Raw genomic sequence first — 71,794 nt, 5'->3', positions numbered from 1 at the left:
CCCTAGGCAGGGCAGGCCTCTCTATGGGCCTCATTTTTCACAACTAGTAAAGAAAGAGATTGCGTTCCATGATCACTAAGGTTTTCCTTTGAATATTTTTCTGACCCTGGGGCTGTATTTAGAATTCTTGAAGCAAGAAATTAGCCACTTTTAAAGATTTGCTACTTTGACCTAGAAATGTTCCCTGTTTTGTCCTTTGTTTTCCCATTAGAGCAGACATTTAAATAAAAATGAAAGAAACTACTGTTGTTTTTCCAGGCACAGTTTGTGTGTAATGAGGGAAGTGATTATCTCTGCAAAAGCACAGCTCCCTCATAAAGGTTCAAAATTAGCACTTTTCCGCCCTCTAGTGGAAATGTAATGTATTTTCTCTGAATTGAATTGGTTTAAGTATTTATCAAATTAAAAAAGAGAGAGAGAAAAACAGAGTCGGCATATCTAAAACACAATCAGGAATTGAAACAAATGCAATTTGTTACAGGTTTTCCACACAAATGTCTTAAGTATTTTACTTGTTTAAAGAAATTCAAAATTAACAATGAAAAACTGCAAAGTAAATTTAGATCAATTGAAGGTCTCCAAATGAAATAGACAAGTCCAGGCCAGGTGCAGTAGCTCACGACTGTAATCCCAGCACTTTGGGAGGCCAAGGAGGGAGGATCACAAAGTCAAGAGTTCGACAACATCCTGGCCAACATGGTGAAATCCCGTCTCTACTAAAAATACAAAAATTAGCCTGGCATGGTGCTGCGTGCCTATAGTCCCAGCTACTCAAAAGACTGAGGCAGGAGAATCTCTTGAATCCGGGAGGCGGAGGTTGCAGCAAGATTTGGTCTAAAAAAAAAAAAAACAAAGAAATACACAAGTCCACATTAGATGCTTAGTATTTAATTTATGCCCACATGCATCTGAAAATCAGTCCACGTATAAAAATTACTAGGTCAAAGCATGCCACTGAATAGGACAAGAAACACAGTACTAACAACACTAATAAGAAAGAAATGTTTACTCCATTGTAATTCATTCTAACATGTATTATATCTGTTTTACGTCAGGGTTTTCTGATTCCCTCTCTCTGAAACCTTGTTGACTCCCTCAGGCAAAGTAAATCAGAATCAGACCCTGTTTGTCTGATCCACCTGTGCCAGGGTAGGCGGGACCACAGTGATGATCACCAGGTGTGTATGTCTGCCTGTGTATTGAGGGAGGCTCTTATTCTTATTTTTCTCTCCTTACAGTTGCAGAGCAACAGAGAGATAAGGAGAATTGGAGAAATTGTGACTCCAAAGGTATTCACATTCCATTGTCTAATAATCTGAACAGTTGTTTGCTGTAAGTAAAATCAGATAGCACCATGCTGGCTGAATTCAGTCTGAGAGCCACACCAAGGACAGCCTTGCTTAGCCCTGAAAGAGAGAGATTTTCCATGGAAGAGTTGTAACAAGATGTGTGCTTTAAAGGATGAAAAGAGTGAAAAAGCAAAACCACACCTAAAAGGTTCTTAAAAATATCAAACATTCGGCCGGGTGCGGTGGCTCACGCCTATAATCCCAGCACTTTGGGAGGCCGAGGCAGATGGATCACAAGGTCGGGAGTTTGAGACGAGCCTGACCAACATGGTAACACCCCCATCTCTACTAAAAATACACAAAAAATTAGCCGGGCATGGTGGTGCATGCCTGTAATCCCAGCTACTCAGGAGGCCGAGAACGGGAGTCGTTTGAACCTGGGAGGCAGAGGTTGCAGTGAACCGAGATCATGCTACTGCACTCCAGCCTGGGTGACAGACAAAAAAAAAAAAAAAAGAGAGTGAATAGGTTACATGCACAGATCAAGAGGTTGGAGGTGTCTGCTGCAATAATCCAGAAGAAGGCTTCACTGGATGAGACAGAATGCTGTGCACAAAGTATTTCGTCTTCCCATGCATTGTGAGCAGCTGCCAAGGCACCAGAAAACCATGTCAACTGGAAGATGCAAATAAAATAAATAAACAAAACCCCACCTTAGAGAAGATTGAAACTTTGCAGGAATCACTGTAAATGAAGCAATAATTAATAGTGGCAGAAAAATAAGTACAGATATTGCATCCAAGAAAAATATATTTTAAAAGAAACTTAAATAATGAGAAAAGAAAGAAGAAAAAAGGAAGCAGGAAAAGAAGAAAGTCAGGGAAAGAATGCAGAGGAGGAGTAAATGGAGAAGGGAAGAAAAGAAAAGGAAGGGAGAGAGGAAGAAAGAAAAGGAAGACAGAAAGGAAGGAAGAAAAGCAGGGAAAGGAGGTGCTTTAGAATTTAGAAACTTTACAGCAGAAATGAAAATCTTAGCGGAAGATTTAAACACAAAGCTAAAGAAATCTTACAAAATAAAGATATGAAAAGTGACATATGAGGGAAAGATAGGGTGGTTTTGCTTGTTTAAAATACCACACTAGGGACTTCTGTGTCTTGCCAAGATGGAGTAGTAAGAACAAGCTTTATCCCCCCACATGAAGAAACCAAATAATCAGACGAGATTATGAAACAACAGTAACAACTGAAAATGTCCCTGTGACCAGACAGAAATGAGGTAAGCCTTACAAGTGCCTGAGCACACTGACTTCTGGGAGTTTGAAGACTGAAAGAAAAAACCGGAAGAATCCAACAGACTCCCCGAGTTGAGGGACAGAGCCGGAAGTCCCAGAAGACCAAGGCAGTTGGAGCTAGAAATGCACAGAGAGAATGTTTGAGTTCTATAGACAGTCTTCCTTAAGCACTGAACCATGAGAGTGAGAAATGCTAGCCAAGGCCAGGTGAAGAAACATCCAAAAAGGTTAGAGGCACTAGAACCCAGGGCCAGGGTCAGACACTGCCTAGTATCTGTTCTAACTAGCCAGACTATACAACTTTATAGTCCATTAGGTTGATCCATTGCAATTGAGCACTACAAAGTTTAGTGAACTTGAACACACAGCAATAGAAACTATCCAGAAAGAAACACAGGGCAAGAAAGAACGTAAAAAAATAAGTAAAAGATCATCGGTGAGTTGTGGGGCAGATTCAGTCAATCTAATACATATGTAATTAGAATCCCCAAGGAGAAAAGAGAGAAATGACAGAAAAACTATTTGAGCTTTTTATTTTTCAAAATTTAATGTAAACTATAAATCCACAGATCTAACACAACAAACTTCAGGCACATGAATAACTGTACACCAAAGCACATCATAATCAAACGATTCAAACCAGAGGTAAAGAAAAAAAGCAGCCCAGAAATGATGCAGGTTACATACAGAGGAACAACCAGAAGGGGACAGCAGACTTCCCATCAGAGATAATGCAAGTGGGAAGACATTGGAGCAACATTGTTACAGTACTAAAAGAAAGAAATAAACAAATCCTGCAACCTAGAATGCTACACGAAGGGAAAATCTCTCTCAAAAACTAAGGTAAAATGTAGACTTTTTTACATATACAGGAGCTGAAAGAATTCATCACCCACCAACAGACTCACCATAAGAAATGTTAAAGAAAGTCATTCAGAAGAAGAAAAAATATTAGATGGAAATAGAGACTTACACAAAGACATGAAAAACAACAGAAAGTGTTGCACACGGTGCCCAAAGCAGCTTTATTTGCAACAGTTAAAATCTGGGACCAATCCAGATTAACCACAACATGTCCAGAAGATGAAATACTACTCAACAAAATTAAAAAAGAAATAGAGAGGACAGAATAAATTATTGATCCACAAACCAACATGAATGAATCTCAAAATAATCATGCTGCTAATTGAAGAAAGTCTATAAAAAGGGCACAAACTGTATGATTCCATGTATCTAAAATTCTAGAAAATAAAAACTAATTTTCTAGTCAGACCTGTGTTTGCCTGGGAATAAAAAGGTCAGGGAGGGTAGAAGGGTGGGACTGCAAAAAGACCCAAGGACATTTCTAGAGGTGATATTACAGTTTACTGTCTTTACTGTGGTGATGGTTTCATGAGTTTATACATATGTCAAAATTAATTAACTTGTACATTTTAAATGTGTGTACTTTTCTGCAAGCCATTTATACCTCAATAAAGCTGCTAAAGATGGCATTTCTAATTTTCCATGCTGTTGTAGAAAATAGGGAAAATTTTTAAGATGTTAAAAAAATCAGATTATCACTGACAAAAATGTATTTTTGATCATTTACATCTTCTTAGGTGCTCAGCATTCTGCTTAGCATTATATTAAAAGGGTTTATCTCAATGTACTTAAACAGTGCATATAATAAACAAACACATTGCACACATACATAAATATATTCTGATTATTTAAATATATTAGTTATAATAAAACCTTTTCATGTGTACCACTGATTATTTTCTTGGTGTACATTCCAAAATGATCCAAGCGTCCAAAGGCTTTTAAGATACTATATAATTGCTCCTAGAAAAGAGATTTTACAGAGAGTAGGATCAGCACAAAAGGAGATTAGTCTAGTTTAAGAAAAAAATAAACAAAACCAAGCATGTACCACTGAGGAAGGAAGACAATGGAGAAGTGCTGTGTCTGCTTCACAGCTGTTCCCTGAGTGGGTAGACTGTTTGAGATAGAACACCAGGCACTTTCATTCCCAGGCCTATTCTATTAATACTTTTGCATGCATGAAGCCTCCCACTTACTAATAGAAATGCTTGCTGTGCTTAGGGAAATTTTATTTTAACTTAAAGAACATTGCAGTAATCTGCTCAGGCTGCCATAAGAAAATACCACAGGCTAGTGGCTTAAACAGAAATTTCTCACAAGCTGGGCATACTGGCTCATAACTGCAATCCCAGCAACTCAGGATCCTGAGGCGGGAGGATTGCTTAAACCCAGGAGTTTGAGGCTGCAGTGAGTTATTCCAGCCTGGGAAATAGAGAACCATCCCAATAAGAAGAAAGGAAACAAAAAGAGATAGAGAAAAAGAAAAAGAGAGAGGGAGGGAGAAAGAAACAGAAAGAAAGTGAAAGGAAGAAAGAGAAAAGAAGGAAATGAAAGGGGAAAGGAAAACAGAAAGGGAAGAGAAAGGGAAAGAGAAAGAGAAAGGGAAACAGAAAGAGAAAGGGAAGGAATTCATTTCTCACAGTTCTGGATGCTGGGAAGTCCAAGATCAAGGTGCCAGCCAGGTAGGATTCATTTTAAGCCCTCTTTTATTGGCTCGTAGGAGGCCACCATCTCACTATGTGCCCATATAACCTCTTCTTTATGCAGGTGCAAGGAGGCAAGGGCAGGGAGGGGAAGAGAGAGAGTGCATGTGTGCAAGGGAGAGAACACTCTCGTGTCTGTTCTTATAAAGACACAAATCCTATTGGATCAGGACCCGACTCTTGTGACCTCACTAACCTTAATTACTTCCTTAGAAGTCCGTCTCCAAATGCAGCCACCCTGGGGGCTAGGGATTCAACATAAGAATTTGGGGGGAGTGGGGGACACAAACATTCAGTCCATAACAAGCATTCAACTGTTTGAGTAATTCAGAGTGGGGCTCAAAATCTAACATATTTTGATGAATCACATTAATTGTCATATTGATAACGTGCCACATCATACATTTTAATGTAGCATTATTTGTGATTAATTCTCTTAGCTTTGTTTCTTTTCTAAAAATATCATTACTTCACCTTATTTTTGCACAGTATTTTTACTGTACATAGAATTCTATGTTGGCATATTTTTCTTTCAGTACTTTAAAGATATTGTTGCACTGTCTTGCCCATAGTTTCTAATATAAAGTCAGCAATAACTTGCATCTTTGTTTTCATACAAATATTTATAATGTATTTTTTCTTCAGCTGCTTTCAAGATTTTATCTTTGGTTTAAGTGTTTAGGTGAGTGCATTAATTTTCTAGTTATGCTGTGACAGAATACTCAAAACTGGGCTGCTTTAAACAACAGAGATTTATTTTTTCACAGTTCTGAAAACTAGCAGTCCAAAATCAAGGTGTCCTCCCTCTGAGACTCTGAATAGAATCCTTCCTTGCCTCTTCCATCTTCTGGTAGTGATGATCATTTTTTGGTGTTCTTGGCTTTCAGCTGCATCAGTCCAATCTCTACCTCCATCATCACATGACATTGTTTCTCCTGTCTCTGTCTCATCTTCTCTTCTTATTATGAAGACACTAGCATATTGGATTAAGGTTCACTCTAATCCAGTATGATGTCATCTTAATTTGATTCATCTGCAACAACCATATTTCCAAATAACGTCACATTCTGAGGTTCCAGAAAGGACATCAGTTTTAGAAGGGCACTGTCCAACACAACTATGGTATGCCTAGGCATGGTTTTCTCTGGATTTGCAATGGTAGGGGTTCACTGAGGTGTTTTGAATCTGTAAATTTATGTTTCACTATATTGGAGAAACATTTTGTGAAAACATTTACCCATAAAAGAGGAAATATTGTTCCTTCACATTTAAAAAATATTTCATTCTCATTCTCTTTTCATTCTAGATTTCCAAATACATGTTAGATCTTTTCATATTGTATCACAAATCTCCAATGCTTTGTTCATATTTTGGAGTGGATGATTTCCATTAATCTATCCTCAGGTATATGGACTCTTCCCTTTGTCAATTCTATTCCACCACTAAAGCCGTCCAGTGATGGCTTTTAAATTTCAGATGTTGTAATTTTCAATTCTATAATTTCCACTTGATACTTTTTTAGAGTTTCTACTTCCCTGCAAGCTTTCCTATCTTTTCATTTATGACACGCATATCCTTTACATCCTTGAACATAATGATAATAGCTGCTTTAAATTTCTTGCCTACTAACTCCAACAACAGGGTCACCTTGGGGTTATTATCAATTGATCAATTTCTTTCTCTTGATAATGTTTTACATGTTTGGTTCCTTGTATGTTGCATAATATTGGATTGTATCTCAGATATTGTGTATATTACATTGTGGAGACTCTGGATTCTGTTATAGTCCTCTAAAAATAATTGAGTTCTAGAGGGCAATTAGCTTCATTTGACAAGAACTGCACACCTTCTTTTGGATGTCAGCTCAAATCTTATACAAATATTTTAACTTTTGCTGAAGTCTACCTTGAACATCTATGATTTGTGAATTAGCCAGAGATTTGGGCAGAGTACATACACAAAATTTAGGGCTTCCCCCTTTTGGCTATCTTTTTTGCAAGACTGTCCTTCATTTCCCAATGGTCTCATTTCGTAACAGAAAGACACTTATGTCTTTTCTATCAGGGTTTAGTCACCGAGGTGGAGCTGACATGGGCCTATCATTAGACTGAAAATCTAAGACATTCCTTTCTTCCAAGTTTCAAGTCCACTCTAAAATTTTCCTCTTTTCTTTACATTGCCTGCAGCACATTTTTTTTCCTCCAGAGTTGACAGTTGTTTTCCACAGGAAGTACAGCTATGGTAAGAGCTTACTTAGTCATACCAGGTGCAGTAACTACATGGCATTGAGCAGAAGACACTTTAGCTGAGGAATTACATCTGTTTCTAAATTATACAATGACATATTTGAACCCAGATAGAAGAAGGGAAAAATATGACGCAGAGAACAAATTGCCATGAAGTCAACTTTTCAATCCGAGTTTGTTCATATCTTTTCTGCTTCTGTACAAGTGATTAATGCATTCTATATTTCAAAATTCGGTGGTGAAAATGAATACTGACTTAGCATTGGCAAGAATTGAGAAACTCCATTTGGGATCCCATCAGAAAAAGAAAGATGTATATTTCAGAGCCTTCTGAAGACCAGGTCTGTTTTCTAAGATAATTTAAACTGTCACTTACAAAGTTGTGTATAACAAAAATAAATTTGAAGGATGTCTGCCCATTTCTCAAAGTCAAGCTCCATTCCATTCCCTATAAATTTTGTTTTCTAATGTGTGCTTTTATCAATATTAACTCATTTCACAACTGCCTATGCCATACCCAATAGTCCTTTGTTATATATTTACTTTTATATTTGAGAATAATAAAGTTAGAAAGAGATCAGTCATATAAGTGCACTATAAATGAGCATATTAAGTATATGTTAAGATATAACATTATTTTCTCTGAGAGAGAGAGAGAGAGAGAGAGAGAGAGAGAGACTCCCAAATCACAATGCCTTGAACAAGATAGAGATGAATGTTCCTTTCCCATAACAGTTCAAGGTAAGCAGCAAGGGCAGGTAAGCTGACTCTACCATCTCAACCTATAACTTCCTTCTCAGAGCCAAAGTGACTTCTTCAATTCTTGTTATCTTCCAGTAAGCAGAAAGGCAGAAAAGGACTATAGGATTTGAGCACAACCCTCTGTAAGAGCAAAAACAGTCCTGAAGAGGTACATATTTATCTGCTCACACCCCACTGGCCAGACCATACTTCAGTGGCACATTTTCTGCAAGACAGTCGAAGAAATGCAGTCATATGTAGAAAGTCATGCATCCAGCTAAAATTCTGTCACCAAGAACAAGTGGTAAGTATACACTGGGGGACAAATAGCATTATGTCACTCTCTAAATACATGAAATTTATGAGGACTAAATCCTGACATATTCTTGACTCCTTAAATTTGCAAATACTTCTGTCCCATATAACATATACCTTAAAATGCACATTGAACAACAGATAATCACAGAGCTGCACTGACATTGTGGTGCTGGGCTCAGCTGGCCCAGCCCTCTCCAGAAAGGAGTGGTTGGCTATTTTCCAAGTCTGCCTCACAGACCGTGATTTAACTTCATGCTTTGGAAAATGGTGAGTTAGTAGCTGGCCATGTGACTTCAACTTGCTTAAGAATATTTGAAACTACGTAAGTGGATCAGTGCCTGATCCCGACTGCTCATCAGATCAAATGGAAAACACACACACACACACACACACACACACACACACACACCATTCCTGAACAGTCTAACTTAATAGAGCTGTAGCAGGGATCATGGTATCAGTGTTTGTAAACCTTGCACAGGTGATTCTAATGTATAACCAGAGTTGGGAACCACTGAGCTAAGACATTCAAACTCCATGTTGGCTGTGGGAGACATCAAAAAGCATTGGGCATGTCTCCTGGCTTCAAAAATATTTTAAATTGATTCATTGTTCTTATCACATAATTCGTACTTTATTATATATTCTAATCCTCTAGTGTAACTTCTGCCTAGACTGTAACTTTGAGAATTAAACAAGAAACATGAATTGCCTGTCATCTTTGTACCTGGCACTTTCGAGGTATGATGACTTTTACATAGGAAAGTGTCATGGTTCCTTCTGTCAAGGCACCCCAGTCTAGCAGATAGAAAGAAAAGTCCAAAGGATCTAGTCTGTTAAGGTCTAAGCAATCAATCAATAATTGCATATAATTGATTTCAGTATTTTTCTTCAATATACATTAGTATTTGATATCTCATGGGTTCTTTTTATTTTTTTATTTTATTTTATTTTATTTTATTTGAGATGGAGTCTTGCTCTGTTGCCCAGGCTGGAGTGCAGTGGCACCATCTCGGCTCACTGCAACCTCCACCTCCCGGGTTCAAGCGATTCTCCTGCCTCAGCCTCCCGAGTAGTTGGGACTACAGGTCTAACTCCTGACCTCAAGTGATCCACCCACCTCGGCCCCCCAAAGTGCTGGGATTATAGACGGGAGCCACCACACCCGGCCTCGTGGGTTCTTTTTAAATAGTTTTAGTCCTGGCTGGGCACAATGGCTCACACCTGTAATTCCAGCACTTTGGGAGGCTGAGGTGGAAGGACTGTTTGAGCCAAGGAGTTCAAGACCAGCCTGGGCAATATGGTGAAACTCCATCTCTACAGAAAATATAAAAATTAGCTGGGCATGGTGGTGTGTGCCTGTAATCCCAGCTAATTGGGAGGCTGAGGCACAAGAATTGCTTGAGCCTGGGAGGTGGAGGTTGCAGTGAGCCGAGATTAGGCTATTGTACTCCAGCCTGGGTGACAGAGTGAGACTCTGTCTCAAACAACATCAACAACAACAACAACAACATTTTAGTCCCATATGTTAGTGAAGGTGTCCTAGGTTCTTGGTGCAAAAAGTAAAAGAATATACATTCAACTCTGTGTGGATCAGAAACCCAAATCAAGAATGGCTTAAACCAGGTAGAAATGTGCTCATCACATGTACAAGGAGGCAGGGCCCAGGGCTGTGGTGGCACTCCACATGGGAGTACCAGTCTCCATTCATCTTTTCCTCCATCTCTCTGGTTATAGCATTGAGTATGCAAGGTCCAAACATTATCACAAGACATGCAGGAAAAAGTGGTCCTAGCAGAGGAGCTAACCAGGTCCAAAACAAAGACTGGAATCCATTAAAAAGGGATTGTAGCCAACTGAGTTTGCGTTTTCCCCTAATTTGTCAATGATTCTAATTGAGTCTTTAAGCACTCGTAAATTTTCCTCTACCTGACTGGAAGTGTTGATCCAGAAACAGCAGGTTTCATTTACAAATGCACACGTGCCCCCTACTTCGGCCATAAGGACATCAAGAATTTGTCTGTTTTTCATGACCACTGAGGCCAGAGAATTTATGGACTACTGTTGGGCTTTTTGGCTCCGACAGTTACCTTTCACCCTTATTACATCACAATAGAAATATTAAGCACTGATCTTTCAAGAAGGAGAATATCACCAAGCCAAAATAGGCCTCTGGCTATTGCATATTTTATTCCTGGTTTTTCTAATATAGGATTGCCATGTGCATATCCTTGCCAGTTCTCTCTCTCTCTCAGTTTAATCTCCGCATGATGTCATAGAGATAAGTGATCTCCTGTTTTGATACATGTGAGGGAATGCACTTTCCATAAAAGAGACCAAATTGCGGATGTCACCCAACGATGCTACCCTATCAGTGAGCTTTAAAAATAACAAATTGGAGACCATTGCCCCTATAGTAAATGTTCCTCTCCAGTGCCTGGGGAGGATTAAGCATAGCCTGGAGCCACAGAGAAAGTAAAGCCCTGTTCCCTGAAGGGATGGTTCTATGTTGTGATTCATGAGGGTTCCAGCTAAGTTTAGTCCAGGTCTTAAAAGGTTGCCTTCCCTACATCTAATTAGAGCATCTTTAGAATAAGCATATCCATACTTAGTATAGTCATCCACAGTACCGTTTGGAGCTTTACATGCTGGGAGGGAAGAATCTTTTTGATAAATATAGTTTCAAAGGATCAGAGACAAAATATGTTCCAGCCATATTAGACAGCCCTCTTTACAGGGGCTGTTGGTCCAGATATCCCCTGTTCATCCACAAATTTGCAGATCACTGTCGTTATCAGATATCATACAAGGGTCCAGGATTCCATGTGTGGGCATGTTTGGGGAGGATCATGTGTTATTTATTACCTGATAATAAGGTTGGCAAGGGGTGGCATTTCTGCCCAAGTAGACATTCCCATTGGGAACTCCACCTGGGAGGTCTGGCTAGATTGTCAAAATTTTTCCATAGTCTCTCACAATGTTTGTGTCACCCTTGTTCCTTCTTAGTCTCCAGATCTCTGTGCTCTCAGCAGTTACAAGCATAGTGTTGCAATATTTAAGGTTTCCCAAGTATGGTCCTCTTCCTTTGCTCTTAAAGCAGAGAGAGGCATTTGTTATCATTCTATCAACTTCACCTAGTCTAAGGGTGAGAGTTTTACCCTCAGGGAGTGTGTCTTTCTGGGTGGGGTTACAAATGCTCCCATACTATGTTCCCTTTATACCTATTAAGTCCTTAATGGTTTAAGGTAAAGTCATCAGAGGGAACCTTAAGATGCTGAGTTCTGAATAATCAAAGAGTCCATTGGTGTTATTAAACTGACTAAATTGTTCAGGGCAAACACAGTCATCAGTCTTGTTGTACAGATCGGTAATATCTGATATTGTAGGGGCCAAAGAATGTGAGGCACTGCTACATTTAACAGTGAATGCTAGTAAACTCGATAGTAACAAAATCTTCATGTTTATCTCTTATCTGTGACTACTATCCCTGCTATATGAATAATAACTAAGCAAAATATTATGGCAATTGAGACTCTTTTCCCAATATTCCACTTAGAAGGTGCCACAGTATATAGTCCTACTGCAAAGAGCAAGGTGAGTACAATTCCCGTATGTGTGAAGTAATAAAGTTCCATTTTAAATCTTACTCACCAAGATATATAATTTTTTGTGGGGGTGGTTTATGAGGTTATGAATATAATCCCATGGGTAATCAAAATCTGCCTGTAAGTATATGACAAAGTTCTAATATCTAACAGCAAATCTCAAGAAGAAAGGTAGAAATGACTTTGGTATCTGGTAAGGGAAGGGTGGGATTGAACTGAACAGAGAGTTCTCACTCATTTACTTATCTTCTATATTTTCAGTTTGAAATCCCTGAATTCTTCATACTGATATCTGTGATGTTCTTCTGGGATGTCAGGGGTCATTCCAGGTCTTGACTCGAGTGTGATGACTCCAAGAGTCCAGTCCCACAAACTTCACCGCCGAGCGGGTGGAGAGGACGGTATAAAGTCCCTCCCAGCTGGGACATAGAGAGGGGAAAAGAGAGGAAAAAGCCTTCACCAGTACCGTGTCTCCTTGGTCGAACAGAGGTGGCCCTAGTTCTCGGGGTTGGAATTCTGATAGCTGTTTTAATTCCTGCTGGAAACGGGCCAGGGAGGTTACATGTTTAACCAATTCAGTTCTCTGATCTAATATAAAATCATTGGTAAGGAAAGGCCATCCACACACCATTTCAAAATGGTGAAGGAACACCCCTTCGACCCTAAATTTGAAGGGGTGTTCCTCACCTGCACTAAGGCTATAGGAAGATAAGCAGTTTAGAGGAGGTGAGTTTCTTGAGACAACTTCTTGAGGTGTCTCCTAATGATATTATTTGCTTTCTCCACCTTCCCTGAAGACTGTGGTCTCCAAGCACAATGAAGATGGTATTGTATGCTCAGTGCTTTTGAGACCCCCTGGGTAACAGCCACCTTAAATGAGGGGCCATTGTCACTTTGGAGGTATTTAGGGAGTCCAAAGCGACGAATTATTTCATTGACTAGTGCTTTTATTAGCTTAGAGGCCTTTCTGTTTGACATAGAAATGTCTCTACCCAGTTAGTGAAGGTATCCACCCATACCAAGAGTCGCTGAATTCCCCTTATCTTTGGAAAATGGTTAAAATCCATTTGCCAGTCCTTCCCTGGGCAATTTCCCATTCTCTGAGTTGCTGGGGATGGGGAGATGCCATTTGTCGAGGGGATTGTTTTTGAGGCAGATCTTACAAGCACTAACAACTTGTTTGACTGTTTTTGGTAGATATTTACCTGAGAACAACCTCTGGGCTAGTTGATGAGTTTTATTCTTTCCCAAGTGAAAAGTTTGGTGAAGGATCTTAAGAACTTTCCACCGACTGGAGACTGACAAATAACATTTGCCATCCTCTGATTGTAAACATCCTGAGTGCTGAAAAGTGCATCCTCAAGAGGTGGCCCATTCTATCTCTGCATGGGAATACCGAGGCTTCATTTCCCTTATGGAGCCCTCCCAAATTACAGACGCTTCACCTGTGCTGGGACCTTGGGGTCTTCTTACTGCTGACTTAGCTGTTGGTCTGCTAGCCTATTTCCTTCAGCTATTTCATCCATCCCCTTCTGGTGTCCTTTGCAATGTCTACTTGCCACTTCCTGCAGAAGGAAAACTGAGGACAACAATCTATTTCCTAATGATATTTAACGAAAGACCCATTAGCATTCAGGAAGTGTCTTTCTTTCCAAATAGCAGCATGAGCATGAACAGCCAGGAAAGCATACTTAGAATCCATATATATGTTAACTGCCTTAGCTTTGCTTAGTTCAAGCACCCTCATGACGGCAATTCAACTAATTGAGCACTTGTACTTGGTGAGAGAGGTGCGCTTTTAATGATGTCATCCAGGGTGACTATTGCATACCCTGCCGTACAGGTTCCTTGTTCTATAATAGAGCTTCACTTGTAAAGAGAGCCCAGTTTCAGTTTTCTAGAGGAGTTTCCTGGATGTTCTCTCTGGCTGCATAGGTTTGCATCACTATTTTTTTCACAATCATGTTCAGGTTCTCCAATTTCATCTGGAAGGAAAGTGTCTGAGTTCAGGCAAGGACAGGCCTTTAACTGAACTGCAGATCCCTCCAGCAGCAAAACTTAGTATTTGAGGAGGCAATTATTTGTTAGCCAGAGACTTCCTTTAGATGATAACAGTCCTGCTACATTATGGGGAGTCTAAACAGTTAGGTCATTCCCCATGGTCAACTTAGTCATTTCTGGCACCGGCAAAGCCACCACTGCAACTGCTGGGCTGGACCTCCGGCCTGAGTTAAGACTCCCAAAGCTATCCCCTTCCTTTCTGAGATATGCAGATTAAATGCCCTCCCTATGGGAAGACTGAGGGTTGATGCTTTAAGTAAAGTTTGCTTTAGCTGATTAAAGGCCTTCTGAGCCTTAGGTTCCCAGATCAGGGATTGAGTTTTAGCTACTTGAGTTTCTTTAATAAGATGATATAAAGGGTCAACTATTTCACTGTACCCAGGTATCCACAGTCTACAAAAATAAATAAATAAATAAATAAAAATCCTCTTAGCTGTTTGAGGGTTTGGGGAAGGGGAAAGGAGGAAATAGGCTGAATCCTCTTCTCATCTAATGTTCTGGTCCCTTCTGACAAGACCAGATGTAGGTACCTTGCTGAAGTTTGACAGAGCCGAACTTTAGATTTGGAAATTTTATATCCCCTACCTGCTAGAAAATTAAGAAGAGCTTAAGTACATTTTTGAGAAAGTCCCTCAGTTGGGACACAGAGGAGAATATCATCTACATATTGTAAAACTTTAATCTGAGAATGAGAGAATTCAGACAGGTCTTCTGATAATGTTTGCCCAAACAAGTGGGGGCTGTCTCTGAACCCCTGAGGCAGTACTGTCCAAGTCAACTTGGTAGGCTGACTGGAGGGATCCTCTAAAGCAGACAAATATTGGGAGTCGGTGTGCAATAGCATTCAGAAAAAGACTTCCTTTAGGTCCCAAACTGTGAACCATTTAGTTCTCTCAGGCATTTGAGTTAGCAAAGTATTAGGATTAGGAACCACTGGATGGATTGGAATTACAGCTTTATTAATGAGATGGAGGTCCTGAACTAGCATCCATTCCCCACTGGGTTTCTCTACCCCTTGTAATAGTGGGGTGTTACAAGGGTTGTTGTAAGGTCCAAGAAGGTCCTGTGCTTTTAAATTATTAATGATGGCTTATAGTCTTTTTGGGGGTACTGTATTAGGGGGTACTGCTTCTAGTTAGGGAAGGAGGTGGGATCCTTAAGGTGAATCTGGACCAGGATAGCAGTTGCAGCCTGGCCAATTTTCCCTTCACTTGCCCACACCCCTGGCCTAATATTGATTTCTACTAAGGGGGGACAAACAGTCTGTGCTGGAACCATAGGATGGTGGCTCCCATATGGGCTAGAATATCTCTAGTAAAAGATTGGAACTCTCAGGCATGATTAAAAAGACATGAGGAAATAGCAGTTCCCCCCTACTACAACTAAGGGAATATGAAAAATATTGGGTTAAAGACTTTCCTGAGATGCTCACCATGGTTGTGCTATGGGAAGAGAGAAGGCCAGGACTGAAGAAGAGAACAGAGAGGGTGGCTCTGGTGTCCAGAAGGAAGTCTACCTTTCTCCTTTCTACATCCAGAATCACCCAGGAATCCTGGATAGTAATGGCAGTTCGAGTTGCTGGAGCCAAGAAATTAAGCCCCAGGACCCATCAGTCCTGCTGGACCATCTGGGAGACTGGCTCTGGACCTAATGACCTATGTCTCCAGGGACAGTTTGACTTCCAGTGGTCTCCACCACAGGGTGAACAGGGTTGAGGTGGCTGCTTCTTGCTGTCTGGGCAACCCCTTTGAAGTGCCCCCATTTGCCACAGTGATAGTGATTAGCAAATGCACCTCAGGGATTCTGGATTTTATAGGCCTCTAATGTGACCACTAGAGCCTCTGTTTTTTCTCATATTTCCTCTTTTTCTCCTGGGCTTCCTCCTGGACTGTATTGTAAAAGACCAAAGTAGCCACTTTCAAGAGGTTCTCTAGAGTACTATCTGGACCTATGGCCAGTTTCTGCAACTTCCTTTTGATATCGGAGGCTGCCTGGGTAATAAACTTGTCTTTTAAGATTGGCTTTCCCTCAACTGAATGAGGAGATAGGGAGATGTGTTTCACTAATGTGTCACAAGAAATTTTTATCTGGTTTTTGATCTATCATGGATAACTTACAATAATTAAGAGATTTGTTACTGGTCCTTCTCAAGCCTTCCAGTATACACATCCGAAAGTGTTTTCTATTCAACTAATCTATAGGATCATTGGCATTCCAATTGGGATTTTCAAGGAATACTGCCTCCCTCCCTATTGGTAATAGAGATTCTGCTACTTGTTCACCTTCCTTTTCTCTTTTGCCCTCCCTTCTTTTAGACTTTTTCCCTTCCGAACTTTTAGACTGGCTATAGGAGATATATTGTTCATCTCTGAATGTTTCTGCTTCCTGTGAGGCTGCCTGCTTTTCTGAAACAGTTAGGGTTTGGCTTAAAAGTAGCATAGCATCTCTCCATGTGAGATAAAACATGTTAAATTTTGGAAAGACTCTATACATCTATCAGGGTCATCAGAGAACCTGTCTAAAGTTGGGAATTTCTTAAGTGGCACAACCAGAGGAACTAATGATTTGGCTACTGGGAGTCCTAGATAAGTGAGGCAGCTAGGGCACGCAGAAGTTGCATTTGAGGATTCCCCAAAGGGTTTGACTCTTTGATTTTGGGGAAGTATCTTTTGTAGGCTTGTCTGACATGGCTGCCCCGAGTGTGGGGTCAACTGTACAATGCTTACAAAGATTTGGGTTGTCTTGCAGGGCAAAGAAAGCTTGTACATAGTAAACCTTGAACCATGTACCCTCCCACCTACAGAAAATAACTAGTTGTTGAATAGTATATAAAAAAAGACTTCCCTCAGAAGGCCAGGTTTGTTCATCCCCAAGATGGTAAAAAGACCATGTCCTTGTACAATAGAATATGAGCCATTTTATCATCAGAGCCTCAGGGTCAAAGGAGTTCCACTGATTCAGAATGCACTAGAAGGGAGTACAGACTGCAGATGGTTTGTTATCCATCTAATAAGAGATGGGAGGCAAGGCATCCCTCAGTCCCCTTCCTCCTTTCTGTGCTACCCAGGGTGGACAGAAAGAGAGAAAAGGCATTCCCCTCCTCCTTCCTTCTCTCCTCTGGGTCCCTGCAGCCATCATAGGTGCTGCCCCATGGATGCAAGCATATCCTTCACCCATGGATCCAGATGAGCCAGTAGGCAGGGCTAGTCATGCTTACCTGTATAAAGCCCTAGCTTTCCACCCTGCTGGATTCCTAGACCCACTCAGCCCAAAAGGCTCTCAAGGTACCCCAAGAGGCCTAGGAGAGATTATGTAGTAGTTGGGTTTGGGCAAGACTCTTTAATGCAGGGAATGTCCTAATACCATCTGTGGCTTCCCTTGCTATGGCCCCAGTGAAAAATCAGAATTCCACAGGATGGGACTGATTAACATCCAAACATAAAATTCTTTTTTTAAAAAATCCCATTGTAGTTGAATGCAGAACGGGTACCTCAAATGAGTGTAAGAATTGAATGGCTGCCATTCCTTTGATGGGGACAGTACTGAAGCTAAGATCTGTCTTATCAGGATGGCCACTCCCAACTGTCAAAAGCAGATTTTTTTTTTTTTTTTTTTGGTCTACAAATAGGACATGGGGTCTGATCACTGAAAGAGGTACATAAAAGGGAAAAGAATTGGCAAACAAGAGGTTTGGGGCAGAGGAATGACAAGGCTCCCCACAGAAAAAAATTCCTTTCTACCAGGTGGCACTGTAGGGTTAGAAATGTTCAGTAAAAACTCTGACTCCAAATTCTTTTCAGGCAAAAGTTAGAGAGATTTGGGGTTTGATAGGTTGCCCCCATAGCAAGCCTCCCACCATAACAAAATTAACTTCTCTCATAAAAGAACTGCTTAAATTCACTGGACAATGCTGAAGTCTTATATTGGAGGAAAACACAACCCAAACAGAGAGGAAGATATTCACTCCGGGTGAAAGATCCTCCCATATGGTGCCATGAATGTCTATTATTGTGGGATAGAAAGGTCCTTACTAGGTGAAAATTTAGAGTGAAGTCTTGAATTCCCAGTTTCCAGGAAATCACAAAAACAACTCTTTGAATTACATTCTTGATTACTAAGACACAAACTAACTCTACTCAGGAAGATTCTATCCCTGGGTTACAAAAATACCCACAACATTGCATACAAAGAAGAGGTATGAGACATGATAGCCACAAGAAGAAAGAAGGAAAATGCAATAGGAAAAGAGTGGAAGTCTTTGTGCTGATTCCCTGATGGGCTGTAGGGGACTGGAATTAGTCCAAGGGCCTCCAGATAACACTGAGGGGTAGCCCCAGTCAGAAACCTTCAGTTGCCCTGCGACCTTCCAATCCCACTTGACAGCTAGGCCCTCTGTGAAAGGAAACTAGATTGCAATAGACGAGAAGCCTCAGAAATGCAAGTAAAGGGTGAGAGTTAAAGGTCAACTATTAATCATCCTTCCTTCTAATGAATTCCCTTCTTCCCAGCCAATGCACCAAAAAGTGTTTTAGTCTTACCAATGCACCAAGATGTAACAGTCTTCTATTGTCTGAGATAATACCCAGAGTTCTTTGTCCTACTTCCAATAAGATTAAGGAGTGCAGACATGAAGGTGAAGTTGGAGTGAAAGTTTAATAAGTGAAAAAATAAAGCTCTCTGCCAGCAGAAAGTGGGGCTCTAATGGGGCGCCCACTATGAGGCCAGTTGTGGCGGGTTTATGGGCGGCAAAGGGGAAGGAATGTGCTTAGTCTACCAGCTGTCTTGGAGAAGGCGTGACTCAGCTTGGCCAGGCACCCTGGCCCAGGACCAATCAGAAAGCCTGGCCTAGGACCTTTGCCTGGGACCAATCAAAGGCTGAAGTTATGATTCATAGAGGCCAGACTCACAGTACAAAAACTGGAAAGGAAAGTGCCCACTGGAATCCACTGGAGCTCACTGTGCCCATGCCCACAAAAGGAGAAAAAACTTTTTCCTGGGAGCCCGCTGACTATACAAAAGACAAAGGCGTTTTTTATGCCAGGACTTGTTCCCTCATCTGAGGGAGCCAGAGGTTTGTGCAAGCTTTTATCTGAATGGGCCAGAGGCTCTCCTATCTGTGCAGCCACAGGCATGTCTCCAGGCACAACACCCTGTGCTAGTTCCCTTATCAGTGCCTGCAGTTTGATTTTTTCCCCAAGCTGCTTTTTAGGTTATGTTGGATGAGGCACTTACCAGTGGGCGGAAGGCTCTCTGAGGACCCTTCCCTTGTTATTTACCTAAGGTAAGCTAATTCCTTTCAGTGTCATCCCTATCTCTTGGTCCTTAAATGGCTCGCTATCACCTCTGAATACAGTTGATATGAAGAGTTAAAGGGGAAAGGGATAATATCCCCTTGACATTTCAGATATTCCTTCTGCTCACATACTATTGGCAAGAAACTAGCCAGTCACCCACCTCTAGCTGTAAGGGAGCCTTGGAAATGCACTAGGAATTCTTGGTACCCATGTACCAAGCTAAATATTACATTACTATGGAAGAAAGGAAGAATAAATTTTGGGGTAACTAATGGTCTATCACAGGAACAGAAACAAAGCTCATCTTGCAATGAGCAGAGCCAACCAAAGGATTACCTGCCATCAGTTTTAGGGTAGGAGGTGCTATTTTACCGAATACTCGTAAGTCATACATACCTATCGGTATATAAAAAGTCCAGGTGTACAAAGAATGAATTACAAAAAGTCTTTAATATTTGTAATGAGGAAATGATATTTAAAAGCAAACAATAGCCCTCCCCTTTCTCTGAAAGCACTTTGACCACAAATTCCACTTAGCCTGCCAGCTCACACCTTTCAACTTCCTTTACCAAAATTTCCCTCCTTTATATCACAATATTAAAAGGGGAACTGAAAAAGCACTTTTCAGACAAATCAATACGTACCCAGGATGACAGCACAGAGTAGTAAACCACAGCAAAGTTTATTCATGTGCAAGGGACATAAAGATACATTAATTGTTTGTTTTTCTGGGCTGCCAGTATAAGCTTTTCAGAATGTTTAAAGTAAATAAAACAAATAATACAGCTAGATACCACATTGCTAAGAACCCTAATGCTATTTATCAGCTTTAAAATACTTTCAACTGAAACCAATTACATTTTAATATATATAGATATATTATATAGAAATTACCTATAGCTCTTTTAAAAATCCTATGACATTAACATGAAACTTTATTAGAATTTAATATTCTATATGCAAACCTGATAAAACCTTAAATTTAATTATTTGGCAGTAATGTCTTCTTAAGAAATGGTAGATAGGATAAAATAATTTACAGTTTTATCTGCTTTTGAACTGGAAGGAATTTTAGGTAATCACCTGGTTCAACCTACTCCCTAAAGCCACATAGCTCTATAATTTCCCCTTCACTCAGCTACTTTTTTCTATCTAAAGATATCTCAATGCGATTTCATATGTAATCATGAGACATTCAAGTGCAAGATAATTTACCAAGAAATCCCACTCCAAGATCCACTGTACTTACTGAACAAGACAAATTAAGTTTGTGTAATGAAAATACACAACAAACATTGCATTTAGCGTTTTGACTCCACTTTTAATTAGTGAATCATAGCTCCTACGCTGAGGAAACATATATTATGTATAGATCAATATAAATAAATTACTGGACTGGCTAAATGAAATGCATCCAGTTCAACGGAAAATGTGCATTCTATTCAGGGCCATACTTTAGATAAAAAAGAAAAGAAATATAAATAAGCAAAATATAATTCAGAGAAGGTTGGTTGCAGTTGGAGCATCTTGGCTTGAATGTCTTTATATATGACTCAGAAGCCTACCAAAAGGGCTCTGAGCCTCAGACACAAGACCAATGCCTTCTTTGTAAGTGTTCCTTACCCAGAACATGGCCCTACAGGAGTGTCCTTGGATAGCCAGGACATACAGACAGCCTCTGCAGGAACACTTGGCTCTAGAATTTGGGACTGAGGGAGATGCAGCGAGCCCATCATGATGAGTGCAACCAGATGTGGAAGAAGCCAATGCTAGGCACGTCACGATCTCATCAGCATGCCAGTGTAGGAGGAGGGGCTCCGGAGCCTCCCTGCTGATCCAGAAGATCTTCTCCACTGCTTCTGTACACCTCGTGCTGTCTGAGTAAGACAGGTCTTCCAGAGATTTGGTAGTGATGAAGTGAAACTTATGTTCCAAGAAGATGTTTACTATGCCAGGAAGAAAGCAATTGCTGGCCTCTCACTGGAACATGATGAGAGGGTCCTTTGTGATGACAGGTCCATCAGTCAGAAGAGGGTATGATGGCTGAAGTAAAATTAAGATGCCTGGTCTCCAATTTTCTGCCACACAACATGCTTGTACAACAGAAATTTGGGAACACTGCGTAACAAATGGTGGATGTAGATGTTTCAAACAACATCTAATCTAGTTAGACATGGCACCTGGCCAGAGTAACTACAGTTCGTTAAAACTATTTTGGATTAGGCTTAATACCGTCTGCAGGACCTTTTCTCTGCAGGGGCTGGCATCAACCACATGGCAGCCAGGATTCTCCATCCGCTGGTAGGACATTTCTACCCTGGGGACAGGCAAAACACAAAGAGTTGGTCTACTTTTTCACACAGCTATTTGCATTAATGTTCGTTTCCTACCATAGCATAAACAGCTTGAAGCAAGCTTCCCATGTCATTTATCTCACTGTAACTAGCTTTGCCCACAGAAGACGTTGATGCATTTTGTTTAATAAATAATAAACGAATAATAATGTTTAATAGCTAGCATTTGTTGAATACCTGTTTTCTGCCAAGCATTAGCATTTTGCATGACTTTTCTCATTTAATTCTCAAAGTAACCTTAGGAGGGAGACTATTGTCATCCCTCTTTTGCAGAGAAGGCAACTGAAGCTCAAAGAATTTAGGTAATTTGTTCAGTGGCAAATTTCCCCCAAGTCTGTGCCCTGAATAATTTTCACACAAGCCAGAGTCCTTAATATATGCATGGGACTCTTCTGATATTTTGCCAGAAATCTACATATCCTTTCCATGCTAGCTAGCCTTCATGTGTATACAGAGTGACTAGTGCCTATATCTTTATGGAATCCTCACAGCACTGCGGTTAAAACAGGGGTGTCGAGGTGGATCGTCTGCACTCACAACTCTGCTTGACTACTTCCTAGCCAAGTGAATTGGTCAAATCTCTTATCCTCCGTGTCTCAGTTTCCTCTGCTGCAAAATGAAGACTGAAACCATACCTCCCTTGCAAATGTTCACTGAAGTTTAATGGAATTAATACAAGTCAACTGCTTAGCACAGTATCTTAACCCACAGCAGCTACCATTATTCATAACATTACTATGTTATGGTAACAGAGCTGTCATTGTTTAGTTAGAGAAAATATTTCTGCTTCAGTTTTTAAAAGCAGTGCTGTAGAACTGATTCTTACTCAGTCATGAGGCAGGAGGGCTGGCCAGACTCTCTTCTGCTGTTGTGTTTATAACTTTCTAATTAAAACAAAAACACTGGCTGCAAAATCAAAGATTTTAATCCCGGTTTTACTACTGAATACTTATGTACATTTAGACAAATCACTTAATCCTTTGAGCCTTAAAGTTGTAAACTGTAAAATGCAGCTAATGTTTTCCTCGCAAGGATGACATAACATCAGTAAAATGCCTGACACACGGGAAGCATCTAATAGGTAAATGTTACTGTGAGCTCATTATCTAGTGCTCTGTGTGATTTTGCTATGACTGGGGAAACTGAGGCACAGTCACTTACTGTCTTACCCAGGTGCAGCTGCTCCTAGCACAGCCAGGATCAGCGGCAGGGTCTGATCCCTAGTCTGATGACCTTTGCTTTAAGATAACAATGCTGCAGACCTGTGGTGACAAGCCCATTGGAAGGGGATGAAGTAACTTAGAGGATGTTGCCTCTTGCATTTGAAAACTGGAAACAGTATCACTTCCTCACAATCCTAAAGCCAGTGCCAGTGGCGCATCTCCCTTCAGAGCCTGCCGCTCACATTGCATTGGGACACCTACTTTTGACGAAATACACTGTTGGCCTCAAGTTCTGCTTCTTCCCTGGTCTTCTCCATGCCCCGGCCCTGGAGCCTCTGCAACCTCTCCTCAGGACTCACGGTGAGCAGCAGGATGAGGTCAGGTTTAAGCAAGTCCTCTGGCCACTGGTATACAGGGTGATGGGCTGGGGGCAGGTGCTGGAGACCCCCACTCACCTCGGTGGCTATGGCATAGGTGGCAGTGCTGTGCCAGTACCTGAGAAGGAATGGGGTAGTGAGTTCTCTGTCTGCAGAAGAAGTCAAAGTAGCATCTGAAAATCAGCAGCCGGGAATGATGAAACCAGGTTTGGCTCTACAGATGGTTTTCTAGTATTGAATAAGTTAAATAAAATTAAATTTTATAAACTAAAAAATGTTATACAATATTGTTTAAAACATAAAATTGACAACAGTAATAATGCAGTGTGTTCTTCACACAGCTCCATTGATGTATCTCAAACTACCATTTAGTGTGGCCTCCGCAATCACATCTTTTTGGTCCTGCTGTCCGAGTTCCTCTATGAAAGAATGGAGGGTGACAGGGGACGATGAACCTGTTTGGCAGTTCATTTATATTTAAGGGCTGTGTCTTGGCAGACTAAAAACCTGGAAAGGCCATGTCAGTTCCTACACCTTCAGTTCTTTGTTTTTTTGTTTTTTGCTCTTGGTGTTTTTGAGATGGAGTCTCACTCTGTTGTTGCTCAGGCTGGAGTGCAGTGGCAGGATCTCAGCTCACTGCAACCTTTGCTTCCCAGGTTCCAGCAATTCTCCTTCCCCATTCTCCCAAGTAGCTGGGATTACAGGCATGCACCACCACGCCCAGCTAATTTTTGTATTTTTAGTAGACATGGGGTTTCATCATGTTGGCCAGGCTGGTCTCAAACTCCTGACCTCAGGTGATCCACGCGCCTTGGCCTCCCAAAGTGCTGGAATTACAGGTGTGAGCCACCATGCCTGGCCAATTCTTTAAAATCCTAAAATTTTGATCATTGTAGAATTGAACTCCTCTCCACAGTGGAAAGTACACAGTGGTGTCCACATAATAAATTGCCTGTGTCACCTGGACTGTGTGTCATTCTGCCTGTGCCCCCCGCCCCACTTGTTTTGTAGATGTAGGTAAAAGCCATCGTAGCTGATACAGCCTCAATCTCCTTATCTGGAAAACAGAGATCATGCAAGGTTTGTTTGCCTTCCATAGTTGTTGCAACCTCTCCTCTGGACCTCTGTGCTTTAAAAAAAACTGTATCACACTGTTACTATAAGATAAATATCTAATTCTTATCAGACACTGGTTATAACTAAAGCCAGATCATTGCAAATTATGATAACAGAATACAGGACAGCACTGAAAAGGACGCAAGAAAAAAATTCACTTGCGAGTTGATCATCCCGACGCCATTCATCCTTCAAAGCCCTTGCTCACCTCCAAAAATGTGCTCTGAGAGCTTTAGGCCACTGCCAGCTTCTGTGAGTTCTGCCTGGGCACCTTCCTAGGTGTTACTTACCCAGCTCCTGTCACTCACAAACTTGTACTTTCAGCTTCTCTGTCAGACGGATTTTGTTCCGCAAGCTCAAAAAAGCCAATCAGGGTCTCCGTTTTCTTTTTCTGGTACGTAAACTATAATTTACACCATGGTCTGCGCATGCTCCAGATTCACTGAATTAAATGCCCATCGATGAATACAGAGTCTGATATCATCTTATTTTTAAAGTCTTCTTTATTGTAGAAAAATCACCAGCAAGAATAGATTTTTAAAGGTAATAGGGGTGATTAAGTCTCCAACCCTAACCACAGTCCCGTTAAAAATTACTGTCTCTCATATTTTTCAGCTAGATGATGGTATTGTCTAAAATGGGTTTTATTAAAATCTTTAAACATGAACAAAACCACAAAGACAACAAATAACTGCTCTTTTCTTTTCATCTGACAAGGTGATACAGCATTTCTTTAAAGAACTAAATTGCAGACAATTCACACACACAAAGACGACAAATCAAGGGAAGAATTAGGGACCCGTTTTCTATAGAGTTCTCCCTAGACAATACAGCTGCTTGTTTTAAATAATCACACCCTTAGCCCATCAATTTCAGACGCTTCCCACTCTTTAGTATTCTCCAATCCTGCCGTCAGGGAAGCCACATTAGTTCAAATCAAAAGCAATTTGCCAACACATACACAGCTCATATTATAATGCTTTATATTTTAATAGCAATTTCCTATTTTCAGGGCACTTCCACACACATCCACTCACTGAATCTTCATCACAACTCCTGACCGTAGGAAGGGAAGGGGCCATGAGTATCCCCACTTAACAGATGAGAAAACTGGGGAACAGAGCGCAGAAATCCCTGCCCGCACACACTGGCCAGCGCTGCTTCAGGATCCGCAGGCGTCCTAGGAAATAATGTACCTCGAAAGTCATACCCTGCTGGGAAAACCTTAGTTTTTTCAGTCCTTTTCAGTGCTGTCCTGTATTCTGTTATTATAATTTGCAATGATCTGGCTTTAGTTATAACCAGTGTCTGATAAGAATTAGATATTTATCTTATAGTAACAGCGTGATATATTTTTTTTAATAGTTTTGATACAGGACTGTATCAAAAAAGATATCAATTTGGTTTGGTTCTTTGTCCCCACCAAAATCTCCTGCCAAAGTGTATTAGGTTGGTGCAAAAGTCATTGCAGTTTTCGCCATTAAGCATAATATCAAAACCCACAATGACTTTTGCACCAACCTAATAATTCTCATTGTTGGAGACGAGGCCTGGTGGGAGTTGACTGGATCATGGGGGCAGACATCCCCCTTGCTGTTCTCGTGATGGTGAGTGAGTTGTCACAAGATCTGGGGGTTTAAAATGTGTAGCACTTCCCCTGGCTCGCTCGCTTTGGCTCTCTCTCTCTCGTGTTCTCTCTCTTTCTCTCTCTCTCTCCTGTTGCCATTGTTTCCTCTTCAACTTCTGCCATGATTGTACGTTTCCTGAGGCCTCCCCAGCCATGCTTCCCATATAGCCATGTGGAACTGTCAGTCAACTAAACCTCTTTTCTTTATAGATTACCCAGTCTCAGGTATGTCTTTATAGCAGTGTGAGAATGAACTAATACAGATATCACATATGATAACATCAGGCACATTAACAATAGGGCATAAACATTTTCCAGGCAAAGCATTCCCATAAACGATCGAGATTTCATATCCTTCTCAGTTCATCCTAAGATTCCACATAACTTGCCAACTTTGAAATTCTTATTGTGTTATCCCCATTGCCATCCCCATTGTCATCCCAGGGTTAAAACGACTCATGGGCCATCACAGTCTAGACTGTAGCAACAGCCTTCTAGCTGATTCTTTTTCCTTTCCTGCCCCTCCCCCACCACACACTTTATTCTCCACATACACTCAGGGCGGTCTCTTTATGGAATATTTCAGACATACAGAAAAGTGTACAGAGAAAGATATAGTTTCAAGAAAGGAGTAGTAGTTCTGTGTCCCAATATCACAAATCAGCTTTTCAGTGACCAGCTTACCCACCAGGAACAAGTGGAAAAGCTAGAGGAGTCAAAATTAAAACCTGCTAATACTAAATGTCAACAGGGTTGTTAGTCACAGGGACTTGACAAACACTGCTGTTGGGAGGGGAGGAGACTCAACATTCTTTCAACCCCTTTAGAATACTTTTTGCAACACCTACCAAACCTCAACAGCCACAAACCCCATGCCCCTGCAGTTCTGTTCCTGGGAACCTATGCAACTGAATGGCATCCATATGTGCACCAAAAATGTATGAAATTTAGTTCACAATAACAGAGACAAATCTTCAAAACACATGTGGTATGAAAGAAGTCAGGTGCAAATAGAACTCCGTATCTAACAAATAGTTGCATCTGTAGGCAGTTTAAGAACAGGCAGAACTAATATATGGCTATGTCAGTTGGGACAGTCACCACCCCTGGGGATGAAATGGGCAATGACTGGGTGGGGGCAGAACAGGGGTGTAGGGGCTGTGGCAGGCTCTCATTCTTCATCTGAGTACAGGTGACTTGGCTGTGTTGACTTCTTGAAATTCCTTGAGATTTACATTTATGATTAATGTTATTTACCAACTATGCCATACTTCAATGCAATTGCTTATGTTTACAAAAAATAAGTAAATCTATGGAGAAAATGAACATTCAAGAAATGTTAAGAAATAATCCAATCACAATCGAAGTCCTTCTGAACTCCTTATCAACCACATTTATCTCTACTTCCCAGAGAACAACTTTCTTAAATCTGCTGTTCAACATCCTTTCATTTCTCTACTCTTTGCAGTATGAATAACTGTGAGTGTATTCTACTGAACATCTTTCGGCAACTTGACATTTTCATTCAACATTATGGTTTTGTAATGTGTGCGCTCTCATGCACTGCACAACATATTTACACTGCTGCTGTATGGTTCTCCACCTTATAAATATGCTGGTATTTATTCATGCTTTCTCCTGTTGATGGGCTTTAGGTTTTTCAAATTTTGCAACAGTATGAAGGAAGCTGAAAGAAACTTTTGTGAGTGTTTCTTCAACAGGCAGGAGCAATCTTCCACTTTGCTACATCTTCTCAAACTGCTCTCCAAGTGATTATGCCAGTATCATATGATATGCTCTGACCAGCATCATATGAGAGTTTCTATTGATCCATATCATATGAGGAAACTTTTAGTTACAGTAGTTTCACCAACTAGATGGGAGTAAAATGAAATCCAGATGAGAGTAAAATGGAATCTCACAGTGACTGTAATCTTTTCACCCCTGTGCCATCGTGATGTAAGTTCAGTATGACCTACTTGTCATATTCTTTCTCCTTTCTTATAGTATTTTTAAAGGTATTTTTTTCTTCTTTTTTTTGTGTTTTTTGTTTTATTGTTTTGGGGATTTTTTTTTGAGACAAGGCCCCTCTTGCTCTGTCACCCTCTTGCTCTGTGATTGTAGCCTTGACCTCCTGGGCTTGAGGGATTCTCCTTCCTGAGTCTCCTAAGTAGCTGGGACTACAACTGGGCAGCACCATACCCAGCTATTTTTTTTTCTTTTCTTTTTTTTTTTTGTAGAGATGAGGTCTCACTATGTTATCAAGGCTGGTGTTGAACTCCTGGGCTCAAGCCCTCTTCCCACCTCAGCCTTCCAAAGTGCTTGGATTACAGATGTAAGCTACTGCACCTGACCTAAAGCTATTTCTTACAGATGAATTTTTAAAGTACATATCAGTTTATGTCTCTCCTTTATCAGAAACATTCCAGTGGCTCCCCAGTGCACTCTAAAATCCACTCTATGCCATGGCCCACAGGCCCTACAGATCTGCCCCAACCTTCCTCTTCCCATTCATCCACAAAGCACCTCCTCATCTACTACGTTTCCAGAATATAGACCATTTTCTAGTTGTCAGATATGTTAGCTTATTTCAGTTCAGTCTTAGCTTCATTCTTGCAGATTCCTCTCTCTACACACTGCTTTCTGTTACCTGGGAATTTTCACATTTGGCTTTTTTTTTAAAAATCAGGGCTCTGACTAATGGTGCTTTCTCAGACAGGCCTTCCTAAACCATATCTAGTGGGAGGTTAGCCATTTTCTAGCACATTACTTTGATTTTTCCTTTTCCCCATATTTATCATGCTTTGATATTGTCTTATCTCATCATATGTATTATTTTATGTATTTGTTCACTTGATACTTTTATTCTCCTAAAATGTTAAGTTTGCTCAATGAAAGTAGGGAATGATCTATCTCATTGTTATGGTTTGGCTGTGCTCCCACTCAAATCTCAGCTTGAATTCCCATGTGTTGTTGGAGGGATCCAGTGGGAGCTAATTGAATCACAGGGGCAGGTCTTTCCCATACCGTTCTCATGGTAGTGAATAAGTCTCCCGAGACCTGATGGTTTTAAAAAGGGGAGTTTCCCTACACAAGCTCTCTACTCTTGTCTGCTGCCATGTGAGATATGCCTTTTACCTTCCACCATGACTATGAGACCTCAGCAACATGGAACTGTAAATCCACTAAACCTCTTTCTTTCATAAATTGCCCAATTTCGGGTATGTCTTTATCAGCAGTGTGAAAATGAACCAATACAGTAAATTGGTACCAGAAGTGGGGTGCTGCTGAAAAGATACCCAAAAATGCGGAAGTGACTTTGGAACTGGGTAACAGGCAGAGATTGGAGCAGTTTGGAGGGCTCAGATGAAGACAGGAAAATGTGGAAAAGGTTGAACTCCCTAGAGATCTGTTCAATGGCTTTGACCAAAATGCTGATAATGATATGGACAATGAAATCCAGGCTGAGGTGGTCTCAGATGGAAATGAGGAACTTGTTGAGAACTGGAGCAAAAGTAACACTTGTTATGCTTTAGCAAGGACACTGGCAGCATTTAGCCCTTTCCCTAGAGATTTGTGGAACTTTGAACTTGAGGGAGATAATTTAGGGTATCTGGTGGAAGAAATTTCTAAGCAGCAAAGCATTCAAGATGTGACTTGGGTGCTGTTAAAGGCATTTAGTTTTAAAATGGAAAAGAGCATAAAAGTTTGGAAGATTTGCAGCTTGACAATGTGACAGAAAAGAAAATCCCATTTTCTGAGGAGAAATTCAAGCTGGCTGCAGAAGTTTGCATAAGCAATGAGGAGCCAAATGTTAATCACCAAGACAATGGGGAAAATGTCTCAAGGGCATGTCAGAGACCTCTGCTGCAGCCCCTCCCATCACAGACCCAGAGGTTTAGGAGGAAAAAAATGGTTTTGTGGGCCCAGGGTCCCTCTGGTGTGTGCAGCCTAGAGACTTGGTGCCCTGTGTCCCAGCCACTTTAGCCTTGAGCAAAAGAGGCCAAGGTACAGCTCAGGCTCTTGATTCAGAGGGGGCAAGCCCCAAGCCTTGGCAGCTTCCGTGTGGTATTGAGCCTACAGGTACACAGAAGTCAAGAACTGAGGTTTGGGAACCTCTGCCTAGATTTCAGAGGATGTATGGAAATGTGGGGATGTCCAGGCAGAAGTTTGCTGCAGGAGTGGGGATCTCATGGAGAGCCTCTGCTAGGGCAGTGCAGAAGGTAAATATGGGGTTGGAGCCCCCACACTGAGTCCCTACTGGGGCACTGCCTAGTGGAGCTGTTTGAAGAGAGTCACTGTCCACCAGATCCCAGAATGGTAGATCCACCGACAGCTTGCACTGTGCACCTGGAAAAGCTGCAGATAACACTAGCCTGCGAAAGCAGCAAGGAGGGGGGCTATACCCTGCAAAGCCACAGGGATGGCACTGCCCAAGACCATGAGACCCACCTCTTGCATCAGCATGATCTGGATGTGAGAAATGGAGTCAAAGGAGATAATTTTGGAGCTTTAAGATTTGACTACCCAGCTGGATTTCAGACTTGCATGGAGTCTGTAGCCCCTCTGTTTTGGTCAATTTCTCCCATTTGTAATGGCTGTATCTAGGAAGTAACTAACTTGCTTTTGATTTTACAGGTTCATAGGTGGAAGAGACTTGCCTTGTCTCAGATGAGACTTTGGCTGTGGACTTTTGAGTTAATGCTGAAATGAGTTAAGAGTTTGTGGGACTGTTGGGAAGGCATGATTGGTTTTGAAATGTGAGGACACGAGGTTTGGAAGAGGCCAGGAAGGGAGTGATATGGTTTGGCTGTGTCCTCACCCAAATCTCATCTTGAATTCCCATGTATTGTGGGAAGGACCCAGTGGGAGGTAATTGAATCATGGGGGCAGGCCTTTACCATGCCATTCTCATGATTGGGAATAAGTCTTACAAGGTCTGATGGTTTTAAAAAGGGGAGTTTCCCGGCACATGCTCTCTACTCTTGTCTGCCGCTGTGTGAGATGTGCTTTTTACCTTCCACCATGATTGTGAGGCCTCCCCAGCCTCATGGAACTCTAAGTCCATTAAACCTCTTTCTTTTGTAGATTGCCCAATCTCAGGTATGTCTTTATCAGCAGCATGAAAATGGACTAATACACTGGTTTATCATTGAATCCTCTGAATTGAGACTAGTCTTTGGCACACAGGAGATGTCCAGTAAGTATTTGTTGAATAAGCCAATGAACAAATGAATGACTGAAAGTATAGACTCATTAATGTCCCCAGTATGCTATTTCCAGCTTACCTTGGCAAGTTACTTTACCTTTCTGAGATCTACAGTTCTCATCAGTAAACTGGGAATAGCATTTAACATTCACCTACCCAAGTTATAGCTCCAGATACTAGTATTATATATGTAATTCTCTACCAATGCCAGTGCTTAGTATAGGTAATTAACAATTCATAAGCAGAATTCCTATTATTATCATAATACAGTTTGACTTAAACACAATTTTTTCCTGGCATATACATGTATGTATACACACACACACACACACACACACACACACATTCTCTCTCTCTCTCTCTCTCTCTCTCTCATATATTAAGGAGAAAATGCCTAATTCAAGGTATCTTTATACCCACCTGTCTACAATCACAGGAGATTTGGCAGATTCTTTAGCTATTTCAGAGGCCACAATATAATTGCCCAAAGAGTAAAAAGCTCTTCTAATGATAGTTGGTTCATCATCAAAGATTTTCCTCCACTGGCCAATGCAAGAGGGTGGTGACTTTAAGAGGACAGCCTTAAGCGAATCTGCAACTGACTGGGTCACCGTGGTTTTACCTGTGGATCATACACAAAGTATATACGTGTTAACTACAGCCCAAAAGTTAATATTGACGTAGAAAGAGCACAGACACTCTCTCAACCTGCAAATCAAATGAGCAGACTAAATAACTGGATTCTTTATAAAAAGCTATAGACCCATAGGAAGGTAGGATTCCTCTGTGTGGTATTAGGACACCTGGAGGAAAAACTCTCGTTAGTGATCAAATCTGATATTGGGAGTCTAGATACAAGAGCCCCTTTTATGTGTGACTTTTATTCCCAGCAGCCCAGCTACTGCTTACCCTCTTACCATGTTCCCCACCCTGAAGACTTTCTCTCGTCTTACTGTCTGTAGTTGATGAACCCACAGCTGGCATCCACAGCGACTCTTCTCGCCCCTCCTCTCTTTCTACCTTCTTCATACCCTGCTTCCACTTCTGTGCAATCCCTTTCCAATTTCCAGGCCTGGTTCTACCACTCACTCCTGTGCTTGCCCCTTTGGGCTTGGCCTTTAGAGCTTTTGTATCTGCTTTAGGTTTCAGCCTTCTCCTCAAAGGCACTGGTCAGGCCTCACTGACTTTCTGACTCCCCCTTGCACAACCTCAGGTGACAGATTAGCCCCTTCCCAGAGCCCATCTCACAATTCTCAGCTGCTGCCTGGAGCTCAGGACAGGTGGTGATGAGACGATCTACTCCAGCAAACTGTGCACTAGTTTCTCTGAGCTCCTACTGTTTCAATTTATTTATAAGTTTCTCTATCACATACTTAACACTTTATTGCCAACTATCTATTTTCTTTTTTTCTTGGGTTATCAGGATGGACCTTAACAGTAGCTACCATTTCTCAGTGTCTACTAGGAGCCAAGTACTCAGCACGTTATGCTCCTAATTCTCCCAGTGACCCTGCAAAATAGTTATTATTCAATCATCTTACAGAGGAAGAAACTGAGCACTGGAGAAGTTAACAAATTTACCCAAACTCACCCTCCTGGCAGGCCTTGGTGCAGGATGCAAATGCAGGGCCTATGAACCACTAGCCTATGTTCTTTCTGCCACTCTACGCTATCTCCTTGTAACATTTGTATGTGTGGATGCTTGTGTTGAGGCAGAATTTTTATATCTCCTGTAATCCCACCAAATCTAAATTAGCTGTGGGTACAAAATAAATGATCAACAAAACACATCAACTGAAGGATTGATGGTGTTACAATTCCCTCTGCAGCTGAAAGAAACTATGACTGGTCCTGGGCACAGCCAGTACACCTGTGTGATGACAGCTGGTTTCCCTGAAGGCCAGGACATGGCCCGATCCTTCATATGGAGCCAGGATGGTCAACATGGGCCACATCTCCCTAGCTGAGTATACAAGTGCCTCTATATGGAAATTGCCTTTTATATTATTAAAGGTCTGTACCCCTCAAGTTTACACAGGAGGAGAAACTCCTGTGCTGAACCACTCGGATGCTAGTTCTCCAGCATCAACCCTCCCCTTGGTGTGTCCTGGGCCACAGGAGCAGCACTTCCGCCCCTTTTGTACTTTGGGCTAATGTGAGCACACATTGTATTTTGACCTCAGTTTGACAGCTCAGAAGGCTTTTTTTCTTCCATTTCCTAGTTCTTCCACATTTTGCTCTAGAAGAATCTCTGAATTGCCCGTGGTTCCTGGACACATCACCCTGGTTCAAACCCCTGCACCTTTGCCCATGCTATTTCTTCTGTCTGGAGGATGCTACCTGCTTTCATCACCTGACCAACTCCTATCTGTACTTAAAATACAATCCAGGTATCACGCACTCCACCCCACAAAGCCCCACAGAAGCCAGATTCAGTGCCCTTCCTATGTTCCGCCAGACCACTGAGGGTTCGCGCCCACACATCATGCTGCTTCATATTGAAGGTCTTATTCATCTCTGCATCCCAGGGCCTGCCTAGCACAGGGCCTGCCACACAGCAGGGGCACACAGAAGGCTCCATATAAAGTTTTGTTTTGTAGGAAGTATTTCTGTTTCTGCACCTAATCAGTTAGTGTCATTGCCTATAACTAAAAGGTAATATTATCTTACCCGTGGCATCCAGTCCTTCGATGGCAACAACCTGGAACTTTCCTTTCTGGACCTGTTTTGGGCACTGGTCAACCAGGTCAAGCACCGCCCGGGCTTCAGGAATAAAGGAGGTACACTGTAAAACAACGTCTATCCATCAGCAATGAAGCCAGGGGGCTTTTGCAGAAATCACACCTAAATTGCTGAGCACAACATTATAGGCCTAAGTTATACTGAGAACCGTGCCAGACCATGGAAATTCAGAGTATTTGATGCTAGGATGGACTGGAGTGTTTTATTTTATATTGAGTAGCCGAGGCTCGAAACAGCTGTCCCTGTCTGGATCGCTCGGTGGCATGCAGCCCTCACTGAGCAGCTCTGAGAAAGGCCAGGCAAGGCACATCATTAGTGTCCTGTGACACAGCAACATGGAACTACAGGCCCACTGGGAACACAGTGTCACAAGAATGGGAAATCAGCTACACAGTGAGCTGGAGACAGCAGTCTGCATCTGCAGCATGTCCTCTCCTAGCCACTCAGGAGACTGAGCAAAAGAGCCAAGCACGGCAATCACAAAGCCAGCAGAGCAGCATCCCTCTGGGAATTTCCAGTTCCTCAATGTGCATTATCTCACTGCACGCTCACGGCAACTCACAGCAAGGCTCAGACACTTATGTGCTTGCTCTGAGCAAGGCAATCTTTTAAGCGCTTTACAAGTATTCAGTTGCCAATCTCAGTGATAGCTTTGAGGTGGTGGTTGGGGATACTATTATAATTCCTAGCGTATGAATTAAGGAAACTGAGGCAGAGAGTTGAAGAAACTTGCTCAAAGTGACACAGTTAATAAATGCCAGAGTTTAAATTTAAATACACGTGGTTGATCTTGCACTCTTAACTGCTCCACAACGCTGTCCCGTAAGCTTGGAAAATATTCCCAAGATCCATGGGGCATCCTCAAGGGTCATCTGTGCCACAGGAGGAAATCTGCCTAGCCTGCGATCAGAAACAATCTTCAGTCTCTTTCTTTGAGTACCTGCTGTGAGTCAGATGTTTCCTTAATCATCAGGACAACACCGCAAGGTGGGAATTGTACAAGTCAAAGGGTCAAACTTAGAGTAGTTGAGTAACCTGTACAAGGTTCATGGCCAGTCGGTAGGTAAACACTATTTAAGTCTAAATATCTTTTTTTTTTTTTTTTTTTTTTTGAGACGGAGTCTCGCTCTGTCGCCCAGCCTGGAGTGCAGTGGCCGGATCTCGGCTCACTGCAAGCTCCGCCTCCCGGGTTTACGCCATTCTCCTGCCTCAGCCTCCCGAGTAGCTGGGACTACAGACGCTCGCCACCTCGCCCGGCTATTTTTTTGTATTTTTTTACTAGAGACGGGGTTTCACCGGGTTAGCCAGGATGGTCTCGACCTCCTGACCTCGTGATCCGCCCGTCTCGGCCTCCCAAAGTGCTGGGATTACAGGCTTGAGCCACCGCGCCCGGCCTAAGTCTAAATTTCTTAAACCGCCTAAACTCATGCATTTTCTTTTTCACCCCAAGATCCTTGAATGGTGATCATCAGCAAATAAAATTACTTCCCAGCTGACATTCTTTTCCCTTACTCCCGGCAACCCCTTTACTCCCTCTGCAGTGCTGTTGGGATGCTTTGACAGCAAGCATCGCGTGGCCTGGTGTAGGTCTATGTTCCGCATCAGGTTGGAAGATCCTTGCAAACAAGAATCTTGAAAGAGTTGCCTGGCATACAGGACACCTTCCCTACCTGATTTGCGAACGGAAATAAACAAACCACCCAGGCAAGAACCGGCTTTACAGACCAGCCTCTTGGTCCAGTTCTCTGGTCTGAAGGGTTCAGATGCCACGCTGGGCGCTGGAAAGGGACAGAACTCTTACCTCCTCCAAAACAGCCCGGGCGGCTTCCCGATCCGGGAAGACTACGGAACTAGGCAAGTCTGGCACCACCGGGTGCAGCGGGGGCTCCGGAGCGGGCACGACCTGTGCGCAGCCCACCTGCAGCCGTCTGCCGTCTTGCACCTCCCAGAGGCGCTGCCACAGCTGGCCACGGGGGTCGGCCTCGAACTCGCCCAGGTGCGGGCGTGGTGCCTCCTGGCAGGCGCCCAGCAGCTCGAGCAGCGCTTGCCGGGTGTCAGGGCCATCCAGGGGGTCGCGCAGCAGGAAGCCTTGCTGCGCGCCGGCCTGGCCGACCGGGCAGTAGCAGAGCAGCCTGAGCAGCTGGCACCGCTGGAAGGGGCCGCGACGCAGCTGGTGCAGCAGGCGTTGGTGCAACCGCGCCGCCCGGACTCGGGCCCCGCAGCCGGCGTCCGGGGTCACCGGCACGCACAGCGAGTAGCTGCGCTCCGGGGGCCCCAGCAGCGCCGCCAAGCGGGGGTCGGGGGCGTCTGCGTCGCCGGGGTCATCGGCGCCCAGGGCGAAATGAGCCAGGGTGCAGTCGGGGAGCTCCAGGACGAAGCGGCGAGGCGGAGCCATGGCCCCAGCGCAGACCCCGCGCCGCCCGAGCAGCTGCCCCGAGAGTGGCCGGCGCAGAAGCGGGCGGGCGAAGGCCATGGGCGTCTCAGCGACACCGCCCTCGGCCCCGCCTCAGAAAGGAAACCCGGCGGGAGCCAGGCGTCGGTGGGAAATGAAACCTGGCGGGAGCCAGGCGCCGGGGGGAAACGAAACCGAAGCGTTGCGGGGAAACGAAAGCCAGAGGCCCCGGCGGGGCAGGAGCCCTGAGGCTGGCGCGCTCTTCCGGCCTCTCCTCCTCGCCGCGAGATTTGCGCGATAAACAGCCGGCGCTCGGGAGCAAACGCTCGGCCCCGGGGCCCCAGGTGCGCGGCGCCGCCGGCCTGCGCGGTCCCCAAGCGCAGGCTCCCGGGGCTGACACCGAATGAGGCCCTGTGTCCTCCGCCCCAAGGTAGCTCCGTGTGCGTTCTGCGGATGGCTGGCGGTCCCGACCCTGGTTTGAGTTGCTCCTCTGCGGCATATGCCGGGTGCATGGAGGGGGTGGGGGTGCACGCGCGAGGGACAGAGGGACAGAGAAGTCCCTTCCCGGTGTAACTGGCTCTTAAACGCCCACGTGCAGGCACACTACTGCCCTTGGATGACTGACCAGGCCCTGCAGACCGTGGGCCCCCTCCCCGACCTCAACTCCTAGCTCTGACCACGCTTCCCCGGGGGCCCCTCTAATCCTGCAGAGCTGCTTTCCTGCGGGAACAGGGCGCAGTTCTGGCTCTTCCCTCTCCTGTATCTTACCTCACTTGTTCACTCACTCACCTGTGCACCCACTCACCTGTGTACAAGCTTTTCCCTCTTCCTGGAATTGCCCTCTCCTTTTTGCTGACTCCAACTGGGAAGTGTCGCCCAGATTGGCACCTCGAAATCGCCTTTCATCCACCAAATTGAAGTTTCCTGCACTAAGGTGAAGTGTGTCAGGATAGCACCCTCTGCCTGCCACAGTCCAGCATCAGCACTGTTGCTGCCCAACAGTGTAACTGCCCGACAGTGTAACAGTGTTTGCCCAGTTATGTGGATATTTTATTCTGTGTTTACTCAGTAACTGATGGCTTTTAAAAATGATGTCAAACAAACCAAAAACAAACAAAAGGATAATATTCTCCAGGGAAACTCTCTCAAAAATTTAGAATTGAGACAAAGATTGAAAACATTAGATGAGCTGAAAGCAGTTATATTTTTTATGTCTTAATAATATTGGACTTAAACTTGGGATTATGTTTAATTCTGAAAAAAAGTACTTTTAACAAATGTGAAATAGAGATAGGTGGTTGGAGTGTGGGTTCATAGGCTAAGAAGAATTAGGAGTTTAAAATTTTTTAGCTCTTGGAGAATAGAATAATTTATCAGCAATTTCACTTTTGGACGTTTAGCATGTGCGAATGGTTTCACGTGTATGTAGTGTATGAAAGTAAGAGTCTCCCAGCCACTCCCTTTTCTTCTCTAAGACAGTACTGCATCCTCAAGCCTGCTGGGCGTTTTCCCTATGCCATCCACCTCTCTGGATGTATTAGTCTATCTTGGCTGCCATAACAAAATACCACAGACTGGGCAGCCTAAACAATAGAAAATGTATTTTCTCAAAGTTCAGGTGGCCAGAGAAGTTGGAGATCAAGTTGCCATCAGGGTTTGCTTTTTCTGAGGCCTCTCTTTCTAGCGTGCAAATGGCCGCCTTCTCTCTTGTGTTCTCACGGCACCTTTCCTCTTTACGTGCATCCTTGGCGTCTCCTTGAAAGTCCAATTTCCTCTTCTGGGAGGGACACCAGTCAGACTGGATTAGGGCCCACCATAATGTTCTCATTTTAATGTAATCACCTATTGAAAGCCTTATTTTGAAATAAGTCATACTGTGAGGAACTGGGGATTAGGGCTGTAATATGAATTTTGGGGGACATGATATAGCCTATAACCCTCCACATATGTGGGTTAGTAACCTCTCCTGTATCCCCCACCAAGGCTATTTGTATCCTCGGACTTTAACACTCCACAGTCCCTTGCCAGTGCTCAGCTCCCACCACGGAGCACCTAGAGGGTAAGTAGGAAGACTAGCTTCTTCCTAACTTTTCTCTGAGCCTCCAACTGGAAGAAAACCTGACATACAGTTTGCCAAATGAAGCGTCCTATCTTTTTTTAATTTAGGTTTTCCTATTTTTCACCTACCTTTGCCCTGCAAAGAGATGTAAAGTTAAAAACACTGCAGTATCTGGGCTTAGTCCATATTATATAAGTGTTGAAGATGTTGAAGATACATCTTCATTCCTAAAGAAACATTTCTGTTAGATTTTCAAGCCCCTTCAAATCTGTAGGACAGAGACTCTGAGAGCCACAGCTGGATGTTTATATTGGCTAAGCGTGTCTGTAGCAGCCCACGCTTGCACGTGGAAAGGAGAGAAGCTGCAGGCTGGGAAGATACTTCAAAGAGGTGTCCTTCAATGAATGAATAGCACAGCTGTATCATAGGAAAAGCCATAATCTTCAACATTTACAGTATTAAACAAGAGAAAATGAAACTTTTCTAGCCATTCTGCTCCTAAGAAAGAAATAAATGGAACGGGAGAATTAAAAATATAAATAACAATTAATAAATAATAAAATGAAAAAATAACATTTTGAAAAAGAGCTTAGTTTTTGAAAACATGTCTAAACAGATGTGCTTCTAGGTAGTTTATTCAATTGGAAAAAGAAAGAAAATGCAAATCAGAATAGGAATAAATGAGATGAGAGAACCACAAGTTGAAAAGGATGCACAAAAGAGAATATTACAAACAATTCCACATTCGTAAAAGTGAATATTACAAAATAAATGACCAGCTCAGAAAATAAGAATTAATAAAATGAGCCCAGGATAGAGTGATGACTCTATAACCCAAATCCTAGGCTAGAAGTTAACAAAAGGGCTAAAAACACTGAGCAACTTTCAGAGATCAGGTCTAAGTAAATCATAAGCTGCATGAAAAGAAAGTTTATAAAAGCAATTTTCTGTGCAAGCAGGTTGGCTACAATTGAAAAGAAATTGTATATGAGTCTTTCTCAGGATTAAACTTTGATGTTAAAAATACACTGATACAGAACTTTAAAGTTTGGTCCCCTGTATTAAAACAAGGTTTTCTTAAAATACTGATTTGGTCTTAGTAAAATTGCAAGAGTAATTTTTAATTTGCAAATCTGTTCCCTTAATAGTAATCCTCTAAACTACAAACAGTTTCTGTTTCTGGCATATTTCCTCCTGAGATCTATATAATTTTCCTGTTTTCAGGTTGTAAATGCAGCTCTCTTTCTCTTGGTCCTTGAAAAGGTAAATTCTTTTTGCATGGCCACATGATAACCATCTCCTTCAACCTTTTTGTCATCTCCTGTAACTTTTTCTCTGGTTCTAACACTGCTGTCATGGCCTGATGCTAAAATGTTTATTTTGAAGTTCTAGAAAACCAAAGTTTTCCTTCATTATAACTTGATTTTACACTCTTGGCTTTTCTTGGTGTGTCTGAATTGTTCCATGTAACCAGGAAGCTTCCTATGTTGTTCCTAAGAACCAAGGATTTCCATGTTCAAGGTACTAGTTTTCTTGTTTACATTTCTCTATAATAGCATACGCTTAGAATTCTGGATACATTCTTTCTGTGCCTGATTAAATTCAAATACCCTTTGCATCAGGTTTCACTTTCAGGTTATGCGAATGGGCTTTCCATAAGGAGAAGCAGTCATACTAAAGGAGGTTTGTTTCCCCTTTACCTATTAGATAACTGGTCTAGTAAGCTAAGAGTCTGTGTTTTACTGAGATAATTCCTTTGCTTCATGTTGTTTTTATTAGGCTTTTCATTATTTAGGGAAACTGAACTTTTAAAAAAGGTAGGATTTTCACATCCATGTAAATCTGTATTCTTTTTGAAGTCTTCTGATTATCGCTTTGTTTATTTAGCAGTGATATATGATTCTGTATATATAATCAAGTATTTTGAACCTTTTGACACCTTTGGCAGGTTTCCTCAATACCAAAACCCTAAATTAGGACTCTTTGATCTTGTAGAGATACTAAATGATTAGACTTATTTGGCAAATCATATGGGAAGCATATCAAATGAGAAATGGTATTTAACTCCCTTTAAGTTATATTTATATAAATATGTTACTAATATGTGTTCCAGATTGCATGAGATCTTAAAATTCCGAGATGTTATATGATATGGTTTAGATTTGTGTCCCCAGCCAAATCTTATGGTGAAATTGTAAACCTCAATGTTGGAGGTGCAACCTGGTGGGAAGTGATTGGATCATGGGAGCAGGTCCTCATGAATGGCTTAGTACCAACTTGGTACTGTCCTCAGGATAGTGAGTTCTTGTGAGATCTAATTGTTTAAAAGTGTGTAGCACCTCCCCCCGACCAACATCTTTCTCTCTTGCTCCTGCTCTGGCCATGTGAGACATCTTCTCCCACTTTTCCTTCCGTCGTGATTGTAAGTTTCCTGAGGCCTCCCCAGAAGCCAAGCAGATGCCAGCATGATGCTTCCTGTACAACCTGCATAAGCATGAGCCAATTCAACGTCTTTTCCTTATAAATAACCCAATCTTGGGTATTTCTTTACAGCAATACAAGAATTGACTAATATATCATAATATGTGTTATCAGTCTTGAGTATGATTGTTTTGTTAAATGATTGTGTGCCACAAAAATATCTTAATTTTCTTTTAAATTTTCTTGCAATTATTTCTACATTCTTTCTAATAATTTCCTTGTAAACTCTCATCAGAGTTTTGATCATGGCTGTTCTGGATTTTTCTCCTCCACAATTATTGTTTTAAATTCTTCCCTAGTAGCATTTGCAATCAGCTATAGCCCAAAATTACTAATTAAAATTAAGGAAAACAAATAACTGAAAGTGAGTAATTGATAAGGATAATTTTATGACTTTTATTTAAAATGTTGGTTCTAAAATATTTTTTCAGATTCAAGAAATTTTTCTTTCATTAGCTATGGTTTACAATAATTTGGTGAAGTATACTTTTGTGAACACAAGTGGAAGCATTTACGTTTCTCCCTACTTGAGTCCTCCAAAATTCAGACACTATTTGTGAGCATTCTTTACTGTATTTCTGTAAGTTCAGTAAACATCTGCTCTCCCTTTATAAGCAGGATACTATTGGAAATACTGATTATATTACTAGGCTTTGACTGAAAAGTCATATTTAAGAAGGATCATAAAATGCCTGGCTTCAAGAGTTCCCAGCCTTATAGTGAATGCATAAAACTTGTCACTTCCTGGTAGGCCCAATAACCTTAAGACCCTAAGTAAAATCTAAAGCCTGCCTTGATTTGGCTTCTTAGTCTCTAGAGGTTCTAAAACCTGAAAGTTCCTGTATGATTAATGTGGAGGAAAAAGTCATGTTCTTAAGAAAAACTAACATGCACCTATTATTAGGTTAAAGCCCTGTGCCCTGTTTTCAAGTTCTGGTTTTCTACCTGTAGACTGGACTGGATCCTGAGTTCTCCTAATTTCCTACAATATCTGGCTACAATTAAATCCTGATAAAGTTTACCAGCCCTCTTCCCTCAAGCAGAACTATAGAGCCTCTCAGGACATTTCCCCTACTCGAATTACTCAACTAGGGGAATTAGGTATTAAGATTGGAGAAAACTCATCAGAGCTCTGGTCAACACTGGGGCTACTCTGTCCATCCTTAACCCCAGCATGCTTTCCATGGACCCTCCCCAGGGTTCTGAATTCATCCAGATGGTTGGGGTAGCCAACCAACCTATGATGGTTCCTAATCTTCACCTATCCTTTTCCAACTAGTACCCCTCATGGGCAGTTGTTTTTCGTTCGGGCTTCCACACACTTCCTAGGAAGGGACTTCTTAGAAATATTCCAGGCCCGTATTTTATTCTCCCAGAAAGGAGAAATAATACTTGAGTTATCCTCACCAGGAGATTGTGCCACGGAAATACCTTTTCCCAAATTCCCATCTATTCAGTTATCCCCACCAGCACTACCTACCCTGTTCTCTAACAGTTATAATCCAACACTGATGATAACTCCTTAGATTATGAAAATAATAGTTGTTGATACTCTCAAGGATATAATTCATCTAGAAGAGTTAACCCTAGAAGGAGCTAGATTAGGAAGGTTTTTTGGGTCCCAATTTAAACTAGATTCTGCTTGGAATTCATAAATGATCAGAAACCCTTCCTGAACTGTTCACAGAATTGCCTGCTCCACCACCCAAGCGATCAGAGTGCAACAGAGGTCCATAGACTCCCTTGCTCGTGTGGTCCTAGACAAACACATTGCTTTAGACTCTCTCCTCCCTGCACAGAGTGATGTTTGCGCTGCTGCTGCCACTTTCTGCAGGGTAAATACTTCCAGGCAGGTTGAATTGGGAACATGTAAGATCTTAAGGTTAGCCAAATCTCTGAAAAACACCTTCAAAAAGCCTCCTGGCTGGACTTCCTAGGTTAAGTTTCTGATCTCCAGGTATTTCCAGCTGGCTTCCGCTGCAGTAGGGTCCCTTCTGCATGCCACCCTCCAAGTCTTGATCCTCTTCATGTTTGGGCTAAGCATTTGGCGCCTCTTTAAGATTTTCCTAGCCTATTTTAACCGATGCCTGCAAGAGACCCCCACTAGAATCGTGCTGACCTAACCTTTGAGATTTCAAACTTTCTCCAGCCAGAAAGGGGAACCAAGTTAACCCAAAAGAATTTGACTCAAATTTAACAGGTACCTGTATGCCTCTCATGATCACACGTGTATGCAGAAGTGAGATCTAGCAAAAAGTGATTTTCAATTGTGCAAGACCATGGCCTGAGAGTTTAAGAAACTTTGGGCTGAGATTTCAAGGACTTGAGATATAGCTACTGTTGAATATTTGGTAATCATTAAGCAGACAATTTTGCAGATGTTAAATGTTAAGTTAAACATGTTTAATGTTTTATTTTAAGTAAAATAAGTCATTTCTGTTTCAATTCAGAATATGACAGTATCAGAATAACAGGAGCTATCCCTAACTGAACACTTAAAGTTTGCCAGGCAAACTTCATTTCTCTGGATTTCTCAAAAATTGGCAGTTTTACTCTGCACAAAAATCGCATGAGATATGCGGCTTTGCTGATAAAGAAATGGAAATCCAGAGAAATGAAGTCACTTACTCAAAGTCACCCAGCTACATGATTTGTGGCTCTGGAAGTTCAGCTACTAGGACTCTTCCAGCTTTCTACAGGTGTCATGAAAGCACAAGACCACACACACACAGCTCTGATGAAAGACGGCTAAAAGGAAGATTTCAGTAAAAAGGTCAACAAGGCTTTCTAAGAAAACTGTAAAGATAAATAAACGATGGGTCGCAGTAATTCTCACCAACTAGGAATCATCTTAGAAAAGCACTGGATTTCCTCTAACTCAAAGCATCTATAAAAAATGATATCAAAATACAGGAAGATGTAAATACCTAAATTCTAACACTGTCACCTTGCATACATTAGGCTGAATGGCTAATGGACTAAGACATAAATTCAATTTTTGTTCCATGCGTTTTTACTGTGATCTGAAAGGGGTCTTGAGGTGAATGATCCTGTACTCATCCTCCACCAGCCAATCAGTCTGTTTATTATTTGGCTCTAAAAAGAAACTTTTCCTGAGGACCCCCCCCCCACTATGATGGAGCAAAAACTATTACTTGGCTATGTCAAGAGAAAGCAATGCAACAAGTACAAAGCGTGCTGATCAATGCACCTGTGTCTATCTCTATCAGACAGAAAGCTAGATATTGATAGAGACTGCTATCCTCATCTGTAACTACATCAAGCTAGAGAGACTGTTATAATACAAGTGGTCTGAGGCAGCCGTGAGTAGAGAAACCAGGAATGCTGGTCTCGATCTCTAGACTTCAGTCTTGGCCCTGTTTCAACTTTCACTTTCGTGTGTGAAAAATCGAAACTCTAACTCAACTGAGTGTTAGTCAAAGAAGGTGTGTCCTGCTCCCCACGACAGGTTGCTCAGAGACTGCTGATTTCCACCCCTATATAAAGAGAGTCCCCGGCATACAGGGACTGCTGTGCTCCGGGCGTCTGCCACCATGTGGGTACTCACGCCTGCTGCTTTTGCTGGGAAGCTCCTGAGTGTGTTCAGGCAACCTCTGAGCTCTCTGTGGAGGAGCCTTGTCCCGCTGTTCTGCTGGCTGAGGGCAACCTGGCTGCTAGCTTCCAAGAGGACAAAGCAGCAGCTGGTCTGGAGAGAGCCAGATGAGACCAAAGAGGAGGAAGAGGACCCTCCTCTGTCCACCACCCCAACCAGCGTCAACTATCACTTCACTCGCCAGTGCAACTACAAATGCGGCTTCTGTTTCCACACAGCCAAAACATCCTTTGTGCTGCCCCTTGAGGAAGCAAAGAGAGGATTGCTTTTGCTTAAGGAAGCTGGTGAGTCTATGGTCCCAGACAGAAATCAGGATTCTCAACCATTCGGCAGTAGGGTAAGGCGAGAAGGGGCTGGGGGCACACACAAGCTGGTGAGCTTCTCCAAAACTCAAGGTCACCATTTGCCATTGCACGGTGAGCATGTTGTCCTAGGAGAAAATAATTCAGTGAATTTTGGAGTGGGCACCTAGTCCTTCCTAAATCCCAGAGTTGGCCTGGAGCAGGGGATTTGTGGAGCAAACCTGTCCCTCCTGCCACTTGGAAGTGAGCAGGGGTCTATGCAAAGGGCAGGTCCCTGTTACACTCGGTGTTTGGAAAGAGGCGGTTTGGGAAGATTGTACCACTTTCTGAGTTTGCCCACAACACTAATGAATTTGGGTTTTCTAGAAACAGTTATTAATAATTAGGAAAGTTGGAAACAAAAACAAAAACTTTGACGTAAAAACAGCAGCGGTTGAATCTTATATTTGAGTTTGTGTATATTCTTTTAATAGGAAGCCTTACAATTTTTTTGGCAAATATGTCAAGGACTTAGCTCTCAAGAATGCTTACTGAGTATCACCACGTTAGTAACTGGCAGCATCTTGGAGAGTACTCAGCATGTGACCTTCGAATGCAGCATCTTCCACTCCAGATCTGTTCTTCCTTCCATCCTTGTCTTCCTGTCTTTCTTAGAGTACCTTCTCAGCTAGTAACTTCAGCAACATCTCTAGCTTCTTTCCCTCCTTGTTTAACTTTTTAACGAAAGCATAGCATACATGCACCATATTACACATATTCTGGGTGTGCATCCTGATGAATTTCACAAAACAGTCACACTCATTTTCTCCAAACACCAAAATCGCTAAGACAATGGTCATATTGTTGTCTCTTCCTAGAATGTCTGTCCTCAAATCTTTGTTGATGAACTTTCAAAGCTCCTTTGAATTCTCCTTGGTTCTCTGCAGCCATAATTATGCCCTTTACTTTTCACTTGTGAACTCATGGCACTTGCTACAAATGTGTCTTGCAGCTTTTTAAAATGTACTATTTTGTTCAGTTTTTTTTTTTTTAAATATCTGGTTCCTCAAAGAAATTGTATTCCAAGGTTGAATTTTACCCTCCTGTGTATCTTCATGCCTGGCAGAATGTCTAGAATGTAATAGAGGCTTAAGAAATGTTTTAGATAAATGAATGAATGCATGAGTGAGTGAATAAGGAGACATGTCGAGTGAAATTTCGACTTTCATTCAGAAGGCCAGGGTTTGAGTTTCTGCTCTAACATTTTCTAGACTTGTCAAGACATTTAGCTTTTCTGAGTATCAGTTCCATAATCTTTAAAATTATCTTTAGATAATAATGATAACTGATAAACCAATCTCAAAAGTTGGTACAAGGCACAAACAAGTGAATGTTCATGTATTGTGTCATAAAAGATAATTTTTTTTAATCAAAATAAACAGTTGTGTTTATTAAAGTACATTATCAACAGAATGAAAAGGTAACCCAAGGAATGGGAGAAAATACTTGCAAGTCACATATCTGAAATGGGATAATTATATGAATTATATTTTTAAAAATTCTCCAATTCAACAACAAAAAACAATGTAATTAAAATATGAGCAATGGACTTGAAAAGACATTTCTTCAAAACAGATATACAAATGAAATTAAGAATATGAAAAGATTTTCAACATTTCTAATCACCTAGGGAAATGCAAATCAAAACTACAATAAGATACCACTTCACATCACTTCATATTTTAGGATGGACAGTATATTTTAAGAATACAGAAAATAACAAGTGTTGGTAAGAATGTAGAGAAATTAGAAGCCTGTGCACTGTTGATGGGAATAAAAAACGGTACAGCCATTATGGAAAACTGTATTGCAGTTCCTCAAAAAAATTAAAAATAGAATTACCATATGATTCAGTAACTCTACTTCTGGGTATATACCTAAAAGAATTAAAAGCAGGGCCTCAGAGATATTTGCACACCCATGCTCACTGCAGCATTTTTCTTTTTTTTTTTTTTTTTAAATTTATTTATTATTATTATACTTTAAGTTGTAGGGTACATGTGCATAACGTGCAGGTTTGTTACATATGTATACTTGTGCCATGTTGGTGTGCTGCACCCATCAACTCGTCATTTACATCAGGTATAACTCCCAATGCAATCCCTCCCCCCTCCCCCCTCCCCATGATAGGCCCCGGTGTGTGATGTTCCCCTTCCTGAGTCCAAGTGATCTCATTGTTCAGTTCCCACCTATGAGTGAGAACATGCGGTGTTTGGTTTTCTGTTCTTGTGATAGTTTGCTAAGAATGATGGTTTCCAGCTGCATCCATGTCCCTACAAAGGACACAAACTCATCCTTTTTGATGGCTGCATAGTATTCCATGGTGTATATGTGCCACATTTTCTTAATCCAATCTGTCACTGATGGACATTTGGGTTGATTCCAAGTCTTTGCTATTGTGAATAGTGCTGCAATAAACATACGTGTGCATGTGTCTTTATAGCAGCATAATTTATAATCCTTTGGGTATATACCCAGTAATGGGATGGCTGGGTCATATGGTACATCTAGTTCTAGATCCTTGAGGAATCGCCATACTGTTTTCCATAATGGTTGAACTAGTTTACAATCCCACCAACAGTGTAAAAGCGTTCCTATTTCTCCACATCCTCTCCAGCACCTGTTGTTTCCTGACTTTTTAATGATCGCCATTCTAACTGGTGTGAGATGGTATCTCATTGTGGTTTTGATTTGCATTTCTCTGATGGCCAGTGATGATGAGCATTTTTTCATGTGTCTGTTGGCTGTATGAATGTCTTCTTTTGAGAAATGTCTGTTCATATCCTTTGCCCACTTTTTGATGGGGTTGTTTGTTTTTTTCTTGTAAATTTGTTTGAGTTCTTTGTAGGTTCTGGATATTAGCCCTTTGTCAGATGAGTAGATTGCAAAAATTTTCTCCCATTCTGTAGGTTGCCTGTTCACTCTGATGGTAGTTTCTTTTGCTGTGCAGAAGCTCTTTAGTTTAATTAGATCCCATTTGTCAATTTTGGCTTTTGCTGCTGTTGCTTTTGGTGTTTTAGACATGAAGTCTTTGCCCATGCCTATGTCCTGAATGGTACTACCTAGGTTTTCCTCTAGGATTTTTATGGTATTAGGTCTAATATTTAAGTCTCTAATCCATCTTGAATTAATTTTCGTATAAGGAGTAAGGAAAGGATCCAGTTTCAGCTTTCTACTTATGGCTAGCCAATTTTCCCAGCACCATTTATTAAATAGGGAATCCTTTCCCCATTTCTTGTTTCTCTCAGGTTTGTCAAAGATCAGATGGCTGTAGATGTGTGGTATTATTTCTGAGGACTCTGTTCTGTTCCATTGGTCTATATCTCTGTTTTGGTACCAGTACCATGCTGTTTTGGTTACTGTAGCCTTGTAGTATAGTTTGAAGTCAGGTAGCGTGATGCCTCCAGCTTTGTTCTTTTGACTTAGGATTGTCTTGGAGATGCGGGCTCTTTTTTGGTTCCATATGAACTTTAAAGCAGTTTTTTCCAATTCTGTGAAGAAACTCATTGGTAGCTTGATGGGGATGGCATTGAATCTATAAATAACCTTGGGCAGTATGGCCATTTTCACGATATTGATTCTTCCTATCCATGAGCATGGTATGTTCTTCCATTTGTTTGTGTCCTCTTTGATTTCACTGAGCAGTGGTTTGTAGTTCTCCTTGAAGAGGTCCTTTACATCCCTTGTAAGTTGGATTCCTAGGTATTTTATTCTCTTTGAAGCAATTGTGAATGGAAGTTCATTCCTGATTTGGCTCTCTGTTTGTCTGTTACTGGTGTATATGAATGCTTGTGATTTTTGCACATTAATTTTGTATCCTGAGACTTTGCTGAAGTTGCTTATCAGCTTAAGGAGATTTTGGGCTGAGACAATGGGGTTTTCTAAATATACAATCATGTCATCTGCAAAGAGGGACAATTTGACTTCTTCTTTTCCTAACTGAATACCCTTGATTTCTTTCTCTTGCCTAATTGCCCTAGCCAGAACTTCCAACACTATGTTGAATAGGAGTGGTGAGAGAGGGCATCCCTGTCTTGTGCCAGTTTTCAAAGGGAATTTTTCCAGTTTTTGCCCATTCAGTATGATATTGGCTGTGGGTTTGTCATAAATAGCTCTTATTATTTTGAGGTATGTTCCATCAATACCGAATTTATTGAGCGTTTTTAGCATGAAGGGCTGTTGAATTTTGTCAAAAGCCTTTTCTGCATCTATTGAGATAATCATGTGGTTCTTGTCTTTGGTTCTGTTTATATGCTGGATTATGTTTATTGATTTGCGAATGTTGAACCAGCCTTGCATCCCAGGGATGAAGCCCACTTGATCATGGTGGATAAGCTTTTTGATGTGTTGCTGAATCCGGTTTGCCAGTATTTTATTGAGGATTTTTGCATCGATGTTCATCAGGGATATTGGTCTAAAATTCTCTTTTTTAGTTGTGTCTCTGCCAGGCTTTGGTATCAGGATGATGTTGGCCTCATAAAATGAGTTAGGGAGGATTCCCTCTTTTTCTATTGATTGGAATAGTTTCAGAAGGAATGGTACCAACTCCTCCTTGTACCTCTGGTAGAATTCAGCTGTGAATCCATCTGGTCCTGGACTTTTTTTGGTTGGTAGGCTATTAATTATTGCCTCAATTTCAGAGCCTGCTATTGGTCTATTCAGGGATTCAACTTCTTCCTGGTTTAGTCTTGGAAGAGTGTAAGTGTCCAGGAAATTATCCATTTCTTCTAGATTTTCCAGTTTATTTGCGTAGAGGTGTTTATAGTATTCTCTGATGGTAGTTTGTATTTCTGTGGGGTCGGTGGTGATATCCCCTTTATCATTTTTAATTGTGTCGATTTGATTCTTCTCTCTTTTCTTCTTTATTAGTCTTGCTAGTGGCCTGTCAATTTTGTTGATCTTTTCAAAAAACCAACTCCTGGATTCATTGATTTTTTGGAGGGTTTTTTGTGTCTCTATCTCCTTCAGTTCTGCTCTGATCTTAGTTATTTCTTGCCTTCTGCTAGCTTTCGAATGTGTTTGCTCTTGCTTCTCTAGTTCTTTTAATTGCGATGTTGGAGTGTCAATTTTAGATCTTTCGTGCTTTCTCTTGTGGGCAGTTAGTGCTATAAATTTCCCTCTACACACTGCTTTAAATGTGTCCCAGAGATTCTGGTATGTTGTATCTTTGTTCTCATTGGTTTCAAAGAACATCTTTATTTCTGCCGTCATTTCGTTATGTATCCAGTAGTCATTCAGGAGCAGGTTGTTCAGTTTCCATGTAGTTGAGCGGTTTTGATTGAGTTTCTTAGTCCCGAGTTCTAGTTTGATTGCACTGTGGTCTGAGAGACAGTTTGTTATAATTTCTGTTCTTGTACATTTGCTGAGGAGTGCTTTACTTCCAATTACGTGGTCAATTTTGGAGTAAGTACGATGTGGTGCTGAGAAGAATGTATATTCTGTTGATTTGGGGTGGAGAGTTCTATAGATGTCTATTAGGTCTGCTTGCTGCAGAGATGAGTTCAATTCCTGGATATCCTTGTTAACTTTCTGTCTCGTTGATCTGTCTAATGTTGACAGTGGAGTGTTGAAGTCTCCCATTATTATTGTATGGGAGTCTAAGTCTCTTTGTAAGTCTCTAAGGACTTGCTTGATGAATCTGGGTGCTCCTGTATTGGGTGCATATATATTTAGGATAGTTAGCTCTTCCTGTTGAATTGATCCCTTTACCATTATGTAATGGCCTTCTTTGTCTCTTTTGATCTTTGATGGTTTAAAGTCTGTTTTATCAGAGACTAGTATTGCAACCCCCGCTTTTTTTTGTTCTCCATTTGCTTGGTAAATCTTCCTCCATCCCTTTATTTTGAGCCTATGTATGTCTCTGCGTGTGAGATGGGTCTCCTGAATACAGCAGACTGATGGGTCTTGACTCTTTATCCAGTTTGCCAGTCTGTGTCTTTTAATTGGAGCATTTAGTCCATTTACATTTAAGGTTAAGATTGTTATGTGTGAACTTGATCCTGCCATTATGATATTAACTGGTTATTTTGCTCGTTAGTTGATGCAGTTTCTTCCTAGCCTCGATGGTCTTTACATTTTGGCATGTTTTTGCAATGGCTGGTACCGGTTGTTCCTTTCCATGTTGAGTGCTTCCTTCAGGGTCTCTTGTAAGGCAGGCCTAGTGGTGACAAAATCTCTAAGCATTTGCTTATCTGTAAAGGATTTTATTTCTCCTTCACTTATGAAACTTAGTTTGGCTGGATATGAAATTCTGGGTTTAAAATTCTTTTCTTTAAGAATGTTGAATATTGGCCCCCACTCTCTTCTGGCTTGGAGAGTTTCTGCCAAGAGATCTGCTGTTAGTCTGATGGGCTTCCCTTTGTGGGTAACCCGACCTTTCTCTCTGGCTGCCCTTAAGATTTTTTCCTTCATTTCAACTTTGGTGAATCTGGCAATTATGTGTCTTGGAGTTGCTCTTCTCGAGGAGTATCTTTGTGGCGTTCTCTGTATTTCCTGGATTTGAATGTTGGCCTGCCCTACTAGGTTGGGGAAGTTCTCCTGGATGATATCCTGAAGAGTGTTTTCCAACTTGGTTCCATTTTCCCCCTCACTTTCAGGCACCCCAATCAGACGTAGATTTGGTCTTTTTACATAATCCCATACTTCTTGCAGGCTTTGTTCATTTCTTTTTCTTCTTTTTTCTTTTGGTTTCTCTTCTCACTTCATTTCATTCATTTGATCCTCAATCGCTGATACTCTTTCTTCCAGTTGATCGAGTCGGTTACTGAAACTTGTGCATTTGTCACGTATTTCTCGTGTCATGGTTTTCATCTCTTTCATTTCGTTTATGACCTTCTCTGCATTAATTACTCTAGCCATCAATTCTTCCACTTTTTTTTCAAGATTTTTAGTTTCTTTACGCTGGGTACATAATTCCTCCTTTAGCTCTGAGAAATTTGATGGACTGAAGCCTTCTTCTCTCATCTCGTCAAAGTCATTCTCCGTCCAGCTTTGATCCATTGCTGGCGATGAGCTGCGCTCCTTTGCCGGGGGAGATGCACTCTTATTTTTTGAATTTCCAGCTTTTCTGCCCTGCCTTTTCCCCATCTTTGTGGTTTTATCTGCCTCTGGTCTTTGATGATGGTGATGTACTGATGGGGTTTTGGTGTAGGTGTCCTTCCTGTTTGATAGTTTTCCTTCTAACAGTCAGGACCCTCAGCTGTAGGTCTGTTGGAGATTGCTTGAGGTCCACTCCAGACCCTGTTTGCCTGGGTATCAGCAGCAGAGGCTGCAGAAGATAGAATATTTCTGAACAGCGAGTGTACCTGTCTGATTCTTGCTTTGGAAGCTTCCTCTCAGGGGTGTACTCCACCCTGTGAGGTATGGGGTGTCAGACTGCCCCTAGTGGGGGATGTCTCCCAGTTAGGCTACTCAGAGGTCAGGGACCCACTTGAGCAGGGAGTCTGTCCCTTCTCAGATCTCAACCTCCGTGTTGGGAGATCCACTGCTCTCTTCAAAGCTGTCAGACAGAGTCGTTTGCGTCTGCAGAGGCTTCTGCTGTGTTTGTTATTGTTTACTGTGCCCTGTCCCCAGAGGTGGAGTCTACAGAGACAGGCAGGTTTCCTTGAGCTGCTGTGAGCTCCACCCAGTTCGAGCTTCCCAGCAGCTTTGTTTACCTACTTAAGCCTCAGCAATGGCGGGCGCCCCTCCCCCAGCCTCGCTGCTGCCTTGCCGGTAGATCACAGACTGCTATGCTAGCAATGAGGGAGGCTCCGTGGGCGTGGGACCCTCCCGGCCAGGTGTGGGATATGATCTCCTGGTGTGTCTGTTTGCTTAAAGCGCAGTATTGGGGTGGGAGTTACCCGATTTTCCAGGTGTTGTGTGTCTCAGTTCCCCTGGCTAGGAAAAGGGATTCCCTTCCCCCTTGCGCTTCCCAGGTGAGGCGATGCCTCGCCCTGCTTCAGCTCTCGCTGGTCGGGCTGCAGCAGCTGACCAGCACCGATCATCCGGCACTCCCCAGTGAGATGAACCCAGTACCTCAGTTGAAAATGCAGAAATCACCGGTCTTCTGTGTCGCTCGCGCTGGGAGTTGGAGACTGGAGCTGTTCCTATTCGGCCATCTTGCTCCGCCCCCCCAAAGATAAATTATTAATAGTTATAATTAATACTTTTATATTATATCCTCTTGTTTTAAGTAAATAAAACCAAAGTTAATTAAAATGCTTACAGGATAATGTAGGTTGTATTTTCCTGTAAGAGAGATTTCTACGTAATGGAGGAAACCTATTTTTTTGGATGTAGGAATTAAAGAAAGAGGAAAGAATCACAAAAGGTGGCTCCACAGTCAAGGACAGGTTTATTTTAGAGAAAACAAACCTGATAGGGGCTTGTGGCTGAGTTAGGTCAGAGCCCATTCTCTTACAGACCAAGAGTTTTAAGGATTTAGGGTGGGAAAGTTTATTAGAGGCTTGGACTGCTTCTGTTTCTCTTTGTTGTGTTTATCTGGGAAGGAGAGTTGTGTGTCTGTTACCATACATCTTCCTGCAGCTGCAGGCATACCCACCTTGAATCTGCTTTTAGCTTCCCTATCTTAGAGCACTGAAGAGAAACGAATGTGCTTATTAAGGCCCACTGTTTTACTGGGGCCCATTGTATGAGAATGAAGTTTGGCAGTTACCTAAGAGACTTCCCTCAACCTCCCTCTGTGCCCGAGCTGTCTTATCTGTGTTTTACTGTCTGCTCTTTCTGGCTGCTTGTAGTTAGAAGAGAAGTGACTTCCTTAAAATGCATAAGGCTAGAAAGGGAGCTGGAACTTGAAGTGGTGGTGTTTGTCTGAGATGATGATGTTCCTGCTCTGTCAGTGGTAATTAAAGGTTTACATTTACATTGAAATTTAAATTTTAATATATATTTTATATATTGTATTTAAAATTAAAATTTACTATTCTGGCTAAAGATGCTTCTAAAATATACTATTTACTTTTCTGGCTTTTAAACTGTTTTGAAATTCTATTCAGAAAGACTGAATAGAATTAAAAATAATGAGCATCAGATCTGGGCTGTAATATGATCACTCGTGCATGTTAACACTATTGTAAATCAATTACTCCTTGTCTAAGATCTTAACTATGCCTCTAAATTCTATTCCTTCCATTTCCTTATTCTTCCATCCCTTCTAAATATAGTCCTCAAAATTGTTAGCAGTTCTGTGCCACTGGCCAGGCCCCTGTCTTACTTTCTACAGTTTATCTGCCACTACGTCACCACACTACTTAGGTAATTATGTTTTATTTGGTTTTCGGGTTATAATGAGCGTCACTCAAGCTGCCTCCCAGCATGATGGATCATAAATAGGTGGTATAATGTCTCACTGTCCAATCATAGAGACGTCTGAGCGTGAAAGGGGGCACTAAAACTCACAGATACTGTTTTGTTTACTATAAACCAAAACTGTTCCAGGCACACCAGCCTGGAGGCTTCTCTACTTATAAAGACTCCAGGCTTTGGATCTAGGCATGTACCTTAGCTCTACTTTTCTCTTGTCTTATGATCTTCAGCAAGTTGTTTAACCTTTCTTGGCTTCAATTCTTGCACTAAAAACCAGATAATAATTCCTTCCCCATGGGTTATTTAAGGGTTGAAAGCTTTAACCATATTACCTTGGGTGATGTATGGTGAGACCAGATACAGATTAAGAGAGACCAAAAAGAGGTTTGCACAGGCTCACTCTCCTAGAATGCAGGCAGGCAGGTGTATGACGCATCGGCCTGTCCTTCTAGAACGCAGACTGGCAGGTGTATGGCACAAAGGCCCATCTTCCTAGAATGCAGGCAGGCAGGTGTGTAACGCATAGATCCATCCTCCTAGAATGCAGGCAGGTGGCTGTATAATGCACAAGCCCATCCTCCTAGAACACAGGCAGGCAGATGTGTAAACGTAGACCCCATCCTCCTAGAATGCAGGCAGGTGGATGTGTAACGCATAGACTCCATCCTCCTAGAATGCAGGCAGGTGGGTGTGTAACACATGCAAGAGACAGATGTTCTTCTCTGAGAAAACAAAATGACCCCAAAGTAAAGACCAAGGATATTAGCAGTTGGAGGTTTTTCTGTGAATAAACCGGTTTACCTCTCTGTCTCTCTCTAGTGAAACCCTCCTTTGGACCAGCCCCTCCCTTCATCACATAAATTCCATTCACTTATTTTGTGCCACACTGAAATTTAAATGAACAAATAAAAACATCAAAAGAAAAGGCAGACACCAAAACAAATACCCAGAGAGGATGTAGGAAGAAGAAAACTTCCAAAAAAAACTATAACTAGTAATTGCAGAGAGATAAGAGAAAGAATTGCATATATGAAACAAGAATAGAATGCCTGGAAAGGAATAGTCAGAATATGGAAGTGTCTGGGGAACTAAAAATGGGGTTTCTAAAATTAAAATCCTAATAGAAAGACGAAAAGGCAAAGTCTTGCCAAAATGAGACCAAAAAATCAGGATAGATATAGAAAGGAAGATGATAAGAAAATAGTAGTTAAATTTAGAAACTCCAATATTCCAGTAATATAAGTTCCAGATTCCTGCTTTTACATTTTTTTCAGGAAGCCTGTAAAGGGATTTTCTAAAATAAGGGAGTAGCCCAAGAGAGAGGGCGACACGGAATCCAGGACAAGGAGTGGGGATGGGAAACGCAGAATGAGGAGGAGTGTTATTCCCAGGCTGGCAGCTGGCCTGTGGACAGTCACGCCACATGGCAGGGATATGGCTTTCTGCTTTGCAAATCCTGGTGCTGCCTCATTGTACCCTTTGGTGTCTGAGCAATTCTGTTCATCTGTGTAACCAATTCCCTGCATCCCTGTTTAGACCCCGAATTAAACATACGCTATTCCCATTGGGTGGGATTGGTGTTGAGAACTAGGGTTAGGGGAGGGGAAGATAATGAGAAAATTTTATTTCTTTTTTTTACATTGAGAAAATATTACTTTTGCTATTAAAATAATAATGTATATTTGTGAAGTGGTAAAATTCATGTATCACCTTGCACAGGTATGGAGAAGATCAACTTTTCAGGTGGAGAGCCATTTCTTCACGACCGGGGAGAATACCTGGGCAAGTTGGTGAAGTTCTGCAAAACAGAGCTGCAGCTGCCCAGCGTGAGCATCGTGAGCAATGGAAGCCTGATCCGGGAGAGGTGGTTCCAGAATTATGGTGTGCTTCATGGGATGGCACTCTCCTTACTGCTATTGTTATTGTTGGTTCTTGTATTTCCTTCCATCCTGGGCCTTCAGCCAGACCTGCTGAGGAGAACTGGAAGGGAGGAAAAGCTAATCTTGCTAACTCTAATCGCTTTTCAAGCTGTGCACGGCATTATGGCAGTTTTACTTCCTTAGGGCTCTCAGTAAACAAGTTTGGCAAGTTAGATAATAGACCTTATTACTGAGATGACTATCTTGTACATTGCAATTTAGCAAATACAAGATCTATGGCCTTAGTTTAGACACTAGGTAGGAAAATTAACACATTTGACAGCTTTGTAATAAAATATCTCTGTTGGGACTGGACTGGATCCATAGACTAATTGTATCAGAACCTCGTGGTGTGTGGATTGGCCAATATGGGGAGCTCCAAGGGATTCTACCGTGTAGCCAGAATTAAGAACCGCTGAATTCTAAGTCTGCTGAGATTCCTCGCAGTTTTCAGCAGATGTCATGTCCATAGAGCAGTGCTTGAAACTTAGCAAGGGCTTGGAAAACATTAGCTCTTCTTATATGGACTGTCATGTTGGGAAACAGGTGTAACCTGTTATAGTAAAATTCTCTGTTCTTGTTTATATGAGCTGTTCGAGACTTGAAGTCTTTCCAAGAGAAGCTGCATTTATAATCTGTTGAGGATGTTGCTGAGACATCTCTGGTACACCATCTGTGATGGTGCGGACATGGACTGTGGGGGAGGGACGCTGTGGATGTGGGTTGGAGGGTCCATCTGATAAGGGTTAAGAAGGTAGAGAAGAGTCAAGGTGTCAGGTGCAGGTGAATCAGGAAAGGCCTACAAGGCAGTGTGTAAAACCGAAACGGTAGTGAAGGGAGGCACTTTGTCACACATGCGGTCTGAGTTGAAAAGTGAACTTTGGGAACCATACTCAGAGAGAGAAAAAAGAAACTGAGGAAGCAGTGTGATGGAGAGTACCTGGCGGGATTTTCTGGGTGGGTACCCAGCCAATGCCCTTCCTCTAAGATCAGTCATCCAGGGTGTCTTTGTGGTGTACAGATCAGCGACAGTGCCGCACGTCCAGGTCAAATCTCTCAGGCTTGTGGGAGAAAGTGGTATAAATTAGTGAATTTAGAAGCATATAAGAAAAGTCACTGTCAGCAGCTTGGAGACAATAGGAAACCACAAAGACTGGAGGACGGGAAGCACTGTGCCCTATTCCTATAGTGCATGGGCGGAGAGCCAGCTAGGAGGTTTCATTGATTTTTGTACAGCAAGATAATTTGGATGATCCTCAAATTATTAAACATAGATCAAAAATATACAATTATAAACATTTGTAAATAATTTGAAATACTTTTAGGCATTGTGAGGAACAAATGTATACAGATGCCTATCTGGCCCATAAGCTGCTAATTTTCCACCTCTGGCTCAATGGGTCAGGGATGGGTCATGTGCTTGAGTGGATGAAGAGAGCTGTTTTAGAACCCCACTGCCTCGCCAAGTTTGGTAATTTGCTAGAAGGACTTCCAACACTCAATAGCCAGCTATACTCATGGCTAGGGTTTATTAGAGTAAAGGATACAGAACAGAAACAGCAGGGTAATGACATATATATATCACCAGAGTCCAGCGAGTCCAGACACAGGCCCTGAGTCCTTCTCCATCCCAGGCCTCAGGTTGTACTTTCTCTCTAGCAGTGAACTACAGGGACATAGTTGGAATGTGTTTGCATAGGAAGGTCCATTTGAGTCTTAGAGTCTGAGGCTTTATACAGGGCTGGTCATTTACGCACATGCTTCTATGTAACCAGCTATTGGAACTGAAACTCAGGACCCCAACAATGCAACCAAGGAAGTCGTGGATCTGGCTAAACAATCCTGAGAAGTCTTGACAAGTTGATTTAACATGCTCCATTGCCCCAGGTTTATACACTTCACCAATGATACGTAGAATATTGTAGTCGCCATATATGCAGGGGTTGGCCCAGATTCCACCATGGTTCCGGGTTCTGGAAAGATATAGGGACTGAGCAAACAGATCTGCTCCATTAAATCTTTCTTCCCGAGAGCTTTGGCAAGGAAAAGCTGAGAACAGGAGGATAGTTATCATGGACATACAGCAAAACTTGGAAGGGGGGCAGAAGATAGCAATTGACTTACAGATCCTCAGATGACTTGTCTTGACTTTTGCATAACTGATAAGTCTCTGCATTTTTGGTTTTGAACTTAATTTCTGGTCTGTTTGGAGATCAGGTGCTCAGTGACTTGCCTTTTCACAATGTGATATGCCATTAGGAATTTATTTGAGATCAATGTTTAGAATGTTTCGAGTTGTTTTAAATCATGGACAGTTGCCTTATTCTGGCTCCGGTTTATGCTAGATGTTTTGAGGGCATATGTTACATATGGATAAAATAAAATTAGCCCAAAATAGGAGTCAAAATGACTCCTTTTGTAATATTAGAGGATAGCTGCTTAAAGAGTTTTTGGAATTTCCAGCTTCTATAATTTGAAAGTAATTTTAAGAAAAGCAGTCAACTCTTAAAAAGTCACAAAACTAGGAAAACTCTGACTTAATCAACTGCAAGGAGTGACTCAGCCATCGAGAATGCCTGTACTTAAGAGATAAGTGGATGGCATGAAGGAGCAGAGGAAACTGGAGGGGTAATAAGAGAGGTGGAGCAGAAACTAGTGTGACGGAAACCAAAGCGAAGGTAATTGTGAACACTTCCTGTACTCCCGAAATGACATGCTATCACAGCTCTTCACATACCATGTTGCAAGGAGGGTCTGTTTACACTTTATTCCCACACCAGGCTTCCCTTTCTCTTGGTTTTCTTGGCATCTAACACAGTTGTCATTGACATCACATAGAGTGTTTCTAAATATTTAGATGATGAATCAACTATTAAGGAGATGTCCGGAAGAAGCTGATGAACTTAGCAAAAATACTAGGGATCTTCAGTAGAGCAATTTTATCTGTGTGATGGAAAGAAAAAGAAGTAAATTTGTAACTGTTCATAAATAAGTCTATAGGCATCCAAATATATCTACCTGCCTCAGAAATTACATACTTTGTATGCAGGAATAAATGAAAAACCTGATATATTTAAATATGTCAGTAAGTGCTCACACATATACATGTGCAGAGTTTTCAAATAACTAAGTATTTGCATCCTTATTTTACATATATATTTAGTTTTTCAAGTTTATTTGACATAAGAAGAAAGTATAATTCATATCTCAGTGAGTTTCGTGGGTATAAGGAAAAGTGTCTTTTTAAAAATTAAAACAACATATATTTTATCACAAGAGATATAATAGCCTGAGGGGCTTGGTGCTTGGATAGAAAAGTTTAAAAATGATCATTTTCCCTCAGGTGAATATTTGGACATTCTCGCTGTCTCCTGTGACAGCTTTGATGAGGAAGTCAATGTCCTTATTGGCCGTGGCCAAGGAAAGAAGAACCATGTGGAAAACCTTCAAAAGCTGAGGACGTGGTGTAGGGATTATAGAGTCGCTTTCAAGATAAATTCTGTCATTAATCGTTTCAACGTGGAAGAGGACATGACGGAACAGATCAAAGCACTAAACCCCGTCCGCTGGAAAGTAAGTACACAAGGTCGCTTTTGCTGATTTCCTTCAAGAAAACATTCAGGAATGACTATTTTCAATGAAACTGAAAATAATACCGACACAAGAGAACTCTGAACCTCGCAAGCCAGTCCAGAAGTCAGATTCTTGGTCTTTCAGCTCTGTTAGACTTAAAACTGTACTTTTCTTTGCCTTACTTCCCGTTTCTGAAGACTTGAAATGATTTCCTTTGGAAATATTGTGAGGATAAACATAAAAAAATATGCTCAGTGCTTGGAAATGTTTGGAATAATATGTTCATAGAAAGCCTACATTTCTTTTTAAAACTCTTGGCTTATGAATGGACAGATACAGGTTCCTCATAAATTCTGATGCAGTGAATTTCTAGAAGACATTAGGGGTAAAGTCATCCCCAAGTTGTAGCAAAATGGGACCTTTACTCCCAGATTCATGCTTTAGGGCTGGCACCACTACCAGCTACTTAAAGCCTGAAGTCCACACACATGCAAGCCAACTCCGTATATGCAGCTCCCACCGTGTGCAGACATGCATGACTAAAATCCCAGGTTTCTACCTTTGACTGCTTGTCAGAGTCAACTCAGGAGGCTGTTTAAAAGCAGTTTCTTGGGCCTCATACCTGCTGTCCTGAAACAAGGCCTGTGGTGAAGGCAAGCATAGCAGGGAGGGCTTACACAAACATATATTTCTAACAAGCAGTCCTGGGGACTCTTGTATAGCCATCCAGCGCTTGTGTCTGGAGCCCAGCATAGATGCAATGAAAGGTAAGATGCAGAGCGCAGTGCTAGCACAAACACACAAAAAGAGATGTGGGAAAAGTCACATAATAGAAAGCTATGTGTGCTATCATACCGTGAAATGGCAAAAGAGGCTGAGCTTAAGCAGAAGGCTTCGTATAGGAGGAGGCATTTGGCTATGCTCTGAAAAATGGAAAGAATTTTCATAGGTAGCAAAGACCTGAAGAAGAAAGCCACATCCAGACTAGAGGGCTTGCCTGCACAAGGAACAGGTTTTCCTTCAAAGCTGCCTTGGCTATTTCTTTTAATCCCATGTCAGCATTCCAGATAGAGTTAGGGAGGAGGGAAAGGGATAGTCTATCATTTTCCTGAAGCTGTCCTGTAATATGTGGATATGGGTTAGGGGAAGCTGGAGATGCTACTTTGAAAAAATTTTAATAGGTATGTTGAACTTGAACTTTTGGTTACATGTATAAGGACATGAAATATCAGCCTCATTTCCAGGTGTAGAAGGAACTGGAGAAAAGCTAAAGAGAGAGGTCTGATAGGAAAAGCAGGACCACGATCCACCAGGAAGGCAGAGGCTCCAGCGGGAGGGCTAAGCTACCTTAGAGACGTTGACTTTCCTGCCTGCCCATCTCCTGTCCCCACCTCTCTCCTCTGCCCCATGTTTCCTGTTACTGTCTTCCTCATTGCTGTCTTTTGGCGTCCTTTTTTCAGATGTGTAAGTATTTTTTCCCCAAGCTTGGTGTTCTCCTATCTCATGGCCTTTCTCTCAGATATTTTGACTCCTACACCGGCTTCCATTCATCTGATTCACTCTAGATTTGCCATCAGGATCCTGACTCTTTTGGTGGAAGGCTAGCTTCTGCCTGTTTGGAAAACCAGATTGTTGATATATGCAGGCTTCCAGTTGATGTAAATTGATGCTCCTGGATCAGGTGCCTGTTCTTAGTCCAATCGTACATTGCACTCAGAACCTGGTTTCCTGAGGCTGCCTCCTCCACCATGAGGCTGTGGGCTGGAAGGTGTCACCAGCCGTGTCCCCGGGACAACAGCACTGAGCATACGATTACTCATTGGGAGGCTTTGTTGTGACCTGTAGGCTTGCTCCAGCAGCATGGCAGGAGGGAGCTCCTTCTACTCTTCCATGCCCAATCCCACGCCCTCAATATTGTTCCCCTTTCAGCTCCTACAGCTTGGTTTTCTCCTACAGAGGCCCTTCCATTCTAGCTGGCTGATTCTGGAGTCAAAGTCCCTGGGAAAAAATGCCTGTGATGTATGTCTTCTTTGATAGTCAAGTCTGCTCATGATTCAAACCTACATGGAAGGGCACTCCCTCCCTGCCAGGCCTCTCCATACCCTGAGCCTGAATGGGGCATGGGGATGGGTGATGATCCCTCCCAAGATGCTCACAGTCTTTTAAGGAAGAAACCATGAAAGCAAAAAGCAAAGGGGACAGTGGAGGCAAATATCAAAAGACCGAGGAGCAAAAAAGAAAGGGAAAATAAAGAGTGAGCAAAAAAGGCAACATTGAAGTGTTGACAATTCCTTCTCATCTGACTACAGTGGCATCTGAATGGTTCAGATGATGATATTAGTGAAATTCTGTGTAGAATAATCCTTTCCATGGAAACCCTTTAGATCTGGGCTTGTCCTGGCTCTGTCTTGGGTTAGCTGTCACCCTTTGTCACCTTGGGCAAGTCTCTTCACTTCTTGCCTTTTGTAGGACTGAATTTTATTTTCAAACGATGGTAGTATGTATAGAATAATACACTTTACACAATCATACATACACATTTGTTCACTTAAAAGACTGTCAAAAGAGAATATTAATGATTTTGAAAAACTGTTCTTAGGTTTTAAGTGAAAAAACAGACATACACTAGAGGCTTTTATAAAAAATCAGCAGAGAAAACAATGTTTTTAAAATGTGTTTTTCTTGGTTATGGGATTACACGTGATTTATTTTTTATGCTCTTTTATAGTTTATATTTTTTCAATAAATACCCATTATTTTGTTGTCAGAAAATATTATAAGACTCAATCAAACATAATCTAGACAAGTTTTTGAAAGTTTATATTTTAAGGATGTTTGTGCTTCTAACAGCATATTCCTAAATTTCAGGGCTAGCTTTCATTTCCACAAAGTAATATTTCTCTAGAATGTTCCTCAGCTCATAGAGTCTTCTTTACTCAGAAGAAATAAAGCTTGTAAAAGGGGAGTGAGGTTTGGGGGAAAACATAATGGAAGCTCTCTGCAAAGCAAATGCTACCATTGCCTTTCAGGTGTTCCAGTGCCTCTTAATTGAGGGTGAGAATTGTGGAGAAGATGCTCTAAGGGAAGCAGAAAGATTTGTTATTGGTGATGAAGAATTTGAAAGATTCTTGGAGCGCCACAAAGAAGTGTCCTGTTTGGTGCCTGAATCTAACCAGAAGGTTGTATAAAGCAAAAGTTGTTTTATCATCATACATTCAGACTGACTCCCAAAAGGGAAGTCTCTCAGCCAAGGGTCCCACACATCGTTATTTTAAAGGGTTCGTGGTGAGAAATGGCAGGAGTGCCATGTCAGGGCAGATCGGGCTGAGGGCTGCCATTCGCTCTGCCACCTCCCAGCTGCAGGGTCTTTAGAGAGCTTCAGCTTCTCTATCCATGATGGATACAGTGGTACTTTGCAGACGATACAATTGTACATAGATTCATGTAGATATTCTTTACATATGATTCATATATGTATAAGGTCCCTATGTGTCATACATGTATGACATAGCCCCTAGACATAGAAAGAACTAACGAATACCACTCTATTGATATCAACATTATCACTTTATTTAGCTGAATAATCTCTATGTATAATTTTGTTATGTTGCATAGAATATAGAAGAAATGTTTCCTGTTTAGTTTTCTAATGGAATGACAATTGGATCTATCCTATTAGCACAAATTTCATACACAGATAAAACAAGGTTGGCCAAAGCATGTCTACACTGTGGAACTCTCAGGTATTACTAGAAGCAGGGGATCTAAAGATGTGTTCTCAGAAGCTACAGAAAAAAAATCCATTAATAAGGAACCTCGTTATTAATGAAAGATACAAACTTTAAAAAAAATTGATAGTATAATTGAATCCATAAAATTAAAAATATATGTCACACATGTCATAAAATTAAAAGTGAAATATGTTAACATGTTATACTGAATAGTATAAAGTATTATATATAAAAAGTTATTTAAATCAGTAATCTATTAACACCAAAAAAGCAAAACATGCAATGGACATAAATAGTTTACAGAAGAAAAACAAATGGTGAATAAATATTTTAAGGGCATTTGATATTGTCTATATTCAAAGAAATACAAAATAAAATATGAAGCATAAAGTTACAGTAAGAGGCAAGTTCATGTTGTTAGCAACAGTATAAATTATTGCAACTTTCCTAGAAAACGAATTGCTAACTTTATAACCTTTAAAATAGCCACATATTTGAATTTAGAAATTCTACCTTAAAACATGAAATATTCACAGATGTAGAGAAGTATTTATGTGAAGATATGTTACTGCAGTATTAAGAATAATACTGGCCGGGCGCGGTGGCTCACGCCTGTAATCCCAGCACGTTGAGAGGCCGAGGCGGGTAGATCACGAGGTCAGGATATCGAGACCATCCTTGCTAACATGGTGAAACCCCGCCTCTACTAAAAATACAAAAATTTAGCCAGGCGTGGTGGCGGGTGCCTGTAGTCCCAGCTACTCGGGAGGCTGAGGCCGGAGAATGGTGTGAACCCAGGAGTTGGAGCTTGCAGTGAGCAGAGACCATGCCACTGCAGTCCAACCTGGGCAACAGAGCGAGACTCAGTCTCACAAAAAAATAAAAAATAAAAGAAGAATACCAAAAAAATTCAAGATAGCCTGTCATTCAGCATAAAGAGGATGAGTAAATCTGTAGGTTCACAGAGTGAAATGTTACACTGACTAACAAGCATATTCCAAAAATTTTTAAGTGACAAAGAGAAATTCTGATAATATAATAGTAGGTACAGATAAAAAACAGTATGCAAAATTAATTTGAGGTTTAAGCCTAATGTGTAAAAAAAAGTGCATGTCTACATATTCCTATGGTTATCTTGGAGTAGTGGAATTATGAGTCGTTTTATTCACCTTTTTAACTTTTTGAACTTTAAAATTTTGTAACTTAAGTATTAGCTTTATTATTTTAAAAACAGCTTCTCCATCTGCCATCCAAAAATACACATACAGGAAAATCTACCCCATATGCTTAAGTAATGCTAGGAACTCAAAGAGCAGACATTCATTCCTTATGTTTTAGACTTCTGAGGCTCTAGGTAAATGGTTCAAGTTTAAAAGGTAATGTTGAAGTGAACACGAATAAGAAAATCCCGGAATGGCGGACAGGATTACCATCAAAAAGAAGAGATAGCGGGTAGAGGAGGTTTTCCTCTATGCACTATTTTATTTGATATTTTAAAACTCCATCTTAATTAAATAGTTAATATGACATTATAGAAAATCTGGTTAGTACCTCCTTTGTAAGAGGGACTGTTATCCCTTTGACTCATCGCCATTTTCACTAATGCTTCATGAGCCAGGTTTTATCATCTCCGTTGTATACACCAAGAGGCCGAGTGGCAGGTGCTCATTTACCAGACTTGTATCAGGGTCAAAATCTGAATTTTGATGACCCCAAAGCCCACGAACCTTTTAGCCAGTTTGTTTCAAACTTCATCAAATCACCTGGGATCTTGTGAAAGGGCAGACCCTTACTCAGTGGGTCTGAGGTGGGCCCACCACTCTGCACCTGGAACTAGTTCCCAGATGATGCTAATGCTACTGGTACCCCACTAGACATTCAATAGCAGGTCTGCTCCTACCCCTGCAGAGGAGTTGGCAAATGCTGGCCCCAGGGACGGGTCTGGCCTGCCACCTGTTGTAGTACAGGATGCAAGTTAAGAGTTGATAAGGGAAAACATTAAAACAAGAATCGTATTTATGACCTGTGAACATTATGTAAAAGCTGTTTTTCTGGGCCCATAAATTAAGTTTCAGAGGAGCTCAGCCAAGCTATTTTTCTTATGTATCATCTGTGGTGGCTTTTGGGCTGCAAAGCACAGTTGATTAGTTGTGACAGACTGTGTGGCCTGCTAAGCAGAAAATATTTGCCATCTGGCCCTTTACAGAAAACAATTTTGCAGACCCCTATCTACAAGGATAGGGATAGAAGGAATATACCTTCCCATCAGCAGTACAGGTACAGCTTCTCTATATGTATAGAGGGCATAACTATTGACAAGTCATGTTAGGGTAATATTAGAATCCTCAGGTAAATCCACCTTTTAGCTCCCAAAAGTAGCATTCAAGAGAGTTCTGCTCTATAAATTGAAAAGGGGGAAATCAGATACATGGTGGACAGAGTCATTGGAAATACCATGTAAAGAAGAAAAGGGCTCTCCAAACGTGTGAAGGGATGGGGAAATTGCCTTGGAGTTCACTGTCAGGGAAGCCTTCAGGAAGAAGGTTCTGATGCTTGACCTTTTCAGCAAAGAGCAGAGAATCCAGGCCTGCTGTGATCTGTTGGAAACCGAATGCACACAAACAGAGCCTTGTCTTGCGAGGGCCATGCCAAAGGCAACTCAAGAAATGAGAAATGCTGGATCCAAAATAATAACAACGCAAACACTCCAGGTGGACAGTTGAGCTCACATACTGAGAAATGCACCTGAAACTAAATTTGTATTAACTTCTCCTTTGCAGATGAAAGACTCCTACCTTATTCTGGATGAATATGTGAGTATTTCCAATGAGTTATAAAATTATCACTTAATTAATTAATTAGCAGCAGTGGCAGAGTTGAGTTCCATAAGCATAATTATCTAGTACCTATTTGTCCTTCTTAATTAGCACTTCACAGTTTGACGGTCAGTGATTACGATTATGCTAGAGCCCTCACTTCTCAGGGTCAAACGTGAAGCTAAACACTGGAACAGCACATGCTTGAACCCAGGTCCCAGCATTGATTTGCACTGAGCACCACGTGATATTGTCTGCCATATAGCTATGCTTCCGTGGATGTCACATGGAACCTGTTATCACACACAACAAAGTCGTCTGTTATGTAGTCCTGGGCTGGAGGCTCTCCTGAGATACAGCATCCAGCCTACTTTGGAGGAAGGCCATATCACTCTTCTCATTATCTTGGAGAAACCAGACACAGCCAGTTTGTCTTCTGATTGATAAACTTTGGCTTTGGTGAGGAGAGGCTTATGGTTCTGCTCCAAACACCACTGATATTATTCCTACCCCCGCTGCCTTCCAAAGGAAGAGGGAAACCCGTGCTTCTCAAAATTGAAAAACAAATCACTTCCCCCTTTCCTCTGTCTTTTTTTTTTCTAGATCTATAACCTTTGCCACTCTTTCTAGCAAAGGACAAATAAGTCCATTTGAAGACGTATTTTAAAGAAATGAGCTCCAGCCACCTTGAGTTCCATATTTAAATTGGATTTGTCTTTTGGAGAAATGCTTACTGTCACTTTTGATGTTTTCTTTTCTTTTCTTTTCTTTTCTTTTTTTTTTTTTTTCTGAGATAGGGTTTCGTGTCATCCAGGCTAGAGGGCAGTGGTACAATCTTGGCTCACTGCAGCCTCAGCCTCCTGGGCTCAGGTGATCCTCCTGCCTCAGCCTCCCAAGTAGCTGGTACTGCAGGTGTGCATTACCACACATAACTGGATTTTTATGTATTTTTTGTAGAGATTGGATTTTGCCATGTTGCCCATGCTGATCTTGAACTCTTGGGCCTCCCTAAATGCTGGGATTCCAGGTGTGGGCCCCCATGCCCAGCTGGTATTTTGTTATTTTCAAGTTAACCAATCAGTGTTTATAGCCATTTCATTTCTTAACAATATAAGCTTTCTTAATAGAGCGTAAGGGAAAAGGTGATAAGGAAAATACTCAGTTTCTGGGTCCAAGGTAGAGAGGAAAATTCAAACAATTTATTTTTGGAGTGGAAATTATTATGATTGACTAGGGATTTTGACCAGCATCCCTCAGCAAACTAGCTGGTCTCCACATATTTGGAAAACACATAGTTGAACCAAAATTTGCTTTTACCAATTGAATAACATTTTGCTTCAACAAGTATTACTTGTGCTCCTATGAAACACTCAGTGTAGGTCGTAAGGAGTGTGAAGAAATCATTTCTGCCTACAGAGTAGTCTAGGACAGAATAAAACAAATGAAAATGGATGGAATAAGATTAAAACAAAGAGCCTTAGCAGGTCATAGAAGACTCTTGTTGATCTGGCACCTGCCTGCTTCAGCAGCGCCTTTCTTTACATCCTCTCTCCCTTTCTCAAAACAAGCCTTTATTAATATTTACGTGTGTACATGCATGCACTTTATACATGCACATCGTTTCTATTCCAGAAATACCGTCTACCTCCAATTTCCCGAGTACATCATGCTATATCACACTTCTGTGCTTTTATGATACCATTCCCTCCAATTTAAAATCTCAACACATAATTCAGATGTCAGCATTTGGGGGAAGCCTCTCCTGATTACCCCTTCCCCCAGTGGAGCTACATCTGCCCACGCGGAGTGCATATCATTCTGTTTATCGTGCACTTAGGTGTCTACAATGCTTAGCCCAGCCTCTTCCACCAGATCATGAGCTGGTTGAGTAGAGAGATGCGGTCCAAGGGGTTCAATATCAGCCACAGATTTCAAAAAATATCTGTCGACATGACTGGAATATCAAAAGCTATTTGGGATTAATACTGTAGATTGAGTTCTACAGGATTCATCACATGGAAATATACCAGTTTCTGTTATGAATTTTCTAGATGCGCTTTCTGAACTGTAGAAAGGGACGGAAGGACCCTTCCAAGTCCATCCTGGATGTTGGTGTAGAAGAAGCTATAAAATTCAGTGGATTTGATGAAAAGATGTTTCTGAAGCGAGGAGGAAAATACACATGGAGTAAGGCTGATCTGAAGCTGGATTGGTAGAGCGGAAAGTGGAACGAGACTTCAACACACCAGTGGGAAACCCTCTGGAGTGACTGCCATTGTCTGCAGTGCTATCCCATTGGTATTTCCCAGTGGTTGAAAACCTGACTTTCTGCTGCACATGACATCTGATTACCTGTGGTCACTGAACACATAAATAACCTGGAGAGCAAATCCTGAGACAATGGAAAACCACGAACTTTACTTCACTGACTTATAACCTTGTTGTTATTGAAACAGCACTTCTGTTTTTGAGTTTGATTTAGCTAAAAAGAGGGAATACACACAGGAATAATGGCCCCAAAAAAGCTTAGACAAGGTCCCTATACACAGGACCTGACCTTTAGCTCAGTGGTGCATTTGTAAGAAATAAGCTCTAGTGATATCTGTGGGGGCAATATTTAATTTGGATCTGACATTTTAAACAATGTTTACTGTGATTTCTGTATTTCCATTTTGAAGCCATTTCTTGTTCCAGGTTTGTTCGTTTGACAGAGTCAATATATTTTGCTAAATATCCAGGTACCAGTTTTCACATCTGAGACATTATGAAATATCTGCTTCAATTATTTCTGCTGGTTATAATGCTTTTTTTTTTTTTTTTGGCCTTTATGCCATTGCAGTCTTGTACTTTTTACTGTAAAGTATAGAAATAGTCAACAGATGTTTCCAAGAACATATGCTATGATAATCCTACCAATTTTCAAGAAGTCCCTAGAAGGAGATAACACATATTTACATGTGTACATGCATGCAGTTTATACGTGCACATTGTTTCAATTCCAGAAACAACGTCTACCTCCGGTTTCCCCAGTACATCATGCTATATCACAGTTCTGTGCTTTTATGATTCCATTCCCTCCAATTTAAAAAAGGGTGCAGCCCTGCGCATGGTGGCTGTTCCGTGAATGCTGGCTACCTATATATGTGTGGTACCTGTTGTATTCCTTTCTCTTCGAAGATCCTGAGCAAAACCAAGATACGCAAAACCATCATCCATTTGATGATGGCGTTGACATGGGCGCAGTGCTTGTACTGCTTTGTTCACCTATCATTTGGCCACATGAGGCTGTCAAGCAAAAGAATAGGAGTGTAGTTGAATAGCTGGTTGTCCCTACGTTTCTGAGAGGTGACGGCACACAGGATTGGCATAAGATATCCTAAAATTACGCTGGAACCTTGGATGAAGAAGAATGTGAGCAAGAGCAGAGAGAGTGCCTAGATTTCATGTCAGTGAATCCATGTCACCATATCATATTTTTGAATGAACTCTGAGTCAATTGAAATAAGCTACCATCTAGGTCAGTTTAAGAAGAGTCAGCTCAGAGAAAGCAAGCGTGAGGGAAAATGTCACGTAAACTAGATCAGGGAACAAAATCCTCTCCTTGTGGAAATATCCCATGCAGTTTGTTGCCATAACTTAGTATCTTATTGCCTAAAAAATAATTTCTTATCATTGTTTCAAAAAAGCAAAATCATGGAAAATTTTTGTTGTCCAGGCAAATAAAAGGTCATTTTAATTCAGCTGCAATTTCAGTGTTCCTCACTAGGTGGCATTTAAATGTTGCCTGATGTCATTAAACACCATCCAGAAATTCTGCTTCATAATCTGTTTTCAAGACTTGGTGATTTTGAAAGTTTTGGTTTTTATAACTTTGTTTCTCAGAAAAAAAAATATATTCCTACTTAAATTTTAAGTCACTATAATTCAATTTAAATATGTGCGTGTCTCATCCAGGATAGGATAGGTTGTCTTCTATTTTCCTTTTTACCTATTTACTTTTTTTGTTAGAAAAGAGAAAAATGAATTATAAAGTTGTTCCCCATGGGTTTTGATTGTATCTAAGCTATGATGACCTTCATATAATCAGCATAAACATAAAATAAATTTTGTACTTAACATGAGTGCACTTTGCTTATCCTCACGGCACGGTGGCTCACGCCTGTAATCCCAGCACTTTGGGAGGCCGAGGTGGGTGGATCACGAGGTCAGGAGTTCGAGACCAGCCTGGCCAACATGGTGAAACCCCGTTTCCACTAAAAATACAAAAATTAGCCAGGCATGGTGGCATACACCTGTGATTCCAGCTACTCAGAAGGCCCAGGCAGGAGGATTGCTTGAACCTGGAAGGGAGAGGTTGCAGAGCCGAGATAGTGCCACTGCACTCCAGCCTGGGTGACAGAGCAAGACTCCATCTCAAAAAAAAAAAAAAACAAAAAACAAGAGTTTAACTAAGAAGGGTCACATGTGTGAAAGCCCCAAGGACACTGTTTGATATACAGCAGGTATTCAATCAGTGTTATTTGAAACCAAATCTGGATTTGAAGTTTGAATCTTCTGAGTTGGAGTGAATTTTTTTCTAGCTGAGGGAAACTGTATTTTTCTTTCCCCAAAGAGGAATGTAATGTAAAATGAAATAAAACTGTAAGCTATGTTTAATACATTTTCAGCTATTTTGTCCACTATTATTCACGTGCCACGCCCACCTCCCCCCCCGCCCCCCGCCCCGCAACCCGCCACCACTGCCTAATGTAGTGGTAGGATTTGCAAGGCCTTAATGTTTAAAATATTCAGATGTTAATTTCTCTTAAAGGGGAGAAATAAGGACTTCTAACATTACAGTAAATTCAAATTCAGTCTATATAGTGTTATGCTTTAAATTTTCAGTTTTAAATGTGAGTGTTAGTTTTGTAAAACACATTCAATTGAGAAATCAAGGAACAATTTCTTGGAGGTATCTTACATGTTAAGGGAAGATATTTTACATTGCATTTAATTATTTCTTTTTTTAATCCAAAATTTTATTTGACCGTGTTTGTCTACAAGTGACAGTATCATTTTTTACATTAACTAGAACTGGAGCCTGGAGATAGAAAATAAGTCTAGTTACATAAAAATTTTAAATGTATGCACATTTGAATTTATCAATTATGAATATATACACTCTACACAATGAATTGTGGAGAATAAAGTAGCAAACCATTGTATATGACAAAGTAATTTCTAGCACGTGTGTGTGTGTGTGTGTATGTGTGTGTATTACAGTTTAAGTTCTGGGATACATGTGCAGAACGTGCAGGTTTGTTACATAGGTATACACGTGCCATGGTGGTTTGCTGCACCCATCAACCTGTCATCTACATTAGGTATTTCTCCTAATGCTATCCCTCCCATAACCCCCCAGCCCTGACAGGCCCTGGTGTGTGATGTTCCCCTCCCTGTATCCATGTGTTCTCATTGTTCAACTCCCACTTATGAGTGAAAGCATGCATTGTTTGGTTTTCTGTTCTTGTGTTAGTTTGCTGACAATGATGGTTTCCAGCTTCATCCATGTCCCTGCAA

At 41.5% G+C, this 71,794-nt stretch overlaps 2 protein-coding genes across 4 annotated transcripts; one reads left to right on the top strand and one right to left on the bottom strand.

Moving 5' to 3' along the window:
* Positions 1–20,079: 20,079 nt before the first annotated feature.
* CMPK2 (cytidine/uridine monophosphate kinase 2) lies at positions 20,080–36,676 on the bottom strand. Of its 2 annotated transcripts, XM_001099309.5 has the most exons (5): positions 35,806–36,676; positions 33,933–34,047; positions 31,683–31,884; positions 23,195–23,428; positions 20,080–21,733 (listed from the first exon to the last, which is right to left on the bottom strand). In XM_001099309.5, the coding sequence occupies exons 1-5, from the start codon at positions 36,475–36,477 to the stop codon at positions 21,610–21,612; spliced, it is 1,347 nt and encodes a 448-aa protein (XP_001099309.1). In that variant the 5' UTR covers positions 36,478–36,676; the 3' UTR covers positions 20,080–21,609. The 2 variants fall into 2 exon arrangements, with proteins under 2 accessions (XP_001099309.1, XP_077814851.1); XM_077958725.1 differs by lacking the exons at positions 20,080–21,733; positions 23,195–23,428 and adding an exon at positions 25,398–25,606 and having other exon boundaries at positions 35,806–36,674.
* Positions 36,096–70,901, top strand: RSAD2 (radical S-adenosyl methionine domain containing 2). Of its 2 annotated transcripts, none has more exons than XM_077958546.1 (6): positions 36,096–36,826; positions 55,916–56,077; positions 59,459–59,688; positions 62,718–62,867; positions 66,200–66,232; positions 68,287–70,901. In XM_077958546.1, exons 2-6 carry the CDS (start codon positions 55,918–55,920, stop codon positions 68,449–68,451), a joined length of 738 nt encoding a protein of 245 aa, XP_077814672.1. In that variant the 5' UTR covers positions 36,096–36,826; positions 55,916–55,917; the 3' UTR covers positions 68,452–70,901.
* The last annotated feature ends 893 nt before the right edge of the window (positions 70,902–71,794 follow it).

Source organism: Macaca mulatta, chromosome 13 (assembly GCF_049350105.2).
Source record: "Macaca mulatta isolate MMU2019108-1 chromosome 13, T2T-MMU8v2.0, whole genome shotgun sequence".
NCBI lineage: Eukaryota > Metazoa > Chordata > Mammalia > Primates > Cercopithecidae > Macaca > Macaca mulatta.
This window is presented reverse-complemented; position numbering and strand designations above follow the sequence as displayed.

What these genes read in the sequence shown, in the direction of transcription:
- CMPK2 (XM_001099309.5), bottom strand. Translation starts at nt 36,477, where the DNA reads ATGGCCTTCGCCCGCCCGCTTCTGCGCCGGCCACTCTCGGGGCAGCTG. An exon ending in CCCGGGCTGTTTTGGAGGAG is followed by an intron (nt 34,048 to 35,805) that starts GTAAGAGTTCTG and finishes GTTGTTTTACAG; the next exon opens with TGTACCTCCTTTATTCCTGA. An exon ending in CGAAGGACTGGATGCCACGG is followed by an intron (nt 31,885 to 33,932) that starts GTAAGATAATAT and finishes TATGATCCACAG; the next exon opens with GTAAAACCACGGTGACCCAG.
- RSAD2 (XM_077958546.1), top strand. Translation starts at nt 55,918, where the DNA reads ATGGAGAAGATCAACTTTTCAGGTGGAGAGCCATTTCTTCACGACCGG. An exon ending in TAAACCCCGTCCGCTGGAAA is followed by an intron (nt 59,689 to 62,717) that starts GTAAGTACACAA and finishes ATTGCCTTTCAG; the next exon opens with GTGTTCCAGTGCCTCTTAAT. An exon ending in ACCTTATTCTGGATGAATAT is followed by an intron (nt 66,233 to 68,286) that starts GTGAGTATTTCC and finishes TGAATTTTCTAG; the next exon opens with ATGCGCTTTCTGAACTGTAG.